The 72,089-nt window shown below is 44.8% G+C and overlaps 1 protein-coding gene across 1 annotated transcript; it reads left to right on the top strand.

Annotated features, from left to right (window-relative positions):
* Window positions 1–28,469: 28,469 nt before the first annotated feature.
* LOC138675264 (annexin A1-like) lies at window positions 28,470–46,853 on the top strand. The gene is made up of 13 exons (XM_069763346.1): window positions 28,470–28,604; window positions 35,718–35,800; window positions 37,623–37,713; window positions 38,506–38,600; window positions 38,725–38,838; window positions 39,892–39,982; window positions 40,175–40,254; window positions 41,903–41,959; window positions 42,044–42,137; window positions 42,235–42,330; window positions 43,536–43,594; window positions 44,203–44,325; window positions 46,514–46,853. Exons 2-13 carry the CDS (start codon window positions 35,732–35,734, stop codon window positions 46,574–46,576), a joined length of 1,032 nt encoding a protein of 343 aa, XP_069619447.1. The 5' UTR covers window positions 28,470–28,604; window positions 35,718–35,731; the 3' UTR covers window positions 46,577–46,853.
* The last annotated feature ends 25,236 nt before the right edge of the window (window positions 46,854–72,089 follow it).

Below are 72,089 nucleotides of genomic sequence, written 5' to 3'. Positions count from 1 at the left end.
CACCCCCTCCTCCTCCTCTTCGTCCTCCTGCAGAAGCGAGAGCTCGTCCACAGACCGCAGTCGCACAACCACTCCATCCGCAGCTGCCACTGTTGCACACCAGGTCTCCCATTATGGGGCAGCTACTGGCAAACATCAGCAGGCTGTATTGGCTATGAAGTGTTTGGGCGACAACAGACACACCGCGGAAGTTCTGTCCGAGTTCTTGCAGAAAGAAACGCAGTCGTGGCTGGGCACTGTAGATCTTGAGGCAGGCAAGGTAGTGAGTGATAACGGAAGGAATTTCATGGCTGCCATCTCCCTTTCCCAACTGAAACACATTCCTTGCCTGGCTCACACCTTAAACCTGGTGGTGCAGTGCTTCCTGAAAAGTTATCCGGGGTTATCCGACCTGCTCCTCAAAGTGCGTGGACTTTGCTCACATATCCGCCGTTCGCCCGTACACTCCAGCCGTATGCAGACCTATCAGCGTTCTTTGAACCTTCCCCAGCATCGCCTAATCATAGACGTTGCAACAAGGTGGAACTCAACACTGCACATGCTTCAGAGACTGTGCGAACAGAGGCGGGCTGTTATGTTTTTGTGGGAGGATACACATACACGGGCAGGCAGTAGGATGGCAGACATGGAGTTGTCAGGTGTGCAGTGGTCGAAGATTCAAGACATGTGTCAAGTCCTTCAGTGTTTTGAGGAATGCACACGGCTGGTTAGTGCAGACAACGCCATAATAAGCATGAGCATCCCCCTAATGCGTCTGCTGATGCAAAGTTTGACGCACATAAAGGATCAGGCGTCTGCAGCTGAGGAAGAGGAAAGCCTTGATGACAGTCAGCCATTGTCTGGCCAGGGCAGTGTACAGGACGAGTTAGCGGGCGAAGAGTAGGAGGAGGACGAGGAGGATGATGGGGATGATTATATTTTTAATGAGGAAGCTTTTCCGGGGCCACTGGAAATTGGTGGCGCGGCAAGGCCGGGTTCTGGTTTTTGGAGGGACACAAGTGACGTGGATTTGCCTGAAACTGCCCTTCAACCAAGCACAACCGCAGATTTGAGAACTGGAACTTTGGCCCACATGGCGGATTATGCCTTACGTATCCTCAAAAGGGACACACGCATAACTAAAATGATGAACGATGACGATTACTGGGTGGCCTGCCTCCTTGATCCTCGCTATAAAGGCAAATTGCAAAATATAATGCCACATGAGAACTTGGAACTAATATTAGCAACCAAACAATCAACTCTTGTTGACCGTTTGCTTCTGGCATTCCCTGCACACAGCGCCCGTGATCGTTCTCACACGAGCTGCAGGGGCCAGCAGACCAGAGGAGTTAGAGGGGCAGAAATCAGAAGTGGCGTTGGCCAGAGGGGTTTTCTGACCAGGTTGTGGAGTGATTTTGCTATGACCGCAGACAGGACAGGTACTGCAGCATCAATTCAAAGTGACAGGAGACAACATTTGTCCAGTATGGTTACAAACTATTTTTCATCCCTTATCGATGTTCTCCCTCAACCGTCATTCCCATTTGATTACTGGGCATCAAAATTAGACACCTGGCCAGAATTGGCAGAATATGCATTGCAGGAGCTTGCTTGCCCGGCAGCTAGTGTCCTATCAGAAAGAGTATTCAGTGCTGCAGGTTCAATACTAACAGAAAAAAGGACTCGTCTGGCTACCCAAAATGTAGATGATCTAACCTTCATTAAAATGAACCACAACTGGATTTCGAAATCTTTTGCCCCACCTTGCCCGGCTGACACCTAGCTTTCCTATGAAAAGGTCTTGCCTGTGGACTATTCTGAATGCCTTTTCCAATCTCATAATTTTCTGCACCTGATTGTCCAGCATACGACATGTTTACACCTCACTAAATGGCCAAACTCCCCACACGGGGCCGTGGTATCGACACTTGGCGACAGCACCCGTGAGAGTGCTGTTTGTCTGAAGAGGTGGGTGTGCCCGCTTTTGGTCGACGGCACTGCCACTGGGTCCCTCCTAGTACAATAAAGTGTCTCTGGCGGTGGTGGTGCGCACCCAACGTCAGACACACCGTTGTAATATGAGGGGCCCTGGGCCTGTACCGCCGGCCACAAGACAGTTCCCCCCCCCAGCTCAAACAGTGCTCTACCACTTGCAAAATTATCTCACAGCTCCACCAATGTTTAGTCTATGCGCTGACATCCTTCAATGCCTGCCACTGACAATACCATTGTATTGACATTTTTGTTATGTTAGGCCTTCGAAGCCTGTCTGCGGTCACTCCTTCCACTATGCCTCCACTGACCACACCACTGCTGCCCGTGTACCCCTGGAACCAATTTAAAATTGCCTACAGCCAGCCCAATTTTTTTATTTTAGGCCTTCGATGCCTGTCTGCGGTCCATTCTTTCTACTACTACTACACTGACCAGGCCACTGCTGCCCGTGTACCCCTGGAACCAATTTAAAATTGCCTACAGCCATGTGTTATTATTTTAGGCCTTCGATGCCTGTCTGCGGTCACTCCTTCCACTAGGTCTCCACTGACCACACCACTGCTGCCCGTGTACCCCTGGAACCAATTTAAAATTGCCTACAGCCAGCCCAATTTTTTTACTTTAGGCCTTCGATGCCTGTCTGTGGTCACTCCTTCCACTAGGCCTCCACTGACCACACCACTGCTGCCCGTGTACCCCTGGAACCAATTTAAAATTGCCTACAGCCATGTGTTATTATTTTAGGCCTTCGATGCCTGTCTGCGGTCACTCCTTACAATATGCCTCCACTGACCACACCACTGCTGCCCGTGTACCCCTGGAACCAATTTAAAATTGCATACAGCCATGTGTTATTATTTTAGGCCTTCGATGCCTGTCTGTGGTCACTCCTTCCACTAGGCCTCCACTGACCACACCACTGCTGCCCGTGTACCCCTGGAACCAATTTAAAATTGCCTACAGCCATGTGTTATTATTTTAGGCCTTCGATGCCTGTCTGCGGTCACTCCTTACAATATGCCTCCACTGACCACACCACTGCTGCCCGTGTACCCCTGGAACCAATTTAAAATTGCCTACAGCCATGTGTTATTATTTTAGGCCTTCGATGCCTGTCTGCGGTCACTCCTTCCACTAGGCCTCCACTGACCACACCACTGCTGCCCGTGTACCCCTGGAACCAATTTAAAATTGCCTACAGCCAGCCCAATTTTTTTACATTAGGCCTTCGATGCCTGTCTGCGGTCACTCCTTCCACTAGGCCTCCACTGACCACACCACTGCTGCCCGTGTACCCCTGGAACCAATTTAAAATTGCCTACAGCCATGTGTTATTATTTTAGGCCTTCGATGCCTGTCTGTGGTCACTCCTTCCACTAGGCCTCCACTGACCACACCACTGCTGCCCGTGTACCCCTGGAACCAATTTAAAATTGCCTACAGCCATGTGTTATTATTTTAGGCCTTCGATGCCTGTCTGCGGTCACTCCTTCCACTAGGCCTCCACTGACCACACCACTGCTGCCCGTGTACCCCTGGAACCAATTTAAAATTGCCTACAGCCAGCCCAATTTTTTTACTTTAGGCCTTCGATGCCTGTCTGCGGTCACTCCTTCTACTAGGCCTCCACTGACCACACCACTGCTGCCCGTGTACCCCTGGAACCAACATCAGAAAATATAAAAATAAGTATTTTGCTTATAAAAAAGAAAATACTGGAGAGATATCAAATGCAGACATTTTAACATTAAAAACAAACACATACAACAAAAATCTGGTACAGTACTAAAAATGGCCACCAGCTACAATAACTTTCTCCTGCAAGTAGTTAACTGAAAGTTTTTTTCAATTTAAAACACAGATATGGCATCCACCGAGTGTTGTCCTGTCGCGTCTTCTTTATATTATTGCCAAGAAGATGCAAAACAATGAAAATAATAAAATCATTATTTACCAAAAAAATAGAGTAAGTCAAAACCACATTGCAAATAAACATTCATTACAAATAAAGAAGCAGGGCGCGTCCGAGGGTGAGTATATACCTAATAAGAATATAATCACCCTCGGACGCGCCCTGCTTCTTTCCGACAGCCTTCCTTCCTAAGAATCAGCCCTTCCGTGGTGTAGAGAGAGGGTTTGTTACACTCCAAGGTGTTCCCCAGGTTGCCTTTCCTGAGCTTCGATCTTCATGCTCTCGTTTAGTAGTTGTCGGAAAGTAGGCTGCATTAGGCCTACAAAATGGGTATCGGGTGGAGAGAGATGGTGTGTTACACTCCAAGGTGTTCCCCAGGTTGCATTTCCTGAGCTTCGATCTTCCGGCTCTCGTTTAGTAGTTGTTGGAAACTACGCTGCATTAGGCCTACAAATTGGGTATGGGGTGTAGAGAGATGTTGTGTTCCACTCCAAGGTGTTCCCCAGGTTTCCTCGCCAATGCTTCGATCTTCATGCTCTCGTTTAGTAGTTGTTGGAAACTACGCTGCATTAGGCCTACAAATTGGGTATGGGGTGTAGAGAGATGGTGTGTTCCACTCCAAGGTGTTCCCCAGGTTTCCTCGCCAATGCTTCGATCTTCATGCTCTCGTTTAGTAGTTGTTGGAAACTACACTGCATTAGGCCTACAAATTGGGTATGGGGTGTAGAGAGATGGTGTGTTCCACTCCAAGGTGTTCTCCAGGTTGCCTTTCCTGAGCTTCGATCTTCCGGCTCTCGTTTAGTAGTTCTTGGAAACTACACTGCATTAGGCCTACAAATTGGGTATGGGGTGTAGAGAGATGGTGTGTTCCACTCCAAGGTGTTCTCCAGGTTGCCTTTCCTGAGCTTCGATCTTCCGGCTCTCGTTTAGTAGTTCTTGGAAACTACACTGCATTAGGCCTACAAATTGGGTATGGGGTGTAGAGAGATGGTGTGTTCCACTCCAAGGTGTTTTCCAAGTTGCCTTTCCTGAGCTTCGATCTTCCGGCTCTCGTTTAGTAGTTCTTGGAAACTACACTGCATTAGGCCTACAAATTGGGTATGGGGTGTAGAGAGATGGTGTGTTCCACTCCAAGGTGTTCTCCAGGTTGCCTTTCCTGAGCTTCGATCTTCCGGCTCTCGTTTAGTAGTTGTTGGAAACTACGCTGCATTAGGCCTACAAATTGGGTATGGGGTGTAGAGAGATGGTGTGTTCCACTCCAAGGTGTTCCCCAGGTTTCCTCGCCAATGCTTCGATCATCATGCTCTCGTTTAGTAGTTGTTGGAAACTACGCTGCATTAGGCCTACAAATTGGGTATGGGGTGTAGAGAGATGGTGTGTTCCACTCCAAGGTGTTCTCCAGGTTGCCTTTCCTGAGCTTCGATCTTCCGGCTCTCGTTTAGTAGTTGTTGGAAACTACACTGCATTAGGCCTACAAATTGGGTATGGGGTGTAGAGAGATGGTGTGTTCCACTCCAAGGTGTTCTCCAGGTTGCCTTTCCTGAGCTTCGATCTTCCGGCTCTCGTTTAGTAGTTCTTGGAAACTACACTGCATTAGGCCTACAAATTGGGTATGGGGTGTAGAGAGATGGTGTGTTCCACTCCAAGGTGTTCTCCAGGTTGCCTTTCCTGAGCTTCGATCTTCCGGCTCTCGTTTAGTAGTTCTTGGAAACTACACTGCATTAGGCCTACAAATTGGGTATGGGGTGTAGAGAGATGGTGTGTTCCACTCCAAGGTGTTCTCCAGGTTGCCTTTCCTGAGCTTCGATCTTCCGGCTCTCGTTTAGTAGTTCTTGGAAACTACACTGCATTAGGCCTACAAATTGGGTATGGGGTGTAGAGAGATGGTGTGTTCCACTCCAAGGTGTTCCCCAGGTTGCCTTTCCTGAGCTTCGATCTTCCGGCTCTCGTTTAGTAGTTGTTGGAAACTACGCTGCATTAGGCCTACAAATTGGGTATGGGGTGTAGAGAGATGGTGTGTTCCACTCCAAGGTGTTCCCCAGGTTTCCTCGCCAATGCTTCGATCATCATGCTCTCGTTTAGTAGTTGTTGGAAACTACGCTGCATTAGGCCTACAAATTGGGTATGGGGTGTAGAGAGATGGTGTGTTCCACTCCAAGGTGTTCCCCAGGTTTCCTCGCCAATGCTTCGATCTTCATGCTCTCGTTTAGTAGTTGTTGGAAACTACACTGCATTAGGCCTACAAATTGGGTATGGGGTGTAGAGAGATGGTGTGTTCCACTCCAAGGTGTTCTCCAGGTTGCCTTTCCTGAGCTTCGATCTTCCGGCTCTCGTTTAGTAGTTCTTGGAAACTACACTGCATTAGGCCTATAAATTGGGTATGGGGTGTAGAGAGATGGTGTGTTCCACTCCAAGGTGTTCTCCAGGTTGCCTTTCCTGAGCTTCGATCTTCCGGCTCTCGTTTAGTAGTTGTTGGAAACTACGCTGCATTAGGCCTACAAATTGGGTATGGGGTGTAGAGAGATGGTGTGTTCCACTCCAAGGTGTTCCCCAGGTTTCCTCGCCAATGCTTCGATCATCATGCTCTCGCTTAGTAGTTGTTGGAAACTATGCTGCATTAGGCCTACAAATTGGGTATGGGGTGTAGAGAGATGGTGTGTTCCACTCCAAGGTGTTCTCCAGGTTGCCTTTCCTGAGCTTCGATCTTCCGGCTCTCGTTTAGTAGTTGTTGGAAACTACGCTGCATTAGGCCTACAAATTGGGTATGGGGTGTAGAGAGATGGTGTGTTCCACTCCAAGGTGTTCCCCAGGTTTCCTCGCCAATGCTTCGATCTTCATGCTCTCGTTTAGTAGTTGTTGGAAACTACGCTGCATTAGGCCTACAAATTGGGTATGGGGTGTAGAGAGATGGTGTGTTCCACTCCAAGGTGTTCCCCAGGTTTCCTCGCCAATGCTTCGATCTTCATGCTCTCGTTGAGTAGTTGTTGGAAACTACGCTGCATTAGGTGTTGTGAGTTCTGTTTTTGGGCTCCCTCTGGTGGTTACTGATGGTACTGGGTGACTTGTCTTTCCTGGGTTTCTGGGTTCCACCTGTTCCATCAGCATATGGGAGTTTCCTATTTAACCTGGCTTTGCTGGCATTTCCTCGCCGGTTATCAATGTATCCAGTGTGTCTTGTTACCTCTGCTCCCTGCTCCTAGAACCTTCTGGACAAGTTAAGTTTGGATTTTCCTGTTTTGTGTTTTGCTTAATTTGGTTTTTAGTCCAGCCTGCAGATATGTGATTCTCTTCTGTTGGTTGCTCTAGTGGGCTGAAATTGCTTTTCATGTACCATGAGTTGGCACATGAGTTCAAGTAATTTCAGGATGGTTTTTTGAAGGGTTTTTCGCTGACCGCGCAGTTCACTTTTGTATCCTCTGCTATCTAGCTTTAGCGGGCCTCATTTTGCTGAAACTGTTTTCATACTACGTATGTGCTTTCCTCTCATTTCACCGTCATTATATGTGGGGGGCTGCTATTTGCTGTGGGGTATTTCTCTGGAGGCAAGAGAGGTCTGTGTTTCTTCTGATAGGGGAAGTGAGATCTTCGGCTGGAGCGAGACGTCTAGGATCATCGTAGGCACGTTCCCCGGCTACTTTTATTTGTGTGTTAGGTTCAGGGTCGCGGTCAGCTCAGGTTCCATCGCCCTAGAGCTTGTTTGTATCTGTGCTTGTCCTTTTTGTGATCCCCTGCCATTGGGATCATGACAATTAGGCCTACAAATTGGGTATGGGGTGTAGAGAGATGGTGTGTTCCACTCCAAGGTGTTCTCCAGGTTGCCTTTCCTGAGCTTCGATCTTCCGGCTCTCGTTTAGTAGTTGTTGGAAACTACACTGCATTAGGCCTACAAATTGGGTATGGGGTGTAGAGAGATGGTGTGTTCCACTCCAAGGTGTTCTCCAGGTTGCCTTTCCTGAACTTCTATCTTCAGGCTCTCATTAAATTGTGGTTAAACGGAACAACTGCATTTGGCGTACTCGTTTGTTTGGGGCCTACTATCGGTGTCTGCCACTCCTTGCTGTTCTCCTGGTTTCCTGTCCTGAATTTCCGTTTTCAGGCGCTCGTTAAGTAGTTGTTAATGTTAGACTGCATTTGGCCTACTAGTTGGGTTGGGGCCTACTATCGGTGTCTGCCACTCCTTGCTGTTCTCCTCCACTGAACAAAGCTGTGCCGCCTGTTTACTACGGTTGCCAATTTTGAACTGCATTTCGACTACTTACTGATTTGGGCCTACTCTCTGTGTCAGCCTCTCATTCCAGTTGTCCTCCACTGCAATGCCCCCTGGTTATTCCTGTGTTACCAATTTTGAACTGCATTTAGCCAACTTTATTCTTTGGGCCTATATCTGTGTTTCCTCCTCATCCTGCCCATTGCCCAGCCAGTGATAGATGAGTCTGCTGGTACATTGACCCATAACGCAACATTCCCCGTGCACGCTACACAACAACATTGTGACCCTGCTGAAAGTCAGGTTGCTCTTCCCGCATACCATACCACCTTACACGGGGACAAAGAGGAAGGTGCAGATGAAAGTGCAGGTTCCTTCATCAGGTGGGGGGAGGAATACTAGTTGGCGACGTCACTGGCACAGGGCCTCTCATAGTACGCAAAAGTGTTGCTGCCGGTGGGAGGCGCCCCTGCCGTGCAAACACACCGCTGTACTTTGAGGGGCCCTGTGCCAGTGCCAATGCCAACGAGTGGGCCCCCCCTGCTTGCTCAGGTTCACAGCACTTGCAAAGTTGAAATACTTACCTCTCCCTGCTCCACTGCCGTGACGTGGTCCAGATTTCCTGGGCCCACTAATTACTTGAACCAGCCCTACCCACCACAACTTTAGCCAAATGAACCCCAATTTCAAATGCCTTCCAATTATTATAAGGTAAATTACGCTTGACAAGCTTCATTAAGAAGAATGGATGGTTTTGACATTAAAATGGGCACTCTGGGTGTTTTCCTGGCCCCCACTCACTGCCGACTATGCTGCCCCATTGACTTGCATTGGGTTTCGTGTTTCGGTCGATCCCGACTTTACGTCATAATCGGCCGATTTCACTCGACCCGACTTTTGAGATAGTCGGGTTTCGCGAAACCCTGCTCGACTCTAAATAGGTCAAGGTCGCTCAACTCTAGTGCTCCCCTCTAGATATGTTCTGTGAGTGGTGTAATTTCCAAAATAGGGTTGTTTGTGAGTGTTTTCCATTGTTTAGGCACATCACCACTGTTTAAGGATATCAGTGACTCTGCAAACGCGACATGGCGTCAGGGTGCTCCTTGCTTCCCTAGCACTGTCATGTGCCCAAAGAGTAGTTTTTTACCACATATGTGGTATCAGTGTACTCAAGAGAAATTGCACAACAAATTTTATGGTCCATTTTTTTTTGGGGGGGGGGTATATAGGGTAAAAGCAACTTTATTGTGGGAAAAAATAAAATTTTAATTTATTTCCTTCCCTATTGCTTTAATTCCTGTGATGCACCTGAAGGGTTAATAAACTTCTTACATGTGGTTTTGAGCACTTTGAGGGATGCAGTTATTAAAATGGTGTAACTTTGGGGTATTTTCTGTCATATAGTCCACTCAAAATCACTTTAAATATGATGTAGTTCCTAAAAAAAATGGTTTTGTAAAATTTGTTGGAAAAATGAAAAAATTGCTGATTAACCTTTAACCCTTGTAACTTCATATCAAAAAGAAATATGTTTAAAAAATGATGCAGATGTGACGTAGATGTGGTAAATGTTCAAAGTTTGAAAATTGCAGAATTATCAACTTTTTGTAAAATTTTTAACATTTTCATAAATACCCTATTTTTCAGACTACAAGATGCACTTTCCCCCCCAAAAAAATGTGAGGAAAATGGGGGTGCGTCTAATAGTTGGAAATTGAATGCAGGCTTACGGGCAGTGGCGTGATGGCAGCAGTGGTGCGGGGATGATGAGGCATAGTAAGCGGTATGGCGTGAGTGGGGTCCCTTCCACAGGGGAGGTGACGCAGTGGCCCGTTATCCAAGGTAAACAGCAGAGCAGGGTGAATCATGGCTTTATCGGTGGCAGTGGCCATCTTCCTGAGTCCGCACATGCGCAGATGGAGTGCTCTGCTTCCTGGGGCTTCAGGAAAATGGCCGCGGGAGGATGGAGATCGCGGCGGCCATTTTCCTGAAGCCGATATCTAAATCTGCGAACTCAGCTTCAGGAAAATGGCCACCGCGATCTCTATCTGCGCACGCGTGGCCTCCCGTGGCCATTTTCCTGAAGCCCCGGGAAGCAGATCACCTCATCTGCGTATGCACGGCCTCATGAAGATGGCCGCCGCCACCGATAAAGCCATGATTCACCCGGTTCTGCTGCTTACCTTGGATACTGGGCCGCTGCGTCACCTCACCTTTGGAAGAGACCCTGCTCATGCCATATCGCTCACTGCGCCTCATCATCCCTGCACCTCTGCCGCCGCCACAGAACTGCTGCAACCCCACCATGAACACTAGGCCATGGTGTCGCCCACCTAAAAAGGAAGGGACCCTGCTCAGGTGCACGCCATATCACCCACCGCATCACCACACCTCTGCCGACACCATGCCTCCTATGACCCTGCTCTGCCACCGCCATCCCTCAGGTAAGATACTGTAAATTTGGACAAAAAGACGGACCCCCATCTTATAAAAATCTTTTTTCTGCAATTTTCACCCCAAATTTGGGGTGCGTCTTATGGTCCGGTGCGTCTTATAGTCCAAAAAATACGGTAAATGGAGCTCTATGGGGTAACATAGTGACATGGGGAGTGACATGCCTTGTCTGGCATGCTAGTATTAGGAGACTTATTCGCTGTGAAATGGTTCTCTGGGAAATTAAACATGAAAATTGTCTCTTCAGAGAGGAAGAGGACTTGAATTGTAGTGCCACCTTTTGGAAGTGGCAATCCTGAAAGTCAATACCAACCCAATATCGAGGGTCAATATTGACCTTTAGGATTGCTACTTCCAATAGTTGGCGCTACAGTTCAAGTCCTCCTCTTCTCTGAAGAGACAATTTGCATACATAAATAAACAGAAATCATATGGACCAAAATTTACCACTGTCAGGAAGCACAATATGTCACAAAAATACAATCTCAGAATCACTGGGATATGTTGAAGTATTCCAGACTTATTACCTCATAAAGTGACCCTGGTCAGAATTATAAAATTTGGCCTGGTCACCGAGGTAAAACAGGCTGGGGGTGAAGGAGTTAAACCCCAACAATAGGTGGTAAATAGAAGCTTCATATATTTAGTTTATATTCTATCTTACCGCATTCAAAATAAAATATTTCTATGTGGAAACCTTACAGAATAAAAACATATTGTGCATTCGTTTTTCATTGGGGGTCACACTTACCGTATGAAAAATCAGTCCAATCCTCTCGGCTGAGAGTCGCACAAGTGTTCTCCATATGGTCATCCATGTGTAATCCGTTTGCAAGGCAATAATGTGATTTCCTCGCATCTATGTATCCATATGACATCCGTATGACATGCATATGGCTTTACATTTCTCACTGCTTTTCCCCATTGAATTTAATCGCTCAATGGGCTGAAATGAGGAATATGTGTGTGCATTTCTAACAAACTACACTGATGGTCAGTGTGGTGTCCGATTTTTTCTCGCACCCATAGACTTGCATTGGCGAGGGTCGGCCAATATACACGTACATGCTGCAATTTCACTCACACGTAGAATAAGCCTGAGAAAATAAACGGTGATGTGAGCTGCCCCATAGATTAACACTGGGCCGAGTGCTAGGTGATGTCTTCTCACATAGCACTCGTCCATATTACACACTAGAGTGACTCCAGCCTAACAAACATAAGAGGCCAAGATAAAAGAAAACCTTTCAGCTAGTGTAAAGCTATTGGAATTTTGGAACATTCCTTCTCAGCAAGAGGAATTTAGACCTCTCACTCCTTTTGTTTTGTGCAATCTGGAGTGTGACCTATCTGCTCAGCCCTGCTACACCCTGGTTATGTTCATGTTATATTCTCATTCAAAAATATTCCTGTTCTCCCGATGCGGAACATGATATTTCAGATTCTGTGGTTAATAGGACTTTGTTGCACTGTAGAATACTAGCCTTTTATATTTGCATTTATAAAACAAACCTTTGCACTAGCCATGTGTAAGTGCCTAATATTTCAAAAACCTAATAAAACAAATAAAGGAGTTATGTTTTGCAGAACTCTGCAACATTGTAAGCAGCCAAAAAAATCCTAAATCCAAAAAGTTGATAAAATTCCAGCAGCTGGTGTAAAAATGTAATTCTTTGATTAAATTTCATTTGTGGTGAAAACATATATAGCCATGTGCCACAGGAATAAGCAGTATCTATGCATTTTAATTGTGCCTACCCATAGTAATAGCACAGTTTTGCATAGTTTACACCCGTTCTGGAATTTTATCAACTTTTTTTTACTTACTAGTACCACTGCTCTGTGGTGCAGGATGCAGGAGCTTCAGTGAAACTGATGCATGGATCATTACTCTGGACCTTCTTATGTACAAGCTGCATGAGTGACGAGAGTTGAGCCCCCTTCATTTTCTTATTTGTTTATCCAAAAAAGGCCTTAATGGGATTGACCACAATTAGGACAACCCCTTCTGAATCTAAATGTTTGGCGTCAACAAAGTAAAACTTATACTCATCTCCCGTGCCAGCACCATTTCAGCAGTGTCAGTACTCACGTTGCAAGGGCTCTTTTGCTGTGTTCATGACTCATGAGCCTGGCGCCCAATCAGCACTGGCATCACTGGCCCCTCCTTCAGACAAATCAAACATCAAGAGGAAGGCCGGTGTCACACTCAGCGTAGGGAAATACGGTCCGTATTTTACAGGCATAATACGCAGAAATGATCCCAAAACAGTGATCTGTATGTCATCTGTAGGCAGAGTATGGCTGCGTATTTTGGGCATGTAAACCTCCTTATGTAATCCGTATGCAAAATGGACATAGAATGGATCCATGGGCTCAAATATTCGTGAAAACATATATACAGTCTATATATATACTGTCTATCTATATATATATATAGATATATATCTATATATATAATTGTCTAAGGGTTTTTCCGTCTGTCTGTCTGTCTGTCTGTCTGTCTGTCTGTCCTGGAAATCCCACGTCTCTGATTGGTTGAGGCCGCCAGGCCTCGACCAATCAGCGACGGGCACAGTATCGACGTAGAAATCCTGCGTCTCTGATTGGTCGAGGCCACCAGGCCTCGACCAATCAGCGACGGGCACAGCGACGATGATGTCATAAAGGACGTAGACATCCCGCGTCTGATTGGTCGAGGCTGCCAGGCCTCGACCAATCAGCGACGGGCACAGCGACGATGATGTCATAAAGGACGTAGAAATCCCGCGTTTCTGATTCAGCTATGGGCACAGTATCGACGTAGATGTCATAATGGTTGTCATGGCGACGATGATGTCATAAAGGTTGCCTCGACCAATCAGCGACGGGCACAGTCCGCCGCGAATTCTGGAATCATCATTGTCCATATACTACGGAGACATGCATATTCTAGAATACCCGATGCGTTAGAATCGGGCCACAATCTAGTATATATATAATTGTCTAAGGGTTTTTCCGTCTGTCCGTCTGTCTGTCTGTCTGTCTATCCTGGAAATCCCGGACCAATCAGCGACAGGCACAGCGACGATGATGTCATAAAGGACGTAGACATCCCGCGTCTCTGATTGGAGACTAGTATATATATATATATATATACTAGATTGTGGCCCGATTCTAACGCATCGGGTATTCTAGAATATGCATGTCCCCGTAGTATATGGACAATGATGATTCCAGAATTCGCGGCAGACAGTGCCCATCGCTGATTGGTCGAGGCAACCTTTATGACATCATCGTCGCCATGGCAACCATTATGACATCTACGTCGATACTGTGCCCGTCGCTGAATCAGAAACGTGGGATTTCTACGTCCTTTATGACATCATCGTCGCTGTGCCCGTCGCTGATTGGTCGAGGCCTGGCGGCCTCGACCAATCAGAGACGTGGGATTTGTACGTTGATACTATGCCCATCGCTGTTTGGTCGAGGCCTGGTGGCCTCGACCCATCAGAGACGCGGGATTTCCAGGACAGACAGACAGACAGAAAGACAGACAGACAGATGGAAAAAACCCTTAGACAATTATATATATAGATGTATATATAGATATATATATATATATATATATATATATATATATATATATATATATATAGTGAGACACATATATATATATATTTATATATTTATATTTAATACAGCGCAAGATAGCAGAAATGCCGGTAATTCAATTGCCGGCTTTTGCTATTTCCTTCCCAACCCGACAGGATATGAGACATGGTTTACATACATACATTTCATATCCTTTATTTTTTGCATATTCCTCACTACTAATGTTAGAAGTGTCTGTGTGCAAAATTTGGGGGCTCTAGCTGTTAAAATAAAGGGTTAATTCATGGAAAAAACTGGTGTGGGCTCCCGCGCAATTTTCTCTGCCAGAGTGGGAAAGCCAGTGAGTGAGGGCAAATATTAATAGCCTAGAGAGGGACCATGGTTATTGGCCCTCTCTTAATCCAAATGACGACCCTCATTCTGTAAAAGAAAAAAAGAAAAAAGCAACAATATCCCATACCTTTCCAGCGCTCAGTCACGTCCCACGCTGTAAATCCATCTGAAAGGGTTAAAAAATTTTACAGCCAGGAGCTCTGTTAATTGCAGCTGTGCTCCTGTATGTAAAATCTGGGAAATTAATTGAAAGCAGGGGAACGTAGCATAGTAGACTTGCGGTGCTGCGCCCCCTGCTGGTATAAACTCATATGAACTCTAGCGTGGAAATTTTTCTGAATATTTTCTCACGTTAAAGTTCATATGAGTTTCTACCAGGAGGGGGCGCAGCAACGCAAGTCTAGGTAGCTACAGTGGGGCAAAAAAGTATTTAGTCAGTCAGCAATAGTGCAAGTTCCACCACTTAAAAAGATGAGAGGCGTCTGTAATTTACATCATAAATTATGATCACTCGTACACTCCAACCGTATGCTGCGCCATCAGCGATCGTTGAATCTCCCCAGCACCACCTAATAATCAATGTTGCAGCAAGGTGGAACTCCACACTGGACATGGTTCAGAGGCTGTGCGAACAGAGGCGTGCTGTAATTATTTTGTTGGAGGATACACATACACGGACAGGCACTTGAATGGCAGACATGAAGTTGTCTGGTGTGCAGTGGTCGAAGCTTCAAGACCTCTGTCAAGTCCTTCAGTGTTTTGAGGAATGCACATGGCTGGTAAGTGCAGACGACGCCATCATGAGCATAAGCATCCCACTAATGCGTCTGCTGATGCAAAGTTTGATGCACATTAAGGAGCTGGTGTCTGCAGCCGATGAGGAGGGAAGCCTTGATGACAGTCAGCCATTGTCTGCTCAGGGAACTCTCCTGGACGAGGTGGCGGACGAAGAGGAGGAGGATGATGGGGATGATTATTTATGGGTGGAGGATGCTTCTCAGGGGGCAATAGAAACTGGTGGCGTTGCAAGGTCAGGTTCAGGGTTTTTGCGGGACACAAGTGATGTTGATTTGCAAGAAAGTGCTCCTCAACCCAGCACAAGCAGTGAAGTGACACCTGGAACATTGGCCCACATGGCTGAGTATGCCTTGCGTATCCTAAAAAGGGACCCCCGCATTATCAAAATGATGACCGATGACGGTTACTGGTTGGCCTGCCTCCTGGATCCAAGATATAAAGGAAAATTACAAAATATCATGCCACATGAGAACCTTGAGCAAATATTGGCTACCAAACAAGCAACTCTTGTAGACCGTTTGGTTCAGGCATTCCCAGCACACAGTGGCGGTGATGGTTCTCACACGAGCCATAGGGGGCAACATGGCAGAGGTGTTAGAGGTGCACAAATCCGAAGAGGCATTGGACAGAGGGGTTTTATGACCAGGTTGTGGAGTGATTTTGCAATGACCGCTGACATGACAGGTACTGCTGCATCGATTCAAAGTGACAGGAGACAGCATTTGTCCAGTATGGTTAGCAATAATATAGTAACATAGTAACATAGTTAGTAAGGCCGAAAAAAGACATTTATCCATCCAGTTCAGCCTATATTCCATCATAATAAATCCCCAGATCTACGTCCTTCTACAGAACCTAATAATTGTATGATACAATATTGTTCTGCTCCAGGAAGACATCCAGGCCTCTCTTGAACCCCTCGACTGAGTTCGCCATCACCACCTCCTCAGGCAAGCAATTCCAGATTCTTACTGCCCTAACAGTAAAGAATCCTCTTCTATGTTGGTGGAAAAACCTTCTTTCCTCCAGACATAAAGAATGCCCCCTTGTGCCCGTCACCTTCCTTGGTATAAAGAGATCCTCAGCGAGATATTTGTATTGTCCCCTTATATACTTATACATGGTTATTAGATCGCCCCTCAGTCGTCTTTTTTCTAGACTAAATAATCCTAATTTCGCTAATCTATCTGGGTATTGTAGTTCTCCCATCCCCTTTATTAATTTTGTTGCCCTCCTTTGTACTCTCTCTAGTTCCATTATATCCTTCCTGAGCACCGGTGCCCAAAACTGGACACAGTACTCCATGTGCTGTCTAACTAGGGATTTGTACAGAGGCAGTATAATGCTCTCATCATGTGTATCCAGACCTCTTTTAATGCACCCCATGATCCTGTTTGCCTTGGCAGCTGCTGCCTGGCACTGGCTGCTCCAGGTAAGTTTATCATTAACTAGGATCCCCAAGTCCTTCTCCCTGTCAGATTTACCCAGTGGTTTCCCGTTCAGTGTGTAATGGTGATATTGATTCCTTCTTCCCATGTGTATAATCTTAAATTTATCATTGTTAAACCTCATCTGCCACGTTTCAGCCCAAGTTTCCAACTTATCCAGATCCATCTGTAGCAGAATACTATCTTCTCTTGTATTAACTGCTTTACATAGTTTTGTATCATCTGCAAATATCGATATTTTACTGTGTAAACCTTCTACCAGATCATTAATGATTATGTTGAAGAGAACAGGTCCCAATATCGACCCCTGTGGTACCCCACTGGTCACAGCGACCCAGTTAGAGACTATACCATTTATAACCATCCTCTGCTTTCTATCACTAAGCCAGTTACTAACCCATTTACACACATTTTCCCCCAGACCAAGCATTCTCATTTTGTGTACCAACCTCTTGTGCGGCACGGTATCAAACGCTTTGGAAAAATCGAGATATACCACGTCCAATGACTCACCGTGGTCCAGCCTATAGCTTACCTCTTCATAAAAACTGATTAGATTGGTTTGACAGGAGTGATTTCTCATAAACCCATGCTGATATGGAGTTAAACAGTTATTCTCATTGAGATAATCCAGAATAACATCCCTCAGAAACCCTTCAAATATTTTACCAACTGCACAAACTGCTTTTCCTCCCTTATCGATATTCTCCCTCACAGGTCATTCCCCTTTGATTACTGGGCATCTAAAATAGACACCTGGCCTGCATTGGCGGAATATGCATTACAGGAGCTCGTTGCCCTGCTGCTAGTATGCTATCAGAAAGAGTCTTCAGTGCTACTGGTTCAATACTGACCGAAAAAAGGACAGGTCTGGCTACCCAGAATGTTGATGATCTAACCTTCATTAAAATGAGCCAATCATGGATTTCAAATTATTTTGCCCCACCTTCCCCTGCTGACACGTAGCTTGCCTGAAAAATGTCTTGCTTTTGGCCTCCTCTTACTGACTTCTCCAATTCCTCCATTTGCAGCTGCTGAAAGTTCACCATAGGCCATTTTTATACCTCCCTAAATGGACTGACTCCCCCCACAGGGCCGTGGTCACCACCTGGCGCAAGCACCCGTGCGAGTGCCGTTTGCCTGGACAGGTGGGTGCGCCCACTCTTGGGCGACGGTATTGGCAGAGGGTCCCTCATAGTACAATGAAGTGACTCTGACGGTGGTGCTGCACAACCAACGTCAGACACACCGTCGTAATATGAGGGGCCCTGTGCTAGTACCGCCGCCCACGAGAGAGTGTTCTCCCCAGCTCGAACAGTGCTCTACCACTTGCAATACTTACCTCTCCCTGCTCCACCACTGTGTTGTCTGTGCTGTTAAATCTTTCAATGGCACTGCTAATACAAATTTGTTGAAATGATAGTTAATAGTTAAAATATACAGGGGCCCTGGCCTCCATTTAGACCAGTTAATACTTTGCGCCTACTACCACTGTCTGCTACTCAGCAGAGGAGCCCACCCCTGTACCTAGCTATGCCACCTGTTTATTTATGAACAATTTTTTGGCAGACATTTAACCCACTTTATTATTTGGGCCTACTAACTGTGTCTGCCAGTCATTACAGTTTTCCTCCACTGAACAAAGCAATGCTGCCTGTTTAGTCCTGTTGCCAATTTTGAACTGCATTTAGCCTACTTTATTATTTGGGCCTATATCTGTGTTTCCTCCTCATCCTGCTCATTGCACAGCCACTGCTAGATGAGTCTGCTGGTACATTGACCCAGACCACTACATTCTCCTTGTACTCTACACAGCCAGAACTATACCACCTTACACGGGGACAAAGAGGAAGGTGCAGATGAAAGTGCAGGTTCCTTCATCAGGTGGGGGGGCATACTCGTTGGCAACATCACTGGCACAGGGCCCCTCATAGTACGCAAAAGTGTCTCTGCCAGTGGGAGGCGCCACCCGCCGTCAAACACACCGCCATACTATGAGGGGCCCTATGCCAGTGCCAATGAGTGGGCCCCTGCTGCTTGCTCAGGATCACAGCTCTTGCAAAGTTGAAATTCTTACCTATCCCTGCTCCACCGCTGTGACGTATTCCGCGTTCCCTGGGCCCACGAAAATCTTGAGCCAGCCCTACCCCCCCCCCCAACTTTAGCCAAATGACCCCCAGTTTTCAATGCCTAACTATTATTATAAAGTAAATTAAGATTGACAAGCTTAAGTAATAAGAATTGATGTTTTTGGCATTAAAATGGGCACTGTACGTGTTTTCCTGTCCTCCACTCACTGCCGACTTACATTCCCATTTGACTTGCATTGGGTTTCATGTTTCAGTCGGCCCCCGACTTTTCGCAATAATCGGCCGATTTCACCCGACCCGACTTTTGACAAAGTCGGGTTTCACGAAACCCGACTCGATCCGAAAAAAGTAAGAGTCGCTCAACTCTAATATATTATATATATATATATATTCAAGCAAAAAACAGGCAGCACTCCATTGTATCTTTGTCAACTGTGCAGAGTTTAATTAGACAGGCTTGAGAAAGGCTCATTTGGAGCCAAAACATCGTGGTTAAGACATGTGGGTCTAATTAAACTCTGCACAGTTGACAAAGATACAATGGAGTGCTGCCTGTTTTTTGCTTGAATCTATGGACTAAGGAGAGCCGGTGGACGGGCTGCCTGAAGGCTTTGCACCCAGAAGATAAGTAAAGCGTTGTGCTGTTCCGTTTTTTCTACTACTATATATATATATATATATATATATATATATATATATATACACACACAGTACAGACCAAAAGTTTGGACACACCTTCCCATTTAAAGATTTTTCTGTATTTTTATGACTATGAAAATTGTGCATCCACACTGAAGGCATCAAAACTATGAATTAACATATGTGGAATTATATACTTAACAAAAAACTGTGAAACAACTGAAAATAAGTTTTATATTCTAGGTTCTTCAAAGTTGCCACCTTTTACTTTGTTGACTGCTTTGCACACTCTTGGAATTCTCTTGATGAGCATCAAGAGGTAGTCAACGGGAATGGTCTTCCAACAATCTTGAAGGAGTTCCCAGAGATGCTTAGCACTTGTTGGCCCTTTTGCTTTCACTCTGCGGTCCAGCTCACCCAAAACCATCTCGATTGCATTCAGGTCTGGTGACTGTGGATGCCATGTCATGAAAATACAGAAAAATGTTTAAATGAGAAGGTGTGTCCAAACTTTTTGTCTGTACAATATATATATATATACATACAGTACAGACCAAAAGTTTGGACACACCTTCTCATTTAAACATTTTTCTGTATTTTCATGACTATGAAAATTGCAAATTTACACTGAAGGCATCAAACCTATGAATTAACACATGTGGAATTATATACTTAACATGAAAGTGTGAAACAACTGAAGATATGTCTTATATTCTAGGTTCTTCAAAGTAGCCACCTCTTGCTTTCATGTCTGCTTTGCACACTCTTGGCATTTTCTTGATGAGATTCAAGAGGTAGTCACCGGAAATGGTTTTCAGTTCACAGGAGTGCCCTGTCAGTTTTAATAAGTGGGATTTCTTACCTTGTAAATGGGGTTGGGACCATCAGTTGTGTTGCGCAGAAGTCTGGTGGATACACAGCTGATAGTTCTACTAGACTGTTAGAATTTGTATTATGGCAAGAAAAAAGCAGCCGAGTAACGAAAAATTGAGAAAACTTTGAAAGTGTCCCCAAGTGCAGTGGAAATAACATAGTAACATAGTAACATAGTAACATAGTAACATAGTAACATAGTTAGTAAGGCCGAAAAAAGACATTTGTCCATCCAGTTCAGCCTATATTCCATCATAATAAATCCCCAGATCTATGTCCTTCTACAGAACCTAATTGTATGATACAATATTGTTCTGCTCCAGGAAGACATCCAGGCCTCTCTTGAACCCCTCGACTGAGTTCGCCATCACCACCTCCTCAGGCAAGCAATTCCAGATTCTCACTGCCCTAACAGTAAAGAATCCTCTTCTATGTTGGTGGAAAAACCTTCTCTCCTCCAGACGCAAAGAATGCCCCCTTGTGCCCGTCACCTTCCTTGGTATAAACAGATCCTCAGCGAGATATTTGTATTGTCCCCTTATATACTTATACATGGTTATTAGATCGCCCCTCAGTCGTCTTTTTTCTAGACTAAATAATCCTAATTTCGCTAATCTATCTGGGTATTGTAGTTCTCCCTTCCCCTTTATTAATTTTGTTGCCCTCCTTTGTACTCTCTCTAGTTCCATTATATCCTTCCTGAGCACCGGTGCCCAAAACTGGACACAGTACTCCATGTGCGGTCTAACTAGGGATTTGTACAGAGGCAGTATAATGCTCTCATCATGTGTATCCAGACCTCTTTTAATGCACCCCATGATCCTGTTTGCCTTGGCAGCTGCTGCCTGGCACTGGCTGCTCCAGGTAAGTTTATCATTAACTAGGATCCCCAAGTCCTTCTCCCTGTCAGATTTACCCAGTGGTTTCCCATTCAGTGTGTAATGGTGACATTGATTCCTTCTTCCCATGTGTATAACCTTACATTTATCATTGTTAAACCTCATCTGCCACCTTTCAGCCCAAGTTTCCAACTTATCCAGATCCATCTGTAGCAGAATACTATCTTCTCTTGTATTAACTGCTTTACATAGTTTTGTATCATCTGCAAATATCGATATTTTACTGTGTAAACCTTCTACCAGATCATTAATGAATATGTTGAAGAGAACAGGTCCCAATACTGACCCCTGCGGTACCCCACTGGTCACAGCGACCCAGTTAGAGACTATACCATTTATAGCCACCCTCTGCTTTCTATCACTAAGCCAGTTACTAACCCATTTACACACAATTTCCCCAAGACCAAGCATTCTCATTTTGTGTACCAACCTCTTGTGCGGCACGGTATCAAACGCTTTGGAAAAATCGAGATATACCACGTCCAATGACTCACCGTGGTCCAGCCTATAGCTTACCTCTTCATAAAAACTGATTAGATTGGTTTGACAGGAGCGATTTCTCATAAACCCATGCTGATATGGAGTTAAACAGTTATTCTCATTGAGATAATCCAGAATAACATCCCTCAGAAACCCTTCAAATATTTTACCAACAATAGAGGTTAGACTTACTGGCCTATAATTTCCAGGTTCACTTCATAACCATGAAGCGCTACAAGGAAACTGGCTCACATGAGGACCACCCCAGGAAAGGAAACCCAAGAGTCACCTCTGCTTCGGAGGATAAGTTTATCCGAGTCACCAGCCTCAGAAATCACAGGTTAACAGCAGCTCAGATTAGTGACCAGGTCAATGCCACACAGAGTTCTAGCAGCAGACACATCTCTACAACAACTGTTAAAAGGAGACTTTGTGCAGTAGGCCTTCATGGTAAAACAGCTGCTAGGAAACCACTGCTAAGGACAGGTAACAAGCAGAAGAGACTTGTTTGGGCTAAAGAACACAAGGAATAAACATTAGACCAGTGGAAATCTGTGCTTTGGTCTGATGAGTCCAAATTTGAGATCTTTGGTTCCAACCACCATGTCTTTGTGCGACGCAGAAAAGGTGAACGGATGGACTCTACATGCCTCGTTCCCACCGTGAAGCATGGAGAAGGAGGTGTGATGGTGTGGGGGTGCTTTGCTGGTGACACTGTTGGGGATTTATTCAAAATTGAAGGCATACTGAACCAGCATGGCTACCAGAGCATCTTGCAGCAGCATGCTATTCCATCCGGTTTGAGTTTAGTTGAACCATCACTTATTTTTCAACAGGGCAATGACCCCAAACATACTTCCAGGCTGTGTAAGATCTATTTGACCAAGAAGGAGAGTGATGGGGTGCTACGCCAGATGACCTGGCCTCCACACTCACCAGACCTGAACCCAATCGAGATGGTTTGGGGTGAGCTGGACCGCATAGTGAATGCAAAATGGTCAACAAGTGCTAAGCAACACTGGGAACTCCTTCAAGATGGCTGGAAGACCATTTCCGGTGACTACCTCTTGAAGCTCATCAAGAGAATACCAAGAGTATGCAAAGCATTCATCAAAGCAAAAGGTGGCTACTTTGAAGAACCTAGAATATAACACATATTTTCAGTTGTTTCACACTTTTTTGTTAAAGGGACACTGTCACCTGGATTGCACCTTGTGCAGGCATGTACTACGGAGGACAGAGAATGAACTTCAATCCAATATTGCAGCCAGCATGCAGCCAGCGGGTAAGGAAAGGGTGAATCAAAAACCCCAAAACCCCGCCTCCATGGCTGAAGATTGTTCCCTCCAAATCCTGGTGACAGTGTCCCTTTAAGTATATAATTCCACATGTGTTAATTCATAGTTTTGATGCTTTCAGTGTGAATGTACAATTTTGATAGTCATGAAAATACAGAAAAATCTTTAAATGAGAAGGTGTGTCCAAACTTTTGGTCTGTACTGTATATATATATATATATACTAGATGTTGGCCCGATTCAAACGCATCGGGTATTCTAGAATATGCATGTCCCCGTAGTATATGGACAATGATGATTCCAGAATTCACGGCAGACTGTGCCCGTCGCTGATTGGTCGAGGCAACCTTTATGACATCATCGTCGCCATGGCAACCATTATGACATCTACATCGATACTGTGCCCGTCGCTGATTGGTCAAGGCGAATTCACGGCAGACTGTGCCCGTCGCTGATTGGTCGAGGCAACCTTTGTGACATCATCGTCGCCATGCTGTGCCTGTCGCTGATTGGTCGGTGCCTGGCAACCTTTTTTGACATCATCATCGCCATGGCAACCATTATGACATCTACATCGATACTGTGCCCATTGCTGATTGGTCGAGGCCTGGCGGCCTCGACCAATCAGAGATGCGAGATTTCCAGGACGGACAGTCAGACAGACAGAAAGACAGACAGACAGACGGAAAAACCCTTAGGCAATTATATATATAGATATCTATATATCTATATATATAATAGATAATTGGCCTTGACCAATCAGAGACAGGCACAGAATGGCGACGATGATGTCATAAAGGTTGCCTCGACCAATCAGCGACGGGCACAGTCTGCCGCGAATTCGCCTCGACCAATCAGCGACGGGCACAGTATCGACGTAGATGTCATAATGGTTGCCATGGCGACTATGATGTCATAAAGGTTGCCTCGACCAATCAGAGACAGGCACAGTCTGCCGCGAATTCTGGAATCATCATTGTCCATATACTACGGGGACATGCATATTCTAGAATACCCGATGCGTTAGAATCAGGCCACAATCTAGTATAACTATATATATAATTGCCTAAGGGTTTTTCCGTCTGTCTGTCTGTCTTTCTGTCTGTCTGTCTGTCCATGAAATCCCACGCCTCTGATTGGTCGAGGCCGCCAGTCCTCGACCAATCAGCGACGGGCACAGTATCGACGTAGAAATCCCGCGTCTCTAATTGGTCGAGGCCGCCAGGCCTCGACCAATCAGAGTCGCGGGATTTCCTGGACAGACAGACAGACAGAAAGACAGACAGACAGATGGAAAATCCCTTAGGCAATTATATATATAGACTAGATTGTGGCCCGATTCGAACGCATCGGGTATTCTAGAATATGCATGTCCCCGTAGTATATGGACAATGATGATTCCCGAATTTGCGGCAGACTGTGCCCGTCTCTGATTGGTCGAGGCAACCTTTATGACATCATCGTCGCCATGGCAACCATGACATCTACGTCGATACTGTGCCCATCGCTGAATCAGAAACGTGGGATTTCTACGTCCTTTATGACATCATCGTCTCTGTGCCCGTATAACGCATCCGGTATTCTAGAATATGCATGTCCCCATAGTATATGGACAATGATGATTCCAGAATTCGAGGCAGATTGTGCCCGTCGCTGATTGGTCGAGGTAACCTTTATGACATCATCGTCGCCATGCTGTGCCCGTCGCATTGGGTATTCTAGAATATGCATGTCCCCGTAGTATATGGACAATGATGATTCCAGAATTCGCGGCAGATTGTGCCCGTCGCTGATTGGTCGAGGCAACCTTTATGACATCATCGTCGCCATGGCAACCATTATGACATCTACGTCGATACTGTGCCCGTCGCTGAATCAGAAACGTGGGATTTCTACGTCCTTTATGACATCATCGTCGCTGTGCCCTTCGCTGATTGGTCGAGGCCTGGCGACCTCGACCAATCAGACGCGGGATGTCTACGTCCTTTATGACATCATCGTCGCTGTGCCCGTCGCTGATTGGTCGAGGCCTGGCGGCCTCGACCAATCAGAGGCTCAGGATTTCCTGGACAGACAGACAGACAGACAGAAAGACAGACAGACAGACGGAAAAACCCTTAGGCAATTATATATATAGATAAACCATTATACTCACCAGGGGTGTACATATAAGTCATTGCATCCCATATCAGAAGTAAAATGCACTCCCCATAGTCCTCCATATAGTATAGTGCACCCCAATAGTCCTCCATATAGTATAGCGCACCCCCATAGTCCTCCATATAGTATAATGCCCCCTCATAGTGCTCTATACAGTATAACTCACGCCAGTAGTCATTCACATAGTATAATGCACCCCTCATATTCCTCCATATGGTATAATGCGCCATCCATAGTCCTTCATATTGTATAATGCTCCCTCACAATCATCTATACAGCATAACACACCCAATAGTCATTCATATAGTATAATGCACCCCTCATACTCCTCCATATGGTATAATGCACCCCCATTGTCTTCCATATAGTATAATGCTTCACATAGTCCTCCATATAGTACAATGTATCACACAGTCCTCCATATATTATTATGCATCCCATAGTCCTCCATAGAGTATAATGCATCCCATTGTCATTCATATATTATAATGCACCCCATGGTCCTCCATATAGTAAAATGAATCCCATAGTCCTCCATATAGTATAATGCACAGCCCATAGTCACCCATGTAGTGGGATGTTCAGCCCATAGTCATCCATGCAGTATAATGCACAGCCCGCATTCATCCATGTAGTATAATCCATAGGCTATAGTCATCCATGTACTAGTTTGGCCACCATGTACTCACTGATTTTAAAGAAAATAAATACTCACCTTCCCTCTGCTCCCCTCCACGCAGCATCCTCTTCCGAAGCTGATTTAGCAGGCAAGTGATGGGAGCACATGATGTCACTGCCATGCACCCTCAGTTACAAACATGCTGATGTAAGCTACTGGTATTTCATTGGCCAGCAGCATGTATTGCTGTGTATGGACCCAATGGGTCTGTGCTCAGCGTTGCACTTCAGCTGAATATGCGAGGACGCACATCCAAGTGAAGTATTTGATGGCGTCTGCTGCGACTGCGGTAGATTAGTAAATGGCTGGCAGGATTCAGAAGTCTGCAGTCACACAGAGTGATCTCCAGACTTTCAGCACAAGACTGGACAACCCTTTTACAACCTTGGATGTATGGATATGTCCAAAATCGCCTTCCCCTGTTTGCTGTGGGCTCCGGCGATAAGCCCCCAACTCTTCCAGCACTTGTGCCTCTAACAGCCATGGGTGAATTCACGATTCACCTGTGGCTGCTAATATGTTAAATGCCGATGTCAATCTCTGACAGTAGCATTTAACATAATCGTGTTGGAAGCGTGTCACAAACCTCGTCCATCACATGGTCGCAGGTTGCCGATGGATTGGCATGACAACCTGGGGTCTTCAGGAGACCCCTGTGGTTGTTATTGCCAGATAGCTATGAGCATCACCCAGTGGCCAACGCTCATATTAAGTTATCATTTTAGCTACAAACAGCAACCCTGCTATATGTAGCACACGCGATCTTCTGATTGCATCTTCTAGGCTCCCATATAGACTACTGGAGCTAGTAAACAGTAAAAAAAAATATTAAAATAATTAAAAGTATAAAATAGTTTAAATCGCCCGCAATTCGTCCTATTCAAAATAAAACAAAAACATCTTTGGTATCGCCACATTCAGAATCAATCTACCAATATTTAAAAGTAACTAATCTGTTGACCAACCCCTCCCTGAAATTTGGCCAAACCATAAAATAAGGAAAATTGGAGATATACATACAGGAGAAACATTCCTAAGCTTTCTAACTCTAAAAGGTCAACACAATATACCCTCATCTTCCTTCCTTGAGTTCTTGATACTCAAGAGAAATATAGAATCTTTCTTGGGGGAAAAACCCAAATTCTCCGAAGCATCCATTAAACTTTTGAGTAATATTGGACATGCTATATTCTGGAGCCACAAATTCATCTATAATAACTATAATTCAGATCACAATCTATCTAAAACCCCCCCAATGGCAAAATGGGAACAAGACACAAAAAATACTTTTAGCATAGAGGACTGGGAGGAGGCCTTCACTGCCTCTTATCAGTCCACTGTCTCAATGTCATTACAAGAGACCCACTTTAAAACGGTCTCGAGATGGTACTATACCCCTAGTAGACTAGCTCATATGGACACCATTAATTCTGCTCAATGCTGGAGAGGATGCGGTCAGAAAGGCGACATAATGCACATTTTTTGGAGTTGCCCTTCAGTAAAATCCATTTGGAAGAAAACCTCAAAAGAGATAATAGATAAACTTACTGATGAACACTTTGAATTGAAGCCTCAGAGTGCTTTGTTGTCCCTTGGACTCGGTCAGCTCGAACATAACCTGAAATTACTGATATTGCATGTATGTTTAGTAGTTAAAAATTATATTGCTTCCCTATGGAAAACACAGCAAACTCCCTCAATAAATGATATTATCACGAGAATCTCTTTACACAGATCCCACGAATTCCATTTTGCTATAGCCAATGACCAATGCAAAAAATTCACAAAGAAGTGGGCAAGATGGGATCAACAATTCCCTACCCCTATCACATGAGATAGTTGTCAAACCCACACTCATCAACCAATCATATTAGATTCTCACATACCTTACTCTTCCATGGACCTATCAAAGCTCACAGCGAGACACACCAACTAAACTGTGTTTTCCATCTTTTTCCATGTTATGTCATGTAATATTCATTATAGCTATGATGGTTATTACAATACGCAGACCTAACAAACTTTATATAATGTTGTACATAAAAACAATATTGTCAGTCTCAACTGATCAAAACTGTACATAGTTCCTGTTACAATATCCCCAACTGTTTTAGGGGATATACCTACCCCTTGCTTCTTATCCCATTCCCCCTCCCCCCTCCCCACCCCAACTTACCCTACCCATGTTTAAAGATCAAAATCTAATAAAATTATTTTGAAACTAAAAGTAACTAATCTGCTTGGTTAATGGCGTAACGCATTAAAATGCAATAGCAGGCGATCAAAAGATACCTGCACTAATATTAAATAAAATGTCAGCTCGACACGCAAAAAATAAGCCCTCACCCTGCCCCAGATCATGAAATATAGATATAGATAGATAGATAGATAGATAGATAGATAGATAGATAGATAGATAGATAAATATAGATGGTATAGGTCTCAGAAAATGGTGATTTTTTATTTTTTTTATTTTTTACAAACTATGGATTTTTTTTTTTGTGGGACAATTGTGCTGATTCTAATTCTACTTTTTTTTTCCCAAGTAAGAAACAATCTTCCATAACTAAATGCCAGAGACTTGATGTTGGAAGCAATCTGCTGTGAGCCCAGCTCTATGGCCTATTGCCAGCCAATCAGCGCTAGGTCAGGGCTATGTGAGTCGCTAGGTGTGGTTTTGCCAGTTCTTAAATCAGGAGTTCAGCTTTCCTCTCTTCCTCCTCAGCACACAACAAGTCTTCAACTCTTTCTCCAGGAACAGAAGGTGGGTTTCAGATTTTTTTGTGATAGAATTTCCTCTTCGTTTAGTTCTGTGTGTTTCCCTGCTGGAAGGAAAGCTGGATATGTTGGAAGGATCTGACATGACTGCTGATTGCATTTTATCTGTATGATGGGTGTGACTATTCTGCTGTGTATACAGTGCCGATATGATCTAAGTTTATAGAACACGGATTTTGTTATTCTAACGGGAGCGACCCAACGCCTTGGCATTTTCTGTGCTGGACAAGAAAATTAAATCTATATGTGGAAACATTAAACTGCCTTGTCTGTTAGCTTAGTATTAGAATTATACTGTGTGTATTTATTTATTTTCATTCTTTTACTGTTCATTACAAGTTACAACCTGGTTAGATGAGTAACTATTCACTTTTTCCACCAGTTTTCCCTTTTGGTCTTTGTTCCCATAGCAGTATGTAAGGGAGGGTGTGCAGGGTGTGCCTCATAATTAAGTGCCTGAGGCATATACTGTTATGACGTGTTTTCTCCCTTAATATAGGTTTGGATTGAAACACTCTGCTTCCTTCTAATTTGCTTTTTCTACAGTATACTATACAATTTCCAAGTGCCTCACTTAGGCTACTTTCACACTATCGTCGGACTCGGCCCATCGCAGTGCGTCGGGCCGAGGTTCCGACGCTAGCGGTGAATGCGCCGCACAACGGAGGCAGCGGATGCATTTTTCCTGCTCATCCGCTGCTCCATTGTAAGGTGCGGGGAGGTGGGGACGGAGTTCCGGCTGCGAATGCGCGGTCAGAAAAAGCGGTCAGCAGCAAAAAACTTTACATGTAACGTTTTTTGCTCCTGGCGGTCCGCCACAACACGGCGCAACCGTCGCACGACGGTTGCGACGTGTCAATGTGTGGCTAATGTTAAACTATGGGGCAAAAATGCATCCTGCAAACAACTTTGCAGGATGTGCTTTTTCCCATAAACGACGCATTGCGACGTATTGCAAAAAATGCTAGTGTGAAAGTAGCCTTACCCAGACAGAGGCCAAAAGTGATGTTTTCTTCCCTGAACTCTATGAATCTGGTTATCTTTCTTTTAGGCTTCATTTACCCAGCAGTAATTGTATGCCAAAACTAGGAGTGTCTCCGAACCATTATCAAACTTCCAATTAGTTTCTCAGTAAGTTCCACTCATCCTGGTTTTGGCATGCAAAGTCTACATTTTAGAGGTTTTTTTTTTTTTTTTTTTTTTTTTGTTTTTTTTGTTTTTTCTTTCTAAAGCCTAAAACAGGAGTGGGTGATAAATACAGAAGTGGTGTCGTGTTTCTATTATAATTTTCCTCTGACTGCTCCACTCCTGGTTTTAGCATACAAATACTAATGTAAAATACTGAGGGTGCGAAAGTGGCCTAACATCAATGAAAAATGCTGACTTTTGACCCTTAACCCCCTTCATGACATGTGCTGTACATGTACGGCGCATGTCGTGTGGGCTCCAGTGCTGAGCCCACCTCTTTCCTGACACATGTCAGCTGTTTTGAACAACTGACATGTGCCACTACCAGCCGCAGGTGGAATTGCAATCCACCCTCGGTTATCCCATTAAATGCTGCTGTCAATCAGACAACGGGATTTATTGTGATTGTGCCGGAAGTGCATCGTTTTTCCCTCCCATTGATGACCCAGTCATATGATCGTGGGTCAGCATGACAAGCAGAGGTCTCCAGCAGACCTTTATGGTTGTCATAGCCAGATTGCTATGAGCGCCGCCTGGTGGTCAGCGCTCCTGGCAAGTGAGCATTTCTGCTACACATAGGCGATTGGGTTATGACAGCTTCTAGCCTCCCATGGAGACTATTAAAGCAAGGGGAAGAGAAAAAAGTTTTTTTTAAAAAAAAAAAAAAAAAAAAAAGAAATATATAAAAGTTCAAATCGCCACATTAAAAATAAAACAATTTAAAAAAAAAAAATACACATTTGGTAATTTGGAATCACCCATCTATCAAGGTATAAAAGAATTAGTCCCATCGTTTAAACTATATTTTTGGTTGCTGCAACATTGAATTTAAAATGCAATAACAGGCGATCAAAAGATTGTATCTGCACCAAAATGGGATAATTAAAAACGTCATTCTGGCACGCAAAAAAGAAGCCCTCGCTCAGCCCCAGATGACGAAAAATGGGAGACCCTACCGTTCTCGGAAAAAGATGCATTTTTTTTGTTGTTGTTTTTAAATGTTTGGATTTTTTTTTCACCAATAAAAAAAACAAAACAAACAAACAAAAAAAAAAAACCTAGACATTAGTGATGAGTGAATATACTCGTTACTCAAGATTTCCCAAACATGCTCGGATGTCCTCCGAGCATTTTTTAGTGCTCGGAGATTTATTTGCCTCAGCTGAATGATTTACATCTGTTAGCCAGCATAAGTACATGTGGGGGTTGCTAGGGAATTCCTGCTCCTTCACTCCAATCCCGCTACCACCCTCCGCTACTCTTCCCTTGTTTGAGGTGCACTCTGTCCGCATCTATTCCCCCTCCAACCTCCAGCTGGCTGTCATCTACCGCCCCCCAGAACTAGCCATCTCCACCTTTCTCGACCACTTCACCACCTGGCTACTTCATTTCCTCTCTGTTGACATCCCCACTATCATCATGAGTGATTTCAATGTCCCCATTGACACTTTCACCTCAGCTACCTCTAAACTTTTATCACTGACTGCCTCCTTTGGCCTCACTCAATGGTCCTCTGAGGCCACTCACAAAGATGGCCACACGCTGGACCTCATCTTCACCCGCCTCTGCTCCCTTACTAATCTCACTAACACACCCCTCCCCCTGTCTGACCACAACCTACTGACATTCTCGTCCCTCTCCTCTCCTAGTGTGCAACCCCCACTCCACAAACTCACTCACCCTCGCAGAAATCTCAAACATCTCAACTTACAATCACTCTGAGTCCCTTCTCCCTCTCACAGACATAGCTTCCCTTCATGACACAGATGCTGCTGCCACTTTTTATAACACCACAATAACAACAACACTCGATTCGGCCGCCCCACTCATGCATAGTAAAACTCGTACAATTAACAGGCAGCCCTGGCTGACCAGCCTGACCAAAGAATTGAGACGGGCTTCCAGGATTGCTGAGCGGAGATGGAAGCGATCCCACTCTGCCGACCACTTCACTGCATACAAGCAGTCCCTCGCCAGCTTCAAGTCTGCGCTCACTGCCGCAAAACAAACTTACTTCTCATCCCTCATATCCTCCCTGTCTCACAACCCTAAACAGCTTTTCAACACTTTCAATTCTCTACTCCGTCCCCCCGCACCTCCTCCCTCCCCCCTCATTTCTGCTGATGACTTCGCCTCTTTCTTTAAACAGAAGATCAATACGATCAGAGAAAGCTTTGGCCCACAGCGCCCACTGCCCCTCTTAACTGCTCAACCCTGCTCCTCCAAAACCAGCTTCTCCACCATGACAGAAGATCAGCTCTCCACCCTCCTGTCAAGATCACACCTCACCACCTGCACGCTTGACCCGCTCCCATCCCACCTCATCCCTAACCTTTCCACGGTCTTCATCCCAACCCTAACGCACCTCTTCAACCTCTCACTCACAACAGGTGTCTTTCCCTCATCCTTCAAGCATGCCAAGATCACACCCATCCTCAAAAAGCCCTCCCTCGACCCATCCTCTGTGTCTAGCTATCGCCCAATATCTCTTCTCCCTTATGCCTCCAAATTGCTGGAGCAACACGTCCATCTTGAACTGTCCTCCCACTTCTCCTCCTGCTCCCTCTTTGATCGCTTACAATCAGGCTTCCGTTCCCATCACTCAACTGAAACTGCCCTAACTAAAGTCACCAATGACCTACTAACTGCCAGGAGCAAGCGACACTACTCTGTCCTCCTTCTCCTGGACTTGTCTTCTGCCTTTGACACTGTTGACCACTCCCTTTTGCTACAAATCCTCTCATCCCTTGGCATCACAGACTTGGCCCTTTCCTGGATCTCGTCATATCTGACAGACCGAACATTCAGTGTCTCCCTCCCCCACACCACCTCCTCACTTCGCCCCTTGTCAGTCGGTGTTCCTCAAGGCTCCGTTCTAGGACCCCTACTCTTCTCCATCTACACTTTCGGCCTGGGACAGCTCATAGAATCCCACGGTATGCAGTACCATCTCTACGCCGACGACACGCAGATCTACCTCTCCGGACCTGACCTCTCCTCCTTGCTTACCAAAATCCCGCACTGTCTGTCTGCCATTTCAGCCTTCTTTTCTGCTCGCTTTCTACAACTGAACATGGACAAAACAGAATTCATCATCTTTCCCCCATCTCACTCTACCCCTCCACCACATCTATCCATCAATGTCAATGGCTGCTCACTATCCCCAGTCCCACACGCCCGGTGCCTCGGGGTGATCCTCGACTCTGCCCTCTCTTTCAAGCCACATATCCAAGCCCTTGCCTCCTCCTGTCGTCTCAAACTCAAAAATATTTCCCGGATCCGTGCTTTCCTTGACCGCAACACTGCAAAAACGCTAGTGCATGCCCTTATCTCCCGCCTCGACTACTGCAACCTCCTACTCTCTGGACTCCCCTCTAGCACTCTGGCACCACTCCAATCCATCCTACACTCTGCTGCCCGACTAATCCACCTGTCCCCCCGCTATTCCCCAGCCTCTCCCCTGTGTCAAGCCCTTCACTGGCTTCCTATCGCCCAGAGACTCCAGTTCAAAACCCTCACACTGACATACAAAGCCATCCACAACCTGTCTCCTCCATACATCTGTGACATGGTCTCCCGGTACCTACCTACACGCGACCTCCGATCCTCCCAAGATCTCCTTCTCTACTCCCCTCTCATCTTTTCTTCCCATAACCGCATCCAAGACTTCTCCCGTGCTTCCCCCATACTCTGGAACTCTCTACCCCAACACATCAGACTTGCGCCTACCATAGAAACCTTCAAAAAGAACCTGAAGACTCATCTCTTCCGACAAGCCTACAGCCTGCAGTGATCCTCAACCTACTGAACAGCCGCACAGCCAGCTCTTCCCTCTCCTAGTGTATCCTCACCCACCCCCTGCAGACTGTGAGCCCTCGCGGGCAGGGTCCTCCCTCCTTATGTACTTGTGTGCCTTGTTATCTGCTCATGTTTAATGTAATTGTCTATATTTGCCCCGTATTCACATGTAAAGCGCCATGGAATAAATGGCGCTATAAAAATGAATATTATTATTATTTATTATTATTTATTATTATTTATTATTATTTATTATTATTTATTATTTATTATTATTATTATTATTATTTATTATTATTATTATTTATTATTATTATTCTAAATCTCTGAGCACTAAAAAATACTTGGAGGACATCCGAGCGTGTTCGGGAAATCTCGAGTAACGAGTATATTCACTCATCACTACTAGACATGTTTGGTATCTATGAATCCCAAATGACCTGGAGAATCATAATGGCAGGTCAGTTTTAGCATTTGGTGAACATGGTAAAGAAAATCCAAAAAACAGTTGTGGAACTGCACTTTTTTTTGCAATTTTACCGCACTTGGAACTTTTTTTTCCTGTTTTTGAGTACACTAAATGGTAAAACCAATGGTGTTGTTCAAAAGTACAACTCGTCCAACAAAAAACAAGCCATCACGTCCACATATTTACGGAAAATTAAAAAGTTATGGCTCTTAAAAAAGAGGAGAGCAAAAAAAATGAAAGGGCTGCGGCTAGAAGGGTTTAAAACAGTGCTCCCTAACATTTTTTGCCTTGAAAGCCACTTTCAGTTCTGAGATGGTTGTGATCCTCTTCCCCCTCAGTGTCACCCATAGCCCTGATCACCGGAATAATGACAGCCAAATCTTCCCTACAGAAAGCACCTCGTGCCGCCCTCCCTGAAAAGCAGCAATCTTGCATCCAGGGGTTCCACATTCCGAATTCTCACATGAAGCAGTTCACCAAACTATTGCACCCAGCTTCAAACCCCCCTCTAATCGTATCTTCCTATCTCCAACTTGCATACGTGCCCACGCCCAGTAGATGCGCATTCAGATCTGCTCTACTGCATGGGGCTTCTCAACTCATCTAGATATCCTTTCTTCATAGTCATTTGCTAGACTGCTAGTGCACCACGTTGGCAGATAACTACGAGCCACACAAAGTAGACCATGAGCCACAGGTTGAGGACCCCTGCCTTAGAGTACAGGAAAGTACTGCCGACTGTGCTCCCCTGTACAGTGGACCATTGCAAATAAACCATGCTCTTAAAGTTTGCTTTCAATGGTTCCTATGATGGCTGGATGCCCTGGCACCCTTCCCGACTGTCTACTGTTGGGCATATACACTCAGGAGATCTGCACCCAACAATGGACACTCCTTTTCTAGTTTGATTTCAAATGACCTCAAACTTGCAAATGGTAATACTAATTATAATGGCCATTATGTGCATAGCATTACTCAAAAGGCATTTCTTCTAGGTTGCCAAGAGGTACAGTATACATGATGGTAACTTGGCAGGCAGTGTTCTCTTTAGATGCAGATAATGTCACTGTAATATATTTTTTTGCAGCCTATATTAAAACCAAAAAGGTTGTGTTCCAGCTTCCTTTTTATATTGAATTTATCATATCTTTTATAAACTGTTCATTCATTCCATATCTAATCTTGTTGCCCTTACAATCACTAAAGATTAGCACCCTACACCTTTTCTGTAAACTCGTAAATGCCGCTTGTGAACCCTGCTTCATTCAAGCACTGTAAGCCTAAATTAGGTTAGCCATAAACAGGAAGAAAAATCTGCTAATAAAGAATTCATTTAGCATACTAGACTGCGAATGTACAAACATTGGTGGCTGCAAACGTCTCATTGAGGCCTCATTCAGACTTTTTAAATAATATAAGTGCATCAGTCACCCACTCAAATCAATGGTTCCATGGCAAAAAAAGCGCAGCGGTGTCAATATTTATCACTTAACGGGTAGGAGAAACTCTATCTATCTCATGCATGCACACCCTTTATTTTAATTATGGTTTCCCTACTCTTTGGCTGTGTATGACTTGATGCGCACTTTGTCCCTAAAGCATCCTATTAAATATAACATGCATATATATATTTTTTATTTTTAGAAACTAAGATCAAAATGTCTTTCATGCAACAATTCCTCGCTAATGCAAACTTCTTGGAAGATGGTGGACATGCCCCATGCACTGTAAGTGTAATCTCAGATGAGTGACTTGCCCGATATTTATTATATGATCTTTGGAAACCTTTAGTAGTTACTAGACTCAATGCTGTTGAGAAGATTTCCTAACACTATGTATATCCATGGAGCAGAAAAGGGCTGTCCTTTTCCAGAACCATCTAGAATAAGTGTTTCCACAGCTTCATGTACAACAAGTTTTCATAAATTCCTGTTAGTACAAATGCCTTAAGTATTACTCATCACAAGCGAGACCGGCCGCTCCCATCTAACCCGCAGCAGTCTGCTCTCTTCATTGTCTATACTGGTTATGGTTAGCTGCTTGGCTTTCATGCCTCTTCATTAACCAACGATAATCCGATAATATTCACAGACTTTCTGTAATGTGTTTGATCGTCTCTGCTGTGCAAATAAATGGACAAATAGTCTGTGGTGAGCCACATCTTTTTGCAAGGCGAGCTGACATTAAAGGAGTGAAATAAGTGAAGGTGCAAGCACTAGAGTAAAAATGGTCCCAGCTAGTGATGAGCAAGTAGACTCATTGCTCGGGTTTTCCTGAGCATGATCGGGTGGTCTCCGAGTATTTCGACATGCTCTAGGATTTAGTTTGCCCATGATTTGCAGCTTTTAGACAGGCTTAATACATGTGGGGATTGCCTGTTTGTTTAGGAATACTCATATGTATTCAGGCTGTCTAGCAGCTGCAAATCATGCAGTTGAGGCGACGAAAACTAAATGAGTATACCCGCTCATCACTAATCCGAGCCCCTTCAATGTTTTCTTTACATATTGCCACTCCTGACCCCACACCATGCAGATAACAGCAGCTCTCGCATTCAAGCAAAAGGAATGGAGGATGGACTCTAATGGCTGCATTATTGCATTCTGTATTACAGCTGTACTGTTTATTGACCACCTACTGTTCTGGGCTGAGGGCACTAATGTATAATACCACAGCCCAGGTAGTATAATGGATGATGGCCTGGGTTTTGTGGCAACAATACTACTAGACCTAAGGCTAGTAAACACTTTATAAGGGGGGGGGGGGGGGAAATGCAACATAACTGCCTCTAAAAGTTTTCACCATGACCTTTTCCATACCAGAAGTAGAACTTGCACAAGCACTCCCACAAAATGAATTGAATAAACCGAAGCTGTGTAGGTGCAGTAATATACTTGCTGACTGCCGATTTCTAGCTCCAGTCCGGTTCTGGGTCACCGTAATTCTATTCTGACTAGGCTGACCACACTGGGGTTTGTTAGCCAGAAGTGGCTTTTACTAGCCCACGTCTATGGAATGTCAGAAAAAGGCTCCACAGACTTCCCTTGTGAAAGGAGCTTCTGGCTCTCACACAGCTTAGCGAGTCTGAGTAGAAGTTGTGAATGAGAAGCGGACCGGAGCAGTGCTGGAAACGGGGAAGACGGCGATCAGCGAGCAGATTACTGGACTTGCAGTACACTATGTATACATCAGCACAGGTTTAGGCAATAGTCTTGTGGGATTGCCTCTTTAATTAGAATTTGACTTGCACTGGTTTCCACAAGGTGATGCAGGTCAAGATGGCTGAGGCAGATCTGCTGAACTCTGCTAGCCACACACAACCTGAGTAGGCCTTCTTCATAGTCGGCTCGATCTTGCTGTTCTTTGCCGTTTTTAATTATTTGTGTTGCAATCCAGATTACAAGTTTTGAATACTTGGTGACTTATGCAATGTTTCATCTCTGACTAAAGTTTAGATCTTAAGAAATATGGAGGAAATGTGACTGTAGTGGGCAAAACAGTAACTTTTCAGGCTTGTGAGTTCCTAAATATTAACTCTTTATGTTGCAGGCTGAGGAGAGCGGACCATCTCTCCAAGCATCTTCTGGATACAATCCTGCTCAAGATGCAGCAAATTTAGAAAAAGCCATAAAAGCTAAAGGTTATCTATTTATTTATTTTTTTTTACAGTCTTGTGTGAAAATGTATTTCATTACTAAAGCATGTAATGAACTGGGCAGATAACATTCTGTAGACAGATTACATTAATAACACTGTGAAATACGTCAGTGGCTACGGTGACTGCTCACAACATCACTTGCTATACAGAGAACAATGGCTGTCAGTGACGTGGAGTCTCCTGGGAGTAAATAAGTTGATCTTTTCCCAGCAGTAGGCGCAGTTTCAATGAGTTGTCTGGGCAGCATTGTTATGCGATTTACCTGCAGTCACTGGTAGAGAAGATTACAGAATTCTGTTTGATGGAGTTCATCCACAGTATTCAGTTGTAGATGCATACTCTAAAACACTATATCAAGTCATATCCATAGGATATGTGAGCACTTTAGGACTGGTGGTGACCTGACAACCACCGTTGCTGGAAAGGAAGGGGCTATAGTGTTGAAGTCCCCTTCAGTCTTTCGACGCACAGCAAAGGCCATGAAAATGTGACAATGTACAACACCCTGAATAGCCAGGAGCACGACTGTGTAGGGGAAAACTCTAAGGTCTGCAGCAACGAATCTTATTCCCTTTATCAGTGGGGGGGTCCCAGAAGTCAGACCCCGACCACTTGTAAATTGATATCCTAAAATGAGTGCCCAATTAACTGCAATTATAAATTGCCTAATATTACCCTTTAAAAGTATAGAACATTCTAGCCAGTGGTTTTATACTCTATGATCTCATGCTAAAGTACTAGGTGTAAGTTTTTTTTAATTTTTTTTTTTTGCAGGTGTTGATGAAGGAACAATCATTGACATCCTGACTAAGCGAACCAGCAATGAACGGCAGCAAATTAAAGCTGCTTATCAGCAACAAACAGGCAAGGTGGGAAAAACGTGACCTTTTACGTTCATAATGCGAAAACCTGTTCTTGCTTGCAGCTGAATATACACATTTATAAGAAATACAGAATTTAACATTTTGTTCTGTTATCTTTTTTTCCTTCTAGCCTTTAGATGGTGCTTTCAAAAAGGCCCTCTCAAGCCATCTGGAGGAAGTTGTTCTCGGACTAATGAAAACCCCAGCCCAATTTGATGCCCATTGTTTGAAGAATGCTGTGAAGGTAAATTATTATCCTAGTATATTCTCTTAATTCTGACTGTTCCCGTTTCAAATAATGTGGATCGATTCATTATGGAGTTATCCTATGGGGACGTGAACCTGGCACTTTTTTCATAGCCATTTTTGGTTCATTGTGTTGCCTTAGAAATATTGTACTCTGCTCTTTCAGTTGTCCTAAGAGCAATTTTTTTTCCCCCACATTAAAGACTGCAAATTGTTTTATATTGATCTACAGAAAACCAGTGATGGAGCACTATATGGTGACTGTTTTATTTTCTCTAATACGCTTCTGTATTGTGCATGTAAACCATAGAAATTTAAAAAAAAAATATTGGCACAAAAATACGGATTTTGCAAGCAGTCTTCCCACTTCTTTTAGAATAAGGTGCATCCTTAGGCTACTTTCACACTAGCGTCGTAGGACATTAGCAACGCTTTGCCACACGTCGCAACCGTAATGCGACGGTTGTGTTGTGGCGGACCGTCGGCACCAAAAAACGTTGCATGTAACGTTTTTGGGTGCGTTGTCTGCCATTTCTGACCACGCCTGAGTGGCCGGAACTCCGCCCCCTCCTCCCTGCAGCTCAGAATGGTGCAGCGGATGCGTTGGAAAAATGCATCCGCTGCCCCATTGTGCGGAGCGCTTCCACAGTGTACGTCGGCCCGACGCACTGCGACGGGCCGAGTACGACGCTAGTGTGAAAGTAGCCTAACTGGCCAGCCACTGTGTAGCTTGACTGCGAAAAGTCTTTATGCAAGTAAACTCTTATTCTTTCTGCTGAAATTGGTTGAAGAGGGTAGAGATATGTTCTGTACCATTGAAATGGGTGGGTAAATCTCTATTCATATGTGATAACATCATTATTGTTGGATTCCACAAAATCTGTCCAATGTACCATTAGTTTCTATATTTTTTTTCTTTTTTTTCTTTCCAGCCTCTGCCTTGTGCAATGAAAATATGTTGCTCCTAAAACATTTTTGATATACACTGTGTAATACAAAATGACATTTCAAAGTTGTTGACCACCTTTTTTTCTTTTCAAATATTTTTCAGGGCCTTGGAACAGATGAAAGTACCTTGATTGAAATTCTAGTATCACGGAACAATCATGAGCTCAGAGAAATAAACAAGGTTTACAAAGAAGGTGTGTCTTCTAAATCTGACATCAATGTCAACCAAAAAACAATTTCAACATGGTTTTCTGTTTTGAGAGCTGCCTACTGATAAATAAATAAAAAGATAAGACACTGGTGTCTCATATTGCTAATAAAATTTTATTGCTCCAGTCCATAATCTTTATTTCTAATTAAACAAATCTCAACTACTCTAATTTCAGAATTTAAAAAGGATCTTGCAAAAGATGTGGCCTCTGATACATCTGGAGACTTCCAGAAAGCTCTTCTGGCTCTTATCAAGGTAACTTTATATTAGTATTATGTGCTTTACGTGTGAGGAGGGGTATACATAATAAAAACAAGTACAATAATCTTAAGCCAAACAAGTCAGAACTGGTACAGGAGGAGAGGACCCTGCCCGCGAGGGCTCACAATCTACAAGGGATGGGTGAGGATACAGTAGGTGAGGGTAGAACTGGTCGTGCAGCGGTTTGGTTAATCAGTGGTTACTGCAGGTTATAGGTTTGTCGGAAGAGGTGAGCCTTCAGGTTCCTTTTGAAGGTTTCGATGGTAGGCGAGAGTCTGATATGTTGTGGTAGAGAGTTCCAGAGTAGGGGTGATGCGCAAGAGAAATCTTTTATGCGATTGTAGGAAGAGGAGATAGGAGTAGAGAAGGAGATCTTGTGAGGATCGGAGGTTGCGTGCAGGTAAGTACCAGGAGATGAGGTCACAGATATACGGAGAACACAGGTTGTGGATGGTTTTGTATGTCATGGTTGGGCTTTTGTACTGGAGTCTCTGGGCAATGGGGAGCCAGTGAAGGGATTGACTGAGGGGAGGGGCTGGGGAATAGAGGGGGACAGGTGGATTAGGCTACGTTCACATTTGCGGTGTGCGATGTTGCGTCGGAGACGCAACGCAAACAAACACAACAAAATGCACGCTAAAACGCAGCGTTTTGCGACGCATGCGTCCTTTTTTGCTGAAATTTGGACGCAAAAAAATGCAACTTGCTGCGTCTTCTGCGCCCCACGCTTGCGGCAAAAAACCGCATGCGTCGCAAAGTGCAGCACAACGCATGTCCATGCACCCCCCCATGTTAAATATAGGGGCGCATGATGCATGCGTCGCCGCGGCTGCGCCCGACGCAACCCCGCAAAACGCTAATGTGAACGTAGCCTTAGTCAGGCAGCAGAGTTTAGAATAGATTGGAGGTGTTCAAGGGGGAGCCACAGAGCAGGAGGCTGCAGTAGTCAAGGCGAGAGATGATGAGGGCATGGACTAGGGTTTTTGCAGATTCTTTGTTTAGGAATGTATGGATCTGTGAAATATCTTTGAGTTGAAGTGGAAAGGGCTTGTATATGTTGTTTGAAAGGGAGATCAGTGTCAATGATTACCCCAAGGCAGCGAGCTTGTGGGACTGGGGACAGTGGGCAGCCGTTTACTGTAATGGATAGGTCCATTGGGGGAGGGTCGTGTGTGATTGGGGGAGGGGGGGATGATTCTGTTTTGTCCATGTTAAGTTTTAGAAACCTAGGGGAGAAGCGTGTAATAGTGGACATTGTGGGATTCTGGTTTGTAGGGTGGTGATATCTGGTCCAGAGATGTAGATCTGTCTGTCATCAGTATAGAGGGGATACTGAAAGCCATGAGATTCTGAGCTGTCCCAGGCCAAAGGTGTAGATGAAGAGCAGGGGCCCTAGGACTGAACCTTGTGGGACTCCGACAGATGGGGGTCGAGGAGGTGGTGTGGAGATGCTTAATGTCCTGTCTGTTAGGTATGAAGAGATCCAGGATAAGGCCACTTGGTTTGTATAAAATTTTGACCAGATGACTCTGCAGGAACGGTGTGCCAAAATGCAACTGTCAACACCATAGACCATACATGAGGGACATGATTTAGTTACTCTAACTGAAGTACTAAACTAACCCTTTTCTCTCCCATTAAGGGGGACCGCAATGAAAGCACAGCTATAAATGAGGAGCAAGTTGACAATGATGCAAGGGTAAGGACTGAGCCTCAAGGTTTAATTTATTACCTGCCTTACAACAAATTTGTCACTTTATTTTCTTACACTTTTTTTTTATAGGCATTATATGACGCAGGAGAAAAACGAAAAGGAACAGACGTATCTGCGTTCATAAACATTCTAACTTCAAGGAGCATTCCACACCTCTGTCAAGGTAAAGGTGTAGGACTGAAGTCTTTAGAGTGTGTGTGTGTGTGTGTGTGTATATGATGTATATTAAATAGTGTTTTTATATGTACTTTGATTTTTAGTTTTCAAGAGATATTCCAGATACAGTAAGAATGATATGGCTAAGGCTCTCGATCTTGAGTTAAAAGGAGACATTGAAAACTGTCTGATCTCACTTGGTGAGTAGAATGGGTATTCATACATGTGTGTACAGACATTAGCTTTACTCTTAATTACCAGGATTTCCTACATAAATTAAACTTATGAGAAATTAATGCATTGTTCTGGTGGAAGAAGGGTTGGTGGGAAAATGGTGGTGTCATTTGTGCTTTCAGCGCAGTACTTTTTATTTTTTTATTTTTTCCCTTCTGCTTGTTGGGGCTCTGGTGTAGTCCTAAAGACTTAATGGCTTAGGCTGGTGACCCTGCTGAGCCATTAATCTGAAATGCTGGCCTTCCAATGCTGCTAGTGAAGGCTGCTTGGCCTCTCTGGCCTTATCCAGCTAGCTGAAGAGCTGCAATCACAAGCTGCTTGGAGAAACTAGCCACTGCAAAGGTGATGGGTAACTTGAGCAATGGCCAGTTAAAATTAAAAGCAAAACAAAAAAAAACCCTCCTTTCTTGAATTGTGAGGATGTTTACTGGTAATTAAACTGCAAAATTTCTAACTTTTACAAACACTTTTTTACAAGTTTTAAACCGTTTACAAACCTGAGCCGTCCCTTTAGGCATCATTAGGTGATGCCGAGTGCCTTCTGCAGATGTGGAAGTTCATAAAGGCTCATATGACAGGAGGAGTCTGGAGAGACAATGGCAAACATCATGTCTGCAACACCTACCACCACTTTCTGCAGTGAGTCACTGATGGCCTGGGGAAGCGCATGCTTGGCGGATTGCACAAACCTACATGTGATAGGAACAGATTCCTGACTGCAGTTTAGCTTGAAGGATTCTATCATGATACCTTTGTCAGACCTTGTGCCTTGCAGTGGCTCCTGGTTCAGATAAGTTACTTTCCTAGGAGACTGCCAGAACGAGCTTGCTGATGGGTCGGCAACTTTCTTTTGAGTCAATTTACCTGTAAGTGCAGCTTTCCTCACACACTGATCCGCACTTCTGCTGGTGGAGGAACATATGTCTGGCAGCCATTGTATGGACAATAGTGCTGGTCATTATTTGAAGAAAGCTGCACTAACCAGAGAAAGTAGTCAACCTCGTTACCAGAGAGTCCATCAGTGAGCTTGTTATGACAGGATATATGTAACCATGTGAGGAGGGTTTTTTTTGTGCTTTTCATTCTATGCTTCTCTAATCTGGCTTATGTGCAGGTAAACTGATTCTGTACACAATTTATAATGAAACCCCAATTTTTATTTTTTTAACAGTAAAATGTATAACATGCAAACCAGCTTATTTTGCTGAGAAATTCTACCTGGCAATGAAGGTATGTTGAGTAACTTCAAATTTTAGGTTACCTGGTGAAAACATAATGTATATGTATATAATTTTTTTTTTTCTCTGAGTTTAGTGAAGGCAAATATAATGGACCTATGCATACGTAACACATTGGGTATGAGTTGGGTGCTAGACGTAAATCTTGGGTTTTTGTTTTTTTTTTCCTGCGTCCGCTGAAAACTTCTATTATAAGTTTGATAAATTGCTATTAGCCCATGTAGAGGATCTTCTGAGTGCACCGTTATCCTGGTTCCCTGTTGTGGCTATACTATAGGCCATGTTGCGCACGCTGGTGTCTATACATCAAAAAGGGAAATCTATCTTCACACACCGGTCTGGTCATTGCTGACACTGAGAACGTGTCCTGGGTCGGTCGCAGGGACCCAGAAGTGCAGTGGCCACTGAGCTAATAGTACTACACTAGTAATAGTATTCTTAGTATTCTGCTATCATTGATATATTATCTGCCTGTGAAAACATTACATTAACAGTGAGATATTAAAAGCTTGTTTGTAGCATACTTCTAATGAAGCTGTATTTCCATTCCTGTTTCTCTGTACTGATTTTTAACCACTGAAATGCCATTTTTCCCCATAGGGTTCAGGAACCAAGCACAAGGATCTAATTAGGCTGCTGGTTTCTCGCTCTGAAATTGACCTTAAAGATGTCAAAACTCACTACAAAAGGCTGTATGGCAAATCCCTGCGCCAAGCTATTATGGTATGGAAACTATTTATCCAGACCTACAAATGTATGCTTAGGAAATAAGACCGGTTAACCAAAAATAATGACGCAAATACTGCCCTCTAATGGTACATGTATTGTGTATGACACGTGCTTGCCTCATTCAGACATCCATGTTGCACATATGTTTGGGGTTTATTTTCCCAGATGCAACACTTGCCATGAATTCAGTTCATGGTTTTTCATGTCTATGTAAAACTCACATGTCTGGTTTTTGTGTGTTTTTTTTTTTTTTTTTTTTTTTTTTTTTTTTAATTCTTGCCCCCACCCCAGGTTCACTAATGAAAATAACCAATAGGTCTGTGAAATTGCAGATGGCATCCATTTGCTGTCTCTATTTAGAATTGCAAAGGATAGGAGCAGCTTTTGTCATTTACCCATCTGTGAAACACCGATGTCAAAGAACAGACACACGGACTATACACTGAGGACACACTGATACAAAACATTAATGACACCAGTACCATAATATAAAACTATAAATATAATATCTGTTCATAAGCCGTTCCCGCTATGTATGCACTCTCCTTTGCGGTGTTGCGACATGTAAGCGCTCTTCTCCCCAATCTCCGGGGCCCAATGAGCACTGGTGTCGCTGTCTCCACCTTCTTACGAATTTGAGCATGAAGATGAAGTCTGGGCTGCAGCTGATCGGAGGTCCTCTTCATGTTCAATTCATACAAATGTGGGTACAGTGACACCAGTGCTCATTTGGGCTCCGGGGTCACATGTTGTAACACTGCGTGAGTGCCGACATTGGGAACGGTCTCTGCAGAGGAGGGGAATGAGAAATTGTTTAAGTAGTGGACCACTTCTTTAAGCTAAAGTTCTTTATGATCACGGCTTCATCTACATCTTGGTGCTATTATGAATGTGCATGGTACTAAAGCTAAGACCTATTCCTTTGAGTTGTCCTGTGCAATACCTGGCACAGTCTCAAACAAAATATATTGTTGTGCTGGGTAAAATATGAAAAGGCCACTACACTGGCATGGCTGCCTCAGTACCTGCTGATCTGGAGATGTGACTTGAGTCCATTTCCACTGACCTGATACTAGTGGCCTAGTCATAGGTAATATTGTAGTCCTGCTGCTTCATAATAGCTTGGCCTATTGTTACCACTGTTTAAGTGAAAACTATAATCTAAAAGCCAGTGTCATGGATGCAAACCTGTGCTCCAGCAAATAGCCCTCATGGGTCCCACCAAAAGCTAGCCAAAATGTATACTAAAAAGTACATTTATCAGTTCTGTAAGCCCAATCGATACTCATCTTATACTGTGCATCAATTGGCAAACTCTAGTCTTCTGACTTAAAGGGGACCTCTTGTAAAGTCCTTGGTAGAGACAATAAAAATTAGCATGGGGGAAAAAAACAAAGCCACAAACCACAGAATACTGGACACTCAATACCTGGTAGGTGGTTCTGTTTCATAATGGATATAATTCTGATTGTCTGGAGCTGATTCTATGAGAGATTACTGCATATGCACTAATTTACAAACGCAGCTCCAATAACTACAATATAAATCTGTGGCTACTGTACATGTAGTAATGACTAGCCCCTATCTCACTATGAATCCCCAGAAGGTCATATGCCCTGTATGTGGTGCTTAGAATTCGATTTTCTTTAAAGGGGTTTTCCCACAAACAAAATTAATTTTAATAAATAGATCTTGGAAGAATAAGAACTTCCACTGGTTGTGTTTTTTAAATAAAATGTTCCTGTGCTGAGATCTTATAAATGTGCCCCAGCTGTGTACTGTAATGATCGTGCTGGAACATGGTCTGATACCACATCTCCTGGGCAGGGGAGGAAGGAAAGAGTATACGGACAGGACAGCATGGAATAACAGCTGATCATTTTTATTTTTTTTTATATTTTTTTGGAGATGAAACCTTTTATTGACTTTTTTTTTTTTTTTTTTAAAACAATGTTTTATTTCACAAAAAGAATAGTCTGATCCCCTGCTGGAATGTCTGTATACTCTCTTGCCTCTCTCCCTTCCAAGACTGAGTCAAGTCTTTAGAAGGTACTTCACGGTCTGAGTTTAGACATCTAAATCAATATTTTGCTTTTCAATTTTACATAATTCTGCATGTGAAGCTTAATAGTAGAAATCTAAATTTGTTAATTGTTTGCCTTATATGCTGTTCTTTCTATAGGAGGAAAAGCTGAAGGGAGACTATGAAACTATTGTCCTGGCATTGTGTGGACCTGACAACTAAAGTTGCATTTTCTTTAGAAGGTCGTTTTGCCGTCCTTCTATCACTTGCATTTGCCATTTTTCCAGGAGACTTGTTGCAATGAGATGCATGTAACTCCATCTGCTCCCTAGTCCAGCATTGATCTTCTGAAATTCACCTGAAACAAATGACTAACACACACTTTTTTGTATCTAACAATAAACATTGTTTATAGAGTCCTACTGTTTTTATTCAAGAAGGTCTCATGAAGTTGTATAAACCAGTGTTGGGAGTAAAATAAAACCATACTTAAAATATACATGCTTCTTCTACATTAAAGCTTCTTCTTTTTAGACTAGTGGTTTGCACACTTGACAGTTATGGAACTATGTACAAAGTAAACTAGGATTCGGCACGTTAGACACTCATCTTCAGCATAAAATATGCTTATGTTGCAACTGGTACAATATGCCACTATGTAATGGAGATCAGTGTGCGAATATGACAAAGTGCTATTCGAACGCCTTTCATATCACTAGGGTGATCATTGGTGGGGAAGAGCTGGCATCACCACCTCTATCAGGTCAACTGTCATCAATTGATGTGTTCCTGTAGTAGCCACTAGACTATGACAGGTGCATGATGCCTCCTGATCGTGCACGAATAATACATGCCAGGAAGTGGTAGATGTGACAGCACTTATTCTTCTCACCCCCTTCGGCACCTGTTACTTTTCAGAAGCCACTTTTCATAGTACACAAGGCTTTTTTTTTTTTTTTTTTTTTTTCTCCGTGAAGTGCACCTCGTATGAACAAGCACACAGTGGCGTATGGATTCAGTAATAAGCATAGGCTACAAGTCAGGGGCTCTTTTGAATAATCTGAGTGACCTGAGGACCCACCAACCTAGATACAAAAACACTGATGAAAGTTTAGGTATTTTTCAAACTGTTTTGCAGCAGGGTTTCTTGTAGCATTTCTTTAATGTGATGCAACATCTGTGTCCGACACTAGCTTGTATGGCAGTTGGCACTCACCAGCATCCTGGTATCATGTACTGCAATACAGTCCCTTATCCTCCACTATGTATAAAATTACACCCAAACTTTTAAGTTTTATGTATTAGACTCCCAGTGTCAGCCCTCATTCATTGAGTCAATTGAGAGCTGACTGTTTTAAAGTACACCTGTCAACAGAAAAAAAACTCAAATATCCAATGACTTGCCACTCCTTCCTCTTTCCATATGGTGCAAGTGCAGTACTCTCATGTGGTGTCCAGCAGAAGGAGGGGATGGGGTTATGCTCCCGGTGGTCTATAATCTGTGTCACTGTTGCCAAGCTCTGTGAGTAATTGGGGGAAGAGGCTCATCATGACAAAGTACCCCACTAAGACAAAAAAATAAAAAATTTCAGTAGGAAACGGTTGGCTGTGATGCTAGGTGCGTATTAAGCAGTGGAGATGGGAGCACAGGCCTAATAACAAATCCCAAATAGGGAAGGGTGATGGGTGAATGTCTATCACAATAAGATGCTCTTTTAAATACTGGAGGATGATGTTGGTTGTGCCACTAACCCCAATCATGAAGAAGCAGGGTTAGATTGAAAACAGTTGCGTTACTAATAATGTAAACAACGATATACAAATAGTTGGTAACTGGTCAGTGTAAGAGCTCATACTCACCTGTGAGAAACTCGGATGAGTCTCACACGTCAATACCCGGCACTGCTGTTGGCACTCAGGAGCGGAGTGTGTGCCTCCGTGTATTCTTATGCAGCCGCACGCTCCGATTTGAGTGCCGGGTATTGACATGCGAGACTCCTCAGTTTCTCACAGGTGAGTATGAGCCCTTACACTCACAGTGGAAGGTAGACACACGTGGAAAGGCAGATTTCTGTGGGATACTTGTTCTAACAATTCACTTGTTCTCAGATGGTCACTCTGATAATGCTCATTCAATGTTGCTTGGGGTTGAGCTGTGCTTCTCCCAAGGCATCCTTCCCATCTGAAGGCTGTCCGCTCCCCTCCTTTTTGTCGATCCCTTCTAGACCCAGCAGTCAGGAGGGGAGAAAACAGAATCCCTTCTGCAATCTGCCTTTACCTACTTGTTCTTGCATGTGATGCTTTTCAGCTGCAGTTATTGAATGACTACCGAGTGGCCGCTTGTTCCAGCTCTGTCCAGAAGGTTCTGCAGAGCTGAGTCAAGAGCACAAGCCCCTCAGAGGGAAGATTAACCCTTTCAGTGGTGCCTGTCGTCAAGTCACAATATGTTACAACATAGTTGATACAGAAATCACAGTATTTGTATGAGACACACTATACATCTGGTATCCCATGGAGATGGCAACTTTGCGGGATACTGCACAAACTGTTGTGACAACCTCTCATGAACCCTGAACATATTCCTAAATCGATTTAGATGTCTGTAAAAACACAAACAAATAAAACTGACAACAGACTAGGTCCCGTAAATATACCCTGCTCAAAAAAATAAAGCGAACACTTAAACAGAATATAACTCCAAGTAAATCAAACTTCTGTGAAATCAAACTGTCCACTTAGGAAGCAACACTGTTTGACAATCAATTACATGTTGTTGTGCAAATGGAATAGACAAGAGATTGAAACTACTGGCAATTATCAAGACACCCTCAATAAAGGAGTGGTTCTGCAGGTGGGGACCACAGACCACATCTCGGTACCAATGCTTTCTGGCTGATGTTTTGGTCACTTTTGAATGTTGGTTGTGCTTTCACACTCGAGGTAGCATGAGATGGTCTCTACAACCCACACAACTGGCTCAGGTAGTGCTGCTCATCCAGGATGACATATCAATGCGAGCTGTGGCAAGAAAGTTTGCTGTGTCTGTTAGTGTAGTGGACAGAGGCTGGAGGTGCTACCAGGAGATGTGGAGGGTGCCATAGGAGGTCAACAACCCAGCAGCAGCACCGCTAACTCAGCCTTTCTGCAAGGAGAAACAGGAGGAGCACTGCCAGAGCCCTGCACAATGACCTCCAGCAGGCCACAAATATGCATGTGTCTGTACAAACGGTTAGAAACCGACTCCATGAGGATGTTCTGAGTGCCAGATGTCTACAGATGGGGGGATGGGCTTACAGCCCAACACCGTGCAGGCATTTGCCACAGAACACCAGGATTGGCAAATTTGCAACAGGTGAAATAGATGAAAGGTTCACACTGAGCACATGTGACAGAGTCTGGAGATGCTGTGGAGAGCGATCTGCTGTCTGCAACATCCTTCAGCATGACCGACTTGGCAGTGGGTCAGTAATGGTGTGGGGTGGCATTTCTTTGGAGGGCCGCACAGAGCTCCTTGTGCTCGCCAGAGGTAACCTGATTGCCATTAGCCACCGAGGTGAAATCCTCAGACCCCTTGTGAGACCATATGCTGGTACGGTTGGCCCTGGGTTCTTCCTAATGCAGGACAATGCCAGACCTCATGTGGCTGTAGTGTGTCAGCAGTTCCTGCAAGATGAAGGCATTGAAGCTATGGACTGGCCCACCCATTCCCCAGACCTGAATCTGATTGAACACATCTGGGACATCATGTCTCGCACCATCCACCAACGTCACGTTGCACCACAGAATGTCCAGGAGTTGGCGGATGCTTTAGTCCAGGTCTGGGAGTGTTGTAGGGAGGTCATACAGAGATGTGGAGGCCACACACACTGCTGAGCATAATTTCCTTGTCTTGAGGCATTTCCACTTAACTTGGATCAGCCTGTACCTTCGTTTCCCACTTTGATTTTTAGCATCATTCCAACTAAAGACCTCAGTGGGATATTAATTGTGATTTGCTTTGATAAATTTGAGGTTTTATTGTTCTCAACACATTCCACTATGTAATGAATAAATATTTACAACTGGAATATTTAGTTCAGTGATATCTAGGATGTGGGATTTTAGTGTTCTCTTTATTTTTTTAAACAGTATAATTAGCTCTCAATTCATTCAGACCCTCAAATTACAGGGATCAGCATCAAATAAGGGACGTGGACATGACCATCAAGTCCTTGCTAGCTGCTTTCCATTCATTCCTTTACCGATTCGTAGTTTGATGGCAATCTGAATCCAGAAATTAAAAAAACATTATCCAAATTGACTAAATTAATGACCATTCGAAATTTCACTTTGCCATTCATGTGCACATGGCAGTCGTGTTACAGGGCAATATCCTTTTTTTTTTTAATCCAATCCACATTATTTTTCAATTGGTCCCCAAATTTGAAGAATTTGGAGAATGGGTCATTTGCGTGACTGCTGCATTCCTTGGATGTGGTACCCGTTTATACGGCTCCCTCTCCAGATTCAAATCCTAATTCACAGTACTCTAAGGACTTTAGCATATAACGGAGCCCATACGGCAAGAGGAATGGTCGGAAGAGAAAGTGGGTTGCTGTGCAGGCAGGTTCAGAAGTGGCAGTTGAGGAGAAAACACCCCTTGCATGGCAAGGGTGAGGTGAATGGCCTCCAGAGAACACCATGGCAGCCCTACCTCATCAACCAATGCACCCAAGCAATGCACATAGGGTCATTCGGGAGACTGGCCCTATGTGGCACCTCTGTCAGGCTTAGACCTGCATCCGATGTAGGGGTCTTTTTTGGGGGATTCTATTTCATTTTAGATAATTTCCCTATCCAAATTTCTTTGCGATGCACTTCTCTTGCTCTTACCCCCATTTTTGCTTGATCATTTTTCAGTCATTTTATAGCACTGAAGTTCAGGTAGCCCTTGCCTTCTACGTGGTTCAGGGTCAAGTTCGGATGCTGAACCGAACTTTAAATCACAGTTCGGCCAAAGCTGACAAACCCGAACAACTACAAGTCCCCTGAATCCCCTACTCCTTAAAGGGAACCTGTCACCCCGTTTTTTCAGATTGAGATAAAAATACTGTTAAATAGGGCCTGCGCTGTGCGTTACAATAGTGTCTGTAGTGTACCCTGATTCCCCACCTATGCTGCGAAATACATTACCAAAGTCGCCGTTTTCGCCTGTCAATCAGGCTGGTCAGGTCGGGTGGGCGTGGTGACACTACAAATATAAAAATGTTAATAATGTTTTTAAATTTGTAGTGTTTTATATGTTAATAAAGATGTGCTCATCTACTCTTGATGATCTCTGTTTATCACATGCCTCTTTTTCTTCTTTGGTTGGTTGTAAACTGGTTTGACATGTAACAGGTGATCCTCTTACTCTGCGGTGGTGCCCTCCACTCTCTGCTTGCTGGTGCAAAGAAAGGAAGTGTCAGTGTAAATAGACGATGGGCCGAAGAAACGCTTCCTGTGTCACAGGGAAGGGCGCATGTGTCAGGGGAGAGTGTGGTACGTACACTGGGACAGGACTTCTACCCCAAAGTACAAGAGAAGACATCTTGTATACAGGGAGGTATAAAGAGCAGGAAGCGAGGGACATATACACGTACAGTATATAGGACCTGCACCTAAAAAGGTTTCATCTTCTGTTCCTGCAAGAAGAAAGAAAAATACATGGTATAGGGTCTTCCTTACTCCCTTCATGAGAGGGTATGTGGGAGTGTCTAGTTAATTATGTTTATTGCTCAATGACCTATCTTATGTTCCAGCTAGGGATAGGGTTTTAACCCATTGTCTGCTGCCATAGGACAACCAGTAAATGAGGTATTCAGACATTCAAACATTTCATACTCATTTTGTATGTTTATTTCTTTCCAGTTGAAGCATTTTAACCAGATTTAGCATAGTTGATGACTCTCAGTACTGTGACTACTGGAAATCAGCCATGTTTTCCTCATGACTGACAATGCAGCAGTGTTATGCAGTTCAAGCATGAAACAGATTCCTTGAGTGTGCAGAAAATGTTGGCTACAGATCCAAAGAGACTTCATTAGATATTATCTTTTCTATATATTTATATAAAAGAATCAGTAGATACCATTCAACCAGATGAGTTGCCATTGTTTTTTTGGAGACTTTTTTGGTAGGCCTGCTTTTTGGGGCAATATTTAAAGTGGTTATTCGGTTATTCAGGACTTTTCTTTCATGTGTTATGTAGCTGAGAACTAGCAAGCAGGAAGTTGATAATTACCTGCCTGTTCTGCACGGGGACAAATCCTGCTGGCTCAGCCAACAATTCCTCAACTTCACTTGAGGAAGTTGACAAGACAAACACGACCCATGAACCGAGGAAAGTGGAAGAGATAACGTTGCTGTAAGCAGAAGCCGCAGAATCGCCGTCAGGGGTGGTCAGTGACCACACTAAGCAGGCAGAGGTTAGTGTCAGTAAGAACAGGCTGGTAGTTTGCATATAACTTCCTGTTAGTTCTTAGCTCCATGCTTGAAAATAATACAAGTCCCAGATAACCACTTTAGTACAGTTTCATATTTATCTACAACTGTCTATGAGTTACCATGACTTGTTGGAATCCCAAAGTCTTAGAAATAGTTTAAAAAGTGATATTTCTGTCTTTACTTTAATTGTCTTTACTTCTTGCTTGAAGATTCAGGAGTCAGGACTATTTAACATTACACATATTCTGAAATCAAGGAGAAGTCAATTCAATTTCATCACATCTGCCAGAGTCATTGTGGACTCATTGGTGGTCTATGGAGCGCCCCCAGAAACAGGGCCACAGGTTACTCGGTACCGGTCCTTTCTGTCTCAGTTCTGGGGTTGTCACGGTGGCTGGACCCAGTCCGTTACCCTGCTAAGGGGCGTCCAATAAAAGGTGATAGGAGTCTGTCAAGGTTTCGTGACGCCACCTGTGGTGTTCGGTCAGGATGACCGACGCTGCTTGGGGTCCGCTGGGGTGATGGAATGGCAGCTAGATGGTATACCTTCCCACAGGTGAAGTATGTCCCCAGGGCTTCCCAGTGATGTAGATGGCGATGGTGTGAGGTGCAGACAATAACAAGGACACAGGGTTGCAGTCTCTTTACCTCTTTACTGAAGACTTCAGGATCCTCAATCCAGAGCACAGTTAACAGGGCTGTCTGAGACCGGCCAGTCCGATGGCACATCCAGAGTTCCCTTTACAGGTGGAAATCGTTGCCTACCAATAGCACCTGTGTGTTGTAGTGCTACCCTGCTGAGCATTCGGTATAGTTCTCACAACTTCTGTTCTAGTTCATTCGTTCGTTCGTTCTTTCTAGTTCTTTCTCTTTCTTTCTATTTCGTTCCAGATGTTACTAGTTTCTCGTCCCCCAGGTATGTTATGGCTAGGACGCACCCGTATGACGGGAAGGCTTGGAGCTCTTCCTGGACCCTAGAGACGCCCCTCTCCACGCGTTGCCCCTTATATCTTCATAGGAAATTTAAGGTAGACAGCCAACCTATAATTAACTGTCCTGCGGAGTTTGAAGTAAGGCATAGAGTCAGTTACTTCCTCGGTGTTCTGGCCACCGGCTACGCGCCTCAGTAGGATGTTGCCGTTCTCGGGGCACAACTCCTACTGGCTCTCCTTTGTGCTTGATCTCATTTCTCACTGTTCCACAATATCCTTCGCTTCGTGTCTCTTTCTTAGGATACCGCCGCAAGGTAGTGCAGGTGCGGTTCCGTAACGTTCTGTTCGCTAGGTACCTGCCAGGTTCCCACTCCTGACAGGCACCCCCCTGAATCTTCTCCCTGCAACACCCCCTGCCTTGGGATGTTGCCTGAATCCAACCCAGTCAGCTTCTGACTAACTTCCTATCCAACCTCTAGTTTTACCAGTGTGAGGAGTGGCCCAATAAATAAAGCCTTTTTCTCCCCCTAGTGGCCGGAGTGTGAAGTGTAATGTGTGCTGGTGATACCTGGTCAGTAGAATTCCTTCAGTGCCATCAGACGTACCATCACTCCCCTTAGCGGCAGAGTGTCATACTGCAACGACCAGATCTCTGGGGCGCTGCATCTACATCCAGAAATACTCCTGTCAGCACTCCCCCGTACATAATAAAGCATTATAGGGTGGGTCTCATGGCAACACAGGCCCGGAAGAGAGGAGTTAGAATTATAGTAATATTAAGATAACGTTCACACTAGCGTTATGCTATGCGTCGGGTTAGCGTCGGGCGACGCAGCGGCGACGCACGCGTCATGCGCCCCTATATTTAACATGGGGAACGCATGCGTTTTTGTTTGTTGCGTTGTGCGACGCATGCGTCTTTTTTGCCGCAAGCGTCGGACCAAGAAAACGCAACAAGTTGCATTTTTCTTGCGTCCGATTTTCGGCAAAAAACGACGCATGCGTCGCAAAACGCAGCGTTTTTGCATGCGTTTTGCCGCGTTTTTGCGTGCGTTGTGCATTGCGTCGCCGACGCAGCGGCGCACAGCGCTACTGTGAACGTAGCCTAACTGTGGTTATAAGGTCATTTGGAGGTTAAGTTAGCTGTGGTTTTTGTACCATGAGCAGTTAGAACTGGTTATTTCCAGTTCTTTGGCGCCTGAATTAATGGCTTTTCATTGGTTTATTTTACTGTTGGCGGGCTTTTTTAAAGGGAACCTGTCACCTGAATTTGGCGGGACTGGTTTTGGGTCATATGGGCGGAGTTTTCGGGTGTTTGATTCACCCTTTCCTTACCCGCTGGCTGCATGCTGGCCGAAATATTGGATTGAAGTTCATTCTCTGTCCTCCATAGTACACGCCTGTACAAGGCAAGATTGCTTTGCGCAGGCGTGTACTATGGAGGACAGAGAATGAACTTCAATCCAATTTTGCAGCCAGCATGCAGCCAGCGGGTAAGGAAATGGTGAATCAAACACCCGAAAACTCCGCCCATATGACCCAAAACCAGTCCCGCCAAATTCAGGTGACAGAGTCCCTTTAAGATATGAAAAGCCCTGTTGGTGCGGTTTCCCTTCAGTCAGCGGTTATAAGAAGAAACCGAAGATCTCGCCCTCCCTCCGTTATCCCTCCCTCCGTTATATTATGTATTTACCCTGTCGTGATTCATTTATTTGTGGGAAAATCGAACTTTATTGGGTAGATTGGTGGTTAAGCTTTGGACATTTTAAGAGTTAATTTATTAAAGTGGTGTGTTATTGAATTCTAAGTAACCCAAAATAAATATCACGGCCATTTCTTCCAAGCGTTGTCTATTTATTTGAATAAATGGGTCTTGTGTGGCCATGACATATATCCAAAAATGAGATGAGTAAAAAGAGCCTAATACATCAGCATGTCCTGCACAAATTTCTCTGCATCAAGATATTAGTCTAAAGTCCAGTTCACAGAACATCACTCAGACTGGATAGAATTGTATTGACTCCTTAGATGAGAGCAGAACTGACTAGCTGTGTAGGGGTTCCAGCCTTTGAACTTTTCATTTATGTAGTCATAAAGTTGTTTTGTTTTTTTAACATAAAAGCTGAAACCTCTTTTATGTCTCTCTCTGTAGTTGAGTGTCACCTGGTGTCCAAGAGTGGGAGAGCATGCAGTGGCTCCAAAAGGGTGGGACAGATTTGAACCTCTAGCCTTGGGTGGAAATGATTAGTGTAGCTACTGGTGGGGCAAAGTAAATGGTCAGCCCCAGGTGAAATCACACACACACAGCCCATGACACAGAGCAACCGCCGCTCTTAGGCTACATTCACACATCCAAGTGGCATGTCCTAGTGCTGCTCATTTTTTTCTTTTCTTCAGTTTTAAAAATGAACAGTGTCTTCAGTCCATGAGACTCGGTGGATATCATATTCTCATCCAGTTTGAAGATGGTACACTTTAACGTGAACCTGTCAAGCTATTCATACAGTCCAAACCAAATGCAGCATGAATCAAAGCCTGACTGCAAGATTGCAGCTAGGTACATTTTATTATGAAATGCTTTGTGTTTCAGAGATAATATATTTTGAAAATCCGAGAATAAAGCCAGCGATACTATAAGACTAGTCCAGCTCCACTGCCCGTCGATTCTTCCCAGCACCGCTGTAGGTGATTGATAGGTCTCTCCCTCGAATGTACATAGGGAAAGATCTGTAAATCACCTTACAAATATATTTTCTCTTAAATGGCAGAGCAGTTCAGAATATTTTATACCTGGTTGCAATTTAGGCTGCCCATGAATCGCCTGACCGGTCCTTTTAAAATGGAACTGTTGTTTCAGCAAAATTTGCTGAAGAATGTCTGTGTCTGCTTCTAGCTCCTCCTCTCTCCTCTCCATAGAATCCTATAAGCTTCAACTGTCATCTACTATCTCAGTAATGTGAAAATCTGTCTTAATGGAATACAGATTTTACTCATGAATTGAGAATGAAAAGTCAATCTAGGAGATGAAGCACATAAGATGTATTACAAAGTTTCTTATCTTCACCTGTACTATTGATTTATGAGGTTTTTTAAAAAAGACAATGAGGATCCATGTAAAGAGGATCAAGCACTAGTAAACACATTCTTTGTTCCATCAAAGTTTCATCTGTTTTTGATTGATACTTTGCTAAAGGTACCGTCACACTAAGCGATGCTGCAGCGATATCGACAACGATGTCGATCGCTGCAGCGTCGCTGTTTGGTCGCTGGAGAGCTGTCACACAGACAGCTCTCCAGCGACCAACGATCCCGAGGTCCCCGGTAACCAGGGTAAACATCGGGTTACTAAGCGCAGGGCCACGCTTAGTAACCCGATGTTTACCATGGTTACCAGTGTAAATGTTAAAAAAACAAACACTACATACTTACCTTCAGCTGTCTGTCCTCCGGCGCTCTGCTTTCCTCTGCACTGTCAGCGCCGGTCAGCCGGAAAGCAGAGCGGTGACGTCACCGCTGTGCTTTCCGGCTGTCCGGCGCTGACACAGGATGCAGGAGGAGTGCAGAGAAGCAGAGCGCCGGGGACACACAGCTGAAGGTAAGTATGTAGTGTTTGTTTTTTTAACGTTTACGCTGGTAACCAGGGTAAACATCGGGTTACTAGGCGCGGCCCTGCGCTTAGTAACCCGATGTTTAACCTGGTTACCAGTGAAGACATCGCTGAATCGGCGTCACACACGCCGATCCAGCGATGTCAGCGGGAAGTCCAGGGACGAAATAAAGTTCTGTACTTTCCTCAGCGACCAACGATCTCCCAGCAGGGGCCTGATCGTTGGTCGCTGTCACACATAACGATTTCCTTAACGATATCGTTGCTATGTCACAAAAAGCAACGATATCGTTAACGTTATCATTATGTGTGACGGTACCTTTAGAGTCAGTGGATAAAAAAAGTTCAGACAGTCTACCTATTTAGTAAAAAAAGATTAACCCCTTAGTGACAGAGCCAATTTGGTACTTAATAACCAGGCCAATTTTTGCAATTCTGACCACTGTCACTTTATGAGGTTATAACTCTGGAACGCTTCAACGGATCCCGCTGATTCTGAGATTGTTTTTTCGTGACATATTGTACTTCATGTTAGTGGTAACATTTCTTCGATATTACTTGCGATTATTTATGAAAAAAACGGAAATATGGCGAAAATTTTAAAAATTTTGCAATTTTCAAACTTTGTATTTTTATGCCCTTAAATCAGAGAGATATGTCATGAAAAATAGTTAATAAATAACATTTCCCACATGTCTACTTTACATCAGCACAATTTTGGAAACAAAATTTTTTTTTGTTAGGGAGTTATAAGGGTTAAAAGTTGACCAGCAATTTCTCATTTTTACAACACCATTTTTTTTTTAGGGACCACATCACATTTGAAGTCATTTTGAGGGGTCTATATGATAGAAAATAATGAAGTGTGACACCATTCTAAAAACTACACCCCTCAAGGTTCTCAAAACCACATTCAAGAAGTTTATTAACCCTTTACGTGCTTCACAGGAACTGAAACAATGTGGAAGGAAAAAATGAACATTTAACTTTTTTTTGCAAACATCTTAACCCCTTCATGACCCAGCCTATTTTGACCTTAAAGACCTTGCCGTTTTTTGCAATTCTGACCAGTGTCCCTTTATGAGGTAATAACTCAGGAACGCTTCAACGTATCCTAGCGGTTCTGAGATTGTTTTTTCGTGACATATTGGGCTTCATGTTAGTGGTAAATTTAGGTCAATAAATTCTGCGTTTATTTGTGATAAAAACGGAAATTTGGCGAAAATTTTGAAAATTTCGCAATTTTCACATTTTGAATTTTTATTCTGTTAAACCAGAGAGATATGTGACACAAAATAGTTAATAAATAACATTTCCCACATGTTTACTTTACATCAGCACAATTTTGGAAACAAAATTTTTTTTTGTTAGGAAGTTATAAGGGTTAAAATTTGACCAGCGATTTGTCATTTTTACAACGAAATTTACAAAACCATTTTTTTTAGGGACCACCTCACATTTGAAGTCAGTTTGAGGGGTCTATATGGCTGAAAATACCCAAAAGTGACACCATTCTAAAAACTGCACCCCTCAAGGTACTCAAAACCAGATTCAAGAAGTTTATTAACCCTTCAGGTGCTTCACAGCAGCAGAAGCAACATGGAAGGAAAAAATGAACATTTAACTTTTTAGTCACAAAAATTATATTTTAGCAACAATTTTTTTATTTTCCCAATGGTAAAAGGAGAAACTGAACCACGAAAGTTGTTGTCCAATTTGTCCTGAGTAGGCTGATACCTCATATGTGGGGGTAAACCACTGTTTGGGCGCACGGCAGGGCTTGGAAGGGAAGGAGCGCCATTTGACTTTTTGAATCAAAAATTGGCTCCACTCTTTAGCGGACACCATGTCACGTTTGGAGAGCCCCCGTGTGCCTAAAAATTGGAGCTCCCCCACAAGTGACCCCATTTTGGAAACTAGACGCCCCAAGGAACTTATCTAGATGCATAGTGAGCACTTTGAACCCCCAGGTGCTTCACAAATTGATCCGTAAAAATGAAAAAGTACTTTTTTTTCACAAAAAAATTCTTTTAGCCTCAATTTTTTCATTTTCACATGGGCAACAGGATAAAATGGATCCTAAAATGTGTTGGGCAATTTCTCCTGAGTACACCAATACCTCACATGTGGGGGTAAACCACTGTTTGGGCACATGGTAAGGCTCGGAAGGGAAGGAGCGCCATTTGACTTTTTGAATGAAAAATTATTTCCATCGTTAGCGGACACCATGTCGCGTTTGGATAGCTCCTGTGTGCCTAAACATTGGCGCTCCCCCACAAGTGACCCCATTTTGGAAACTAGACCCCCCAAGGAACTTATTTAGATGCCTAGTGAGCACTTTAAACCCTCAGGTGCTTCACAAATTGATCTGTAAAAATGAAAAAGTACTTTTTTTTCACAAAAAAATTCTTTTCGCCTCAATTTTTTCATTTTCACATGGGCAGTAGGATAAAATGGATCATAAAATTTGTTGGGCAATTTCTCCCGAGTACGCCGATACCTCATATGTGGGGGTAAACCACTGTTTGGGCACACGGCAGGGCTCGGAAGGGAAGGCGCGCCATTTGACTTTTTGAATGGAAAATTAGCTCCAATTGTTAGCGGACACCATGTCGCGTTTGGAGAGCCCCTGTGTGCCTAAACATTGGAGCTCCCCCACAAGTGACCCCATTTTGGAAACTAGACCCCCCAAGGAACTTATCTAGATGCATATTGAGCACTTTAAACCCCCAGGTGCTTCACAGAAGTTTATAACGCAGAGCCATGAAAATAAAAAATAATTTTTCTTTCCTCAAAAATGATTTTTTAGCCTGGAATTTCCTATTTTGCCAAGGATAATGGGAGAAATTGGACCCCAAATATTGTTGTCCAGTTTGTCCTGAGTACGCTGATACCCCATATGTGGGGGTAAACCACTGTTTGTGCGCACGGCAGGGCTCGGAAGGGATGGCATCCCATTTGGCTTTTTAAATGGAAAATTAGCTCCAATCATTAGCGGACACCATGTCACGTTTGGAGAGCCCCTGTGTGCTTAAACATTGGAGATCCCCCAGAAATGACACCATTTTGGAAACTAGACCCCCAAAGGAACTAATCTAGATGTGTGGTGAGGACTTTGAACCCCCAAGTGCTTCACAGAAGTTTATAACGCAGAGCCATGAAAATAAAAAAAAAAAATTATTTTCTCAAAAATGATCTTTTAGCCTGCAATTTTTTATTTTCCCAAGGGTAACAGGAGAAATTTGACCCCAAAAGTTGTTGTCCAGTTTCTCCTGAGTACGCTGATACCCCATATGTGGGGGTAAATCACTGTTTGGGCACATGCCGAGGCTCGGAAGTGAAGTAGCGACGTTTTGAAATGCAGACTTTGATGGAATGCTCTGTGGGCGTCACGTTGCGTTTGCAGAGCCCCTGATGTGGCTTAACAGTAGAAACCCCCCACAAGTGACCCCATTTTGGAAACTAGACCCACAAAGGAACTTATCTAGATGTGTGGTGAGCACTTTGAACCCCCAAGTGCTTCATAGAAGTTTATAATGCAGAGCCGTGAAAATAATAAATACGTTTTCTTTCCTCAAAAATAATTATTTAGCCCAGAATTTTTTATTTTCCCAAGGGTTACAGAAGAAATTGGACCCCAAAAGTTGTTGTCCAGTTTCTCCTGAGTACGCTGATACCCCATATGTGGGGGTAAACCACTGTTTGGGCACATGCCGAGGCTCGGAAGTGAAGTAGTGATGTTTTGAAATGCAGACTTTGATGGAATGCTCTGTGGGCGTCACGTTGCGTTTGCAGAGCCCCTGATGTGGCTTAACAGTAGAAACCCCCCACAAGTGACCCCATTTTGGAAACTAGACCCTGAAAGGAACTTATCTAGATGTGTGGTGAGCACTTTGAACCCCCAAGTGCTTCATAGAAGTTTATAATGCAGAGCCGTGAAAATAATAAATACGTTTTCTTTCCTCAAAAATAATTATTTAGCCCAGAATTTTTTATTTTCCTAAGGGTTACAGGAGAAATTGGACCCCAAAAGTTGTTGTCCAGTTTCTCCTGAGTACGCTGATACCCCATGAGTGGGGGTAAACCACTGTTTGGGCACACGTCGGGGCTCAGAAGGGAAGTAGTGACTTTTGAAATGCAGACTTTGATGGAATGGTCTGCGGGTGTCACGTTGCGTTTGCAGAGCCCCTGGTGTGCCTGAACAGTAGAAACCCCCACAAGTGACCCCATTTTAGAAACTAGACCCCCCAAGGAACTTGTCTAGATATGTGGTGAGCACTTTGAACCCCCAAGTGCTTCACAGACGTTTACAACGCAGAGCCGTGAAAATAAAAAATCATTTTTCTTTCCTCAAAAATTATGTTTTAGCAAGCATTTTTTTAGATTCACAAGGGTAACAGGAGAAATTGGACCCCAGTAATTGTTGCGCAGTTTGTCCTGAGTATGCTGGTAACCCATATGTGGGAGTAAACCACTGTTTGGGCACACGTCAGGGCACGGAAGTGAGGGAGCACCATTTGACTTTTTGAATACGAGATTGGCTGGAATCAATGGTGGCGCCATGTTGCGTTTGGAGACCCCTGATGTGCCTAAACAGTGGTAACCCCTCAATTCTACCTCCAACACTAACCCCAACACACCCCTAACTCTAATCCCAACTGTAGCCATAACCCTAATCACAACCCTAACCGCAACACACCCCTAACCACAACCCTAACCCCAACACACCCCTAACCCTAACCACAACCCTAATTCCAACCCTAACCCTAAGGCTATGTGCCCACGTTGCGGATTCGTGTGAGATATTTCCGCACCATTTTTGAAAAATCCACGGGTAAAAGGCACTGCGTTTTACCTGCGGATTTTCCACGGATTTCCAGTGTTTTTTGTGCGGATTTCACCTGCGGATTCCTATTGAGGAACAGGTGTAAAACGCTGCGGAATCCGCACAAAGAATTGACATGCTGTGGAAAATACAACGCAGCGTTTCCGCGCAGTATTTTCCGCACCATGGGCACAGCGGATTTGGTTTTTCATATGTTTACATGGTACTGTAAACCTGATGGAACACTGCTGCGGATCCGCAGCCAAATCCGCACCGTGTGCACATGGCCTAATTCTAAAGGTATGTGCACACGCTGCGGAAAACGCTGCGGATCCGCAGCAGTTTCCCATGAGTTTACAGTTCAATGTAAACCTACGGGAAACAAAAATCGCTGTACACATGCTGCGGAAAAACTGCACGGAAACGCAGCGGTTTACATTCCGCAGCATGTCACTTCTTTGTGCGGATTCCGCAGCGGTTTTACAACTGCTCCAATAGAAAATCGCAGTTGTAAAACCGCAGTGAAATGCGCAGAAAAAAACACGGTAAATCCGCCATAAATCCGCAGCGGTTTAGCACTGCAGATTTATCAAATCCGCAGCGGAAAAATCCGCAGAGGAACAGAATACGTGTGCACATACCGAAACCCTAACCCTAGCCCTAACCCTAGCCCTAACCCTACCCCTACCCCTAACCCTACCCCTAACCCTACCCCTAGCCCTAACCCTAACCCTAGCCCTAACCCTACCCCTAACCCTAACCCTATCCCTAACCCTAACCCTATTCTAACATTAGTGGAAAAAAAAAATTTCTTTATTTTTTTATTGTCCCTACCTATGGAGGTGACAAAGGGGGGGGGGGGTCATTTATTATTTTTTTTATTTTGATCACTGAGATATAATCTATCTCAGTGATCAAAATGCACTTTGGAACGAATCTGCCGGCCGGCAGATTCGGCGGGCGCACTGCGCATGCGCCCGCCATTTTGGAAGATGGCGGCGCCCAGGGAGAAGACGGACGGGACCCCGGCTGGATCGGTAAGTATGATGGGGTGGGGGGGACCACGGGGGGGGGGGATCGGAGCACGGGGGGGGAATCGGAGCGCGGGAGGGGTGGAACGGAGAATGGGGGGCGTGGAACGGAGCACGGGGGGGCTGGAACGGAGCACCGGGGGGTGGAACGGAGCACCGGGGGGGTGGATCGGAGTGCAGGGGGGGTGATCGGAGCACGGGGGGGTGATTGGAGCACGGGGGGAGCGGACAAGAGCACGGGGGGGGAGCGGAGCACTGGACGGAGGGGAGCCGGAGCAGTGTACCGGCCAGATCGGGGGGCTGGGGGGGCGATCGGTGGGGTGGGGTGGGGGCACATTAGTATTTCCAGCCATGGCCGATGATATTTCAGCATCGGCCATGGCTGGATTGTAATATTTCACCCGTTATAATAGGTGAAATATTACAAATCGCTCTGATTGGCAGTTTCACTTTCAACAGCCAATCAGAGCGATCGTAGCCACGAGGGGGTGAAGCCACCCCCCCTGGGCTAAACTACCACTCCCCCTGTCCCTGCAGATCAGGTGAAATGGGAGTTAACCCTTTCACCCGGCCTGCAGGGACGCGATCTTTCCATGACGCCACATAGGCGTCATGGGTCGGAATGGCACCGACTTTCATGACGCCTACGTGGCGTCATGGGTCCGGAAGGGGTTAATTCAGAACCATTTTTTTTATTTTCACAAGTGTAAAAACAGAAATGTAACCATAAATTTTGTTATGCAATTTCTCCTGAATACGCCAATACCCCATATGTGAGGGTAAACCACTGTTAGGGTGCACCGCAGAACTTAGAAGTGAAGGAGCGCCGTTTGACTTTTTCAATGCAGAATTGGCTGGAATTGAGATCGGACACCATGTCACATTTAGAGAGCCCCTGATGTACCTAAACAGTGGAAACTCCCCACAAGTGACACCATTTTGGAAACTAGACCCCTTAAGGAACTTATCTAGATGTGTGGTGAGCACTTTGAACCCCCAAGTGCTTCACAGAAGTTTATAACGTAGAGCCGTGAAAATAAAAAATCGCTTTTGTTTACACAAAAATGATCTTTTCGCCCACAAATTCTTATTTTCACAAGGGTAACAGGAGAAATTAGACCACAAAAGTTGTTGTGCAATTTCTCCTGAGTACGCTGATACCCAATATGTGGGGGTAAACAACTGTTAGGGCGCACCGCAGAGCTTGGAAGAGAAGGAGTGCCGTTTTACTTTTTCAATGTAGAATTGGCTGGAATTGAGATTGGACGCCATGTCGCGTTTGGAGAGCCCCTGATGTGCCTAAACAGTGGAAACCCCCCACAAGTGACACCATTTTGGAAACTAGACCCCTAAAGGAACTTATCTAGATGTGTGGCGAGCACTTTGAACCCCCATGTGCTTCACAGAAGTTTATAACGTAGAGCCGTGAAAAAAAAAATTGCATTTTTTCTACAAAAATGATCTTTTTGCCCACAAATTTTTATTTTCACAAGGGTAACAGGAGAAATTAGACCACTAAAGTTGTTGTGCAATTTCTCCTGAGTACGTCGATACCCAATATGTGGGGGTAAACCACTGTTTGGGCGCACCGCAGAGCTTGGAAGAGAAAGAGTGCCGTTTTACTTTTTCAATGTAGAATTGGCTGGAATTGAGATTGGACGCCATGTCGCGTTTGGAGAGCCCCTGATGTGCCTAAACAGTAGAAATCCCCCACAAGTGACCCCATTTTGGAAACTAGACCCCCCATGGAACTTATCTAGATGTGTGGTTAGAACCTTGAATGCCCAAGTGCTTCACAGAAGTTTATAATGCAGAGCCGTGAAAATAAAAAATATTTTTTTTTTCCACAAAAAAGATTTTTTAGCCACCAAATTTTTATTTTCACAAGGGTAACAAGAGAAATTGGACCCCAAAAGTTGTTGTCCAATTTGTCCTGAGTATGCTTGTACCCCATATGTGGGGGTAAACCACTGTTTGGGCGCACGGCAGAGCTCGGAAGGAAGGAGCGCCGTTTTGGAATGCAGACTTTGATAGAATGGTCTGCGGGTATTATGTTGCGTTTGCAGAGCCCCTGATGTACCTAACCAGTAGAAACCCTCCACAAGTGACCCCATTTTGGAAACTAGACCCCCCAAGGAACTTATCTAGATGTGTGGTGAGAACTTTGAATGCCCAAGTGCTTCACAGAAGTTTAGAATGCAGAGTCGTGAAAATAAAAAATATTTTTTTTTCCACAAAAAAGATATTGTAGCCCCCAAGTTTTTATTTTCACAAGGGTAACAGGAGAAATTGGACTGCAATAGTTGTTGTCCAATTTATCCCGAGTACGCTGATGTGCCATATGTGGGGGTAAACCACTGTTTGGGCGCACAGCAGAGCTCGGAAGGGAAGGAGCGCCTTTTTGGAATGCAGACTTTGATAGAATGGTCTGTGGGCATTATGTTGCGATTGCAGGGCCCCTGATGTACCTAAACTGTAGTAACCCCCCACAAGTGACCCCATTTTGGAAACTAGACCCCCCAAGGAACTTATCTAGATGTGTGGTGAGAACTTTGAATGCCCAAGTGCTTCACAGAAGTTTAGAATGCAGAGTCGTGAAAATAAAATTTTTTTTTTTTTCACAAAAAAGATATTGTAGCCCCCAAGTTTTTATTTTCACAAGGGTAACAAGAGAAATTGGACCCCAGAAGTTGTTGTCCAATTTATCCTGAGTACGCTGATGCCCCATATGTGGGGGTAACCCACTGTTTGGGCGCACGGCAGAGCTCAGAAGGGAGGGAGCACCATTTGACTTTTTGAGCGCAAAATTGGCTGTCGTGTTTGGAGACCCCCTGATGTACCTAAACAGTGGAAACCCCCCAATTCTAGCTCCAACCCTAACCCCAACACACCCCTAACCCTAATCCCAACCTCATCCATAATCCTAATCACTAACCCTAACCATAATCACAACCCTTACCCCAAAACAACCCTAATGTCAACCCTAACCATAACCCTAATCAAAACCCTAAATCCAACACACCCCTAATCCTAATCTCAACCCTAACCTCAAACCTAACCCTAATCCCAATACACCCCTAATCACAACCCTAACCTTAACCCTAATCCCAAGCGTAACCCTAATGCCAACCCTAACCCTAATACCAACCCTAATCCAAACCCTAACCCTAATCCCAGCTCTAACCCTAACTTTAGGCCCAACCCTAGGCCTAACTTTAGCCCCAACCCTAACCCTAAGGCTACTTTCACACTTGCGTCGTTTGGCATTCCGTCGCAATCCGTCGTTTTGGACAAGAAACGGATCCTGCAAATGTGCCCGCAGGATGCGTTTTTTGCCCATAGACTTGTATTGCCAACGGATAGTGACGGATGGCCACACGTCGCGTCCGTCGTGCACTGGATCAGTTGTGTTTTGGCGGAGTGTCGGCACAAAAAAACGTTCAATGAAACGTTTTTTGTACGTCGCATCCGCCATTTCTGACCGCGCATGCGTGGCCGTAACTCCTCCCCCTCCTCCCCAGGACATAGATTGGGCAGCGGATGTGTTGAAAAACTACAGCTGCTGCCCACGTTGTGCACAATTTTCACAACGTGCGTCGGTATGTCGGGCCGACGCATTGCGACGGCCCCGTACCGACGTAAGTGTGAAAGAAGCCTAACCCTAAGTTTAGCCCCAACCCTAACCCTAAATTTAGCCCCAACCCTAAATTTAGCCCCAACCCTAGCCCTAACCCTACCCCTAACCCTAACCCTACCCCTAACCCTACCCCTACCCCTAACCCTACCCCTAACCCTAACCCTACTCCTAACCCTTCCCCTAACCCTACCCCTAACCCTACCCCTAACCCTACCCCTAACCCTACCCCTAACCCTAACCCTACCCCTAACCCTAACCCTACCCCTAACCCTACCCCTAACCCTATCCCTAACCCTAACCCTACCCCTAACCCTACCCCTAACCCTAACCCTACCCCTAACCCTACCCCTAACCCTACCCCTAACCCTACCCCTAATTTTAGCCCCAACTGCTGTTCTCCTGCCGGCCGGCAGATGGAGACAGATGGCGGGCGCACTGGGCATGCGTCCGCCATGTTCTGCTGCCGGCGGCCAGGAGGAGCAGCAAGAGGATCCAGGGACCTAGGTGAGTATGCTAGGGTCCCCGAATCCCCCTATTTCTCTGTCCTCTGATGTGCGATCACATCAGAGGACAGAGAATTACACTTTACTTTTTTTTTTTTTGCGGTCGCCGGTAAACAGTTAATTACCGGTGATTGCAAAACAGGGGTCGGTAATACCGACCCCGATCGTGCTCTTTGGGGTCTCGGCTACCCCCGGCAGCCGAGACCCCAAAGATTCTCCCGGTGCCGGCCGGCAGGCGCACTGCGCATGCGCCCGCCATTTTGAAGATGGCGGCGCCCACCGGGAGACACGAGGAGCATCGGGGGAGCTAGGTGAGTATTGGGGGGCCACCTGGGACCCCTTTTCTCTGTCCTCCGATGTGTGATCACATCGGAGGACAGAGAAATTAAAAAGAGATCGCTTTTTTTTTTTTGCGATCGCCGGTAAACGGTTAATTACCGGCGATCGCAAATGCGGGGTGGGTTAAAAACCCCCCGAATCATGTTCTCTGGGGTCTCGGCTACCCTCGGCAGCCGAGACCCCGGAGAAAATCGGCTTCTGGGGGGCGCTATGGACTTTTTCCACAGCGCCGTTAATTAACGGCGCTGTGGTTTAAGTACCCTTAGCGGCCGCCGTTAAAAGGCGTATCGGCGGTCGCTAAGGGGTTAAAATTGATGTAACCTAGATAACACTCGAGAATAAAATTAGTTTCTTTTTTTGGATGCTAACACCCGAACAAATACAGCCTTAACGGTATAGACTTGCATAGCACATCAATGCAGTTAACCCCTTCAACCCCAAGCCTATTTCACCTTCATTACCAAGCCAAATTTTACAATTTTGACAAGTGTCACTTTCTGTGGTCATAACTAATTCTGAGATTGTTTGCTCGTGAGCAGGGGTGGATTAAGGGTAGCCAGGGCCCCGGGCTGTTCAGACACTGTGGGCCCCCCCCGGTCATGTGACGGGGGTCATGTGACGGGGGTCATGTGACGGGGGTCATGTGACGGGGGTCATGTGACGGGGGTCATGTGACGGGGGTCATGATATACCCGAACCAGATTATTCCAGAAAAATGGCCGGGCCCTACTCTACTGTAACCTATTAAATATTTGTTAGAATCTGCAATACAATTTAGGTATATTTTGACCAATAATATCACATACAAGGAACAAATACCACCGCACCGTGACCAGACCACAAATTACAACCACAGTGATCGAATTATATTACATACAAGGATCAAATACCACCGCGCCATGACCAGACCACAAATTACAACCACAGTGATCGAATAATATCACATACAAGGGACAAATACCACAACACCATTTCCAGACCACATATTACCACCACATAGTGACTGAGTACTACAATACTGATCAGTAAAAAACAACAACACAATACTATCACCATAAGTGCCAGTATTCACAGGAGATCTGTACTTAGTATGCAGTGTCTGTGTAGAGGTAATACAGAGATCACTGGTGGTATTATACACAGGAGCTCAATATAGTATACATTGTATAGTGTCAGTGTATAGGTAACACTGACTCACCAGTGACGTCTCTAGGTGAAGTCCTTCATCTTTCAGCCAGCACAGACCGCCATCATTTCTCCCAGCCAGGACTCGTTTCTGCAGGAAATAACACAGTTATCTCGAGCTCCGCTTGCAGAACACATTACTTAATTTTCACAACTTCTACATTACACCACATGAAGAAAAAAAGGTGATATAGTGTCACTCTGCACAGTAACAGGACCGCCCCCCATTTAAAACAGTATACTCAAAAAATAAAATAAATACATCACTGCAGTAATAATATCCCTAAATTAGCCCCTATGGTAATAATATTCCACATCCTGGCCCCGTGTGTCTCATTCCTGGCTCCAGCCATATGTTCTCGCATCCTGCCCTCATGAGTATCCATTCTACCCCATATGATCTCCACATCCTGCCCCATATGTCTCCATCGTATCCATCCTGCCACATGATCCAATCCTGCCCCATGTCTTTAATTCTGCCCCGTGTCTCCAATCATGCCCCGTGTCTACATTCTGCCCATGCCTCCAGTCCTGCCCCCATTGTGTCCAGCAATCTGCCCCAGTATGTCCAGCATATTGCCCCAGTGTCCAGCAATCTGCCCCAGTGTCTCCAGCATATTGCCCCCAGTGTGTCCAGCATTGCCCCCAGACAGTGTGTCCAGCAATCTGCCCCAGTGCGTCCAGCATTGCCCCCAGACAGTGTGTCCAGAATATTACCACCAGTGTGTCCAGAAATCTGCCCCAGTAAGTCCAGCATTTCCCCCAGTGTCTCCAGCATTGCCCCAGTGTCCTCCAGCTCCAGCAATCTGCCCCAATGTCCTCCAGCATTGCCCCAGTGTCCTCCAGCATTGCCCCAGTGTCCTCCAGCAATCTGCCCCAGTGTCATCCAGCAATCTGCCCCAGTGTCATCCAGAAATCTGTCCCAGTGTCATCCAGCAATCTGCCCCAGTGTCATCCAGCATTGCCCCAGTGTCCTCCAGCCATCTGCCCCAGTGTCCTACAGCATTGCCCCAGTGTCCTCCTGCCATCTGCCCCAGTGTCCTCCAGCCATCTGCCCCAGTGTCCTCCAGCCATCTGCCCCAGTGTCCTCCAGCCATCTGCCCCAGTGTCCTCCAGCATTGCCCCAGTGTCCTCCAGCATTGCCCCAGTGTCCTCCAGCCATCTGCCCCAGTGTCATCCAGCATTGCCCCAGTGTCCTCCTGCCATCTGCCCCAGTGTCCTCCAGCCATCTGCCCCAGTGTCCTCCAGCCATCTGCCCCAGTGTCCTCCTGCCATCTGCCCCAGTGTCCTCCAGCCATCTGCCCCAGTGTCCTCCAGCCATCTGCCCCAGTGTCCTCCAGCATTGCCCCAGTGTCCTCCAGCATTGCCCCAGTGTCCTCCAGCCATCTGCCCCAGTGTCCTCCAGCATTGCCCCAGTGTCCTCCAGCATTGCCCCAGTGTCCTCCAGCCATCTGCCCCAGTGTCCTCCAGCATTGCCCCAGTGTCCTCCTGCCATCTGCCCCAGTGTCCTCCAGCCATCTGCCCCAGTGTCCTCCAGCCATCTGCCCCAGTGTCCTCCAGCATTGCCCTCAGTGTGTCCAGTCCACCGTTGTAAAAAAAAAAAAAAAAAAAAACAAAGTCTCCTCACCTGTCCTCGCTCCAGCGCCGCGGTGAGCTCCCTCCAACAGAGCACACTCGCCGGCGACTGACAATGACGTCAGACGCCGGCGACGTGTGCGCCTGCGGCCGACATCGGCCGCCAGCCTCCAATTGGCTGGCGGCTGGTGTTAACTATTGACGTGCGGGCGCTTGCCCGCACGTCAATAGGAAACCGCCGCAGGCAGCGCCGGAAGGGGCCCGGTGAGCAGATGAGAAGGGGCCCCATGCGGGCCCCCTCTCTCTGCCCACCGGCTACGGCAGGGGGCCGGGGGCGGGCACATAAATGCCGGCGGCGGCCGCCGGCAGCGGCATTCGAATAACAGATGATCAGAGGGTCAACAGTGCGGTAGCCCAGGGCCCCCCCAGACCACTGGGCCCTGGGCTACCGCCCATATTGACCCTCTGATAATCCGCCCCTGCTCGTGAGTCACATATTGTACTTCATGATAGTGATAAAATTTGTTCAGTAGGATATCTATTTGTGAAAAAATCTGAAATTTGGTGAAAATTTTGAAAGTTTTGCAATTTATAAACATTATTTTTATGCCCTTAAATCAGAGAGTAAGGCTACCCACACGGAAACGAAAAATCCTGTGAGGTTAGTAATGGGGGTCTCTCCAACAATACAAAAGTGACATAAACCCCAATGCTATCACCTCACTTGCCATCACACCAGGGCAAGTAGAAAGAGCGAGTCTAAGATGCGCCATTTCTGGGGCAGCTGAGAGCTGATGTTTTTAGTCTGGGACAGGAACAATATCCCTGGCTATTAATATCGTCCCCTCAGCTGTCTGCCTAGCCTTAACTGTTTTTTAATTACAGGGGGCTTTGCATAATTTTTTATTTGGTCCCCATTTTAATAACCAGTAAAGCTAAGTATACAGCTGTAAGCTGATATTAATAGTCTGGGATGCTCCATGGGTATTACCCCCTTTCCAAGCTATAAACATTTTTTCAGAAATATTTTAATTTATTAATTAAATACATGTTCACTAAGCTACACAAGCACTGTACTAATTACGTATGTCATCGATATCTTTATATCTATCTATTCTATGTGTTTTTTCACCACTTGCATTGGCGAGTCTCGTCTGAGATACGAGGACAATTGCAGCATGCTGCAATTTTTTTCTCAGCTCAATTTCAGCTGAGAAAAAAACCACAGATGAACAGGAACTCATAGCGTAACATTTTTCAGAGAGCAATCTGATTTTTTATCAGATTGCATTCGTCCGTTTTCCTCGCAGATGAGTATGAGCCCTAAATCTCAGAATGACGTGATTCAGATGAAACCCCTAAGGGATCCATTCACTATAATAAGTTGCTCTGGACTCTATCTGACCAGCGTTGTCCTTTTCAGAGGTGCACAAAACTATGGTGGACCGCATTTTTTATACTCTCCTAAAAAGACAGACACTGCCGGATCATAGACCAGACTACGTCTACAGTTACTCCATCTGCCTCAATATAGGGAATGTTCTGCCAGGGGTTCCATTTGAATCACACATTTCAGATATTTTCTCGGAAAATGGTGATTGTGCGCGCACTGAGCGTGTTCACACAAGTTGCCAAG

The sequence above is a fragment of the Ranitomeya imitator genome, chromosome 1 (genome assembly GCF_032444005.1).
Source record: "Ranitomeya imitator isolate aRanImi1 chromosome 1, aRanImi1.pri, whole genome shotgun sequence".
Taxonomy (NCBI): domain Eukaryota; kingdom Metazoa; phylum Chordata; class Amphibia; order Anura; family Dendrobatidae; genus Ranitomeya; species Ranitomeya imitator.
This window is presented reverse-complemented; position numbering and strand designations above follow the sequence as displayed.

Bases quoted from the DNA above. Each gene is read 5' to 3' on its own strand.
- LOC138675264 (XM_069763346.1), top strand. From the start codon at position 35,732: ATGTCTTTCATGCAACAATTCCTCGCTAATGCAAACTTCTTGGAAGAT. The intron at 39,983-40,174 runs GTGTGTCTTCTA...CTCTAATTTCAG, and splicing joins AAACAAGGTTTACAAAGAAG to AATTTAAAAAGGATCTTGCA. The intron at 41,960-42,043 runs GTAAGGACTGAG...TTTTTTTTATAG, and splicing joins AAGTTGACAATGATGCAAGG to GCATTATATGACGCAGGAGA.